Below are 72,089 nucleotides of genomic sequence, written 5' to 3'. Positions count from 1 at the left end.
CAATGAACTGTTTGCAGTCAGTCTTTTAAACTATTCAAACCAGACCAGTGAGTAAAGATTGCAGAGTAAGATTAGTGCATCTTAGATGATAGCCTGTCACAAGACAGATATGATCAATTTTGCTCTATTTTACCTGGCTCTTTCATTCTCCTCCTCAATTCAAGGGATGGAGTTTAATAATTCACCAGTGTTTGCCTTCACAGTTAATTTGTTTTTAGGGGAGTTGGTTGTGTTTTGTGGCTGGGTTATAGTGTATAAATACTTCATTCCATGTATTATAGAAACATGTCAAAGTAGAAGCAAATTCTACTATTGCATATGAAAGCAACATGTGAGCATTGGGAGAGAACAAAATGCTCTAATGTTTAATGAACTGACCTTATTATTGAACAAACTTTCTACCTAGGCCTCTGGGCACAATCTGATACCACTTATTATAAAACAAATCCAGATTGCTTTAGTTTTCTGCCTCAGTAAGTAATTCATTACTGTGACTAACAAAGGCAGGGAGCTCAAAATAAAAACTATATACTAATAGGTTTTCACACGAATTAAAACACATCACATTTCTCAGAGGTAGCATAAGAATGCAACAATAAAGCTGTAACTCCCCAAAGTGATTGAAATAAATAACACATAAATGATGCATAAATAGATAAGAAGCAGGTGGATTACATCTATGAGTGCACTGAAGTGCAATGTCAGGACTGACTATGACTTATTCATGCTATAGACTTGTCTCTGGGAAATTGATCCAATAATTCTACAGAGTAATATTCTCTTACAACATCTGTGACTGCCTGAAAATCAGTGTTTAAGGGTCAGCAGTAGGGTGTTCTCCAGTAGAAGTCCTTAGAAGTAATTTCTCCAGAATGTCGGGATGACATTCACCCCTCTGCACAGCTTCAGCACAGTCCTATACACCACAAGTTCCACTTTATGTCCTTAAAGTGAATCCCCTGAACAGAAATGTTAATCTTCTAATCTTTCAGTACTTCACTGCATATATTTTGAAAAACTGGGGGGGCGGGGGATTAAGTATGGGTGGGTGGTTGAAGTGAGTCATACAAGGTGGTGGCGATGAAGGTTTATATAATCCTGAGGGATTGTCTAGAAATGAACAGACTCAAACATTTTTAAGATATACATGTTTTGCAATGACTGTAATTTTTAAGCCGGGGTGGGGTGGTGGGGTATTACTGGGAATCCATGAAGCACATTTTCAAAGTCCTTTTTAAAGCATGGCTACCTGGTCTAGGTTCTGTGCACAGGGACAATGCACCTAAACATGAATATTTTTTTTTAAAGTAAGCCAGGGTCTGAATGAGCTCTCCCCTGCCACCTATGGATGAACTGGCGGGAGGGGTGGGGGTGGGGGAAGACCTCAGAAGCAGACACTATTTGTGTAGAAACACATCCTTTCCTCGGTGATCAGTTTGGGTTGTCATGGGCTAAAATTCACTTTCGTTTTTAACATCAGGGTAAAGAAGTGTTGTAAATCTTATTGTATGACTAAGGAGTAGCAAAACTGTACTTAGCATGACCTAATTGAGAAGGGTCGCCCTAACTTTAACCCCTCTCACTAAGCAGCAGGTAGTGATGCCAAATCCAGATGTAAGTCAGAAGAGATGGGCACAGATGTTCCTGCCTCTGATGTGAATTCTGTTTAAAGACTTCTAGATTCTATCTGACATGCCTTCTCTAGTGGTTGAAGATAGAGCTGATCAGACCCAGTGTAGAGTTCTTGAATATACCCCTGAATTCTGGGACTTCGCTGACTTTGGATAACCAACTGTGAGTGGGATACAGGAGAGAGAAAGTGGGGGAGGCTTGTTAAAGGGCTCCCCCTTTATTCACTGGGCTTTCACACTACAAGGTGGTAAACTGTAACAAAGGACTACAACCCAAGATACTGTGGGGCTGGAGTTTGTTTATGGTTTTCATCCTTTTGTTGCAATGTTTTCTCAAATTAATAAATGTCATATCCCTCATTTTTTGGTTTGGTTTGTGTTATACACAGACTCAGTGCTTGTGAGTGGGAAAGTATTGCTTCTTCAAGGTGCCTGGGGTGGTGTTTAGTTTTCCCAGATATCTGAGTGGGTGCTTGAGCTGTTTCTATCTTGTAATACTAAGAGGAAGTCCATGATATTGAACCCAACTCTTGTTACTGTCAACACCAACTGGCAGAAGGGTTACACAAACTTCTGAATCTTAAGTAATGCTGTGTGGTAAAGGTTGGGAACATGCTGACTTTTCTAATGGTACCCATGGTGTGGGTAGTGCATATTTCAGGATACTCACATTATATGCTCTGTGTGCACATCCTGTTGTGTTATAAATGCCTATTTGCTACCTGGTGGCCCCACCAAGTACAGTGAATTTTCTGAATTATGTTTAGGGTCTCTCCCCACCTTGCTCCTAATAAAAGATAGTGGGGAGGAGGGTTGCTAATTACTTGCCAGAACATAGTCAATGCTAAAGAAAGGGACTTGCCATCAGTCTGATTATTTCAGTATCTGGGACTTTGATGTGGGATCAAGGAAGAAAGGCAGGAAATCTTCACTGCTCCCTTCTGACCACTTCTGAGTTTGCCTCCAAATTTCTTTATGCACTGGATTTCACAAAACTCATCTACTTTGTAAAATCCCAAGCACATGAAAAATATCCCAAGTGCCTCACAAAAGCTATTCCTCCACTGAGTTAATCCACATCTAATAAAATGAATCATTGCCTATGTCTGACACATGACACTACTTATCATGGTTTGTATTCTAATGTTGCAACTTTATGTCCCTCAGTGGTGAGGAGAGAAATTGATTGTCTTTTTCTGTACATAGGAGGTCACTTGCAAAGTTTGCATGTGGATACAAACTTCCCCAGAATTTGGATGGGGAGTTTAGATTTGGATGGGTATTGTTTTAGTTCTCTGATCATAGACATGAAAGAGAGCCATTAGATTTAAATTCAGATTCAGCAGTTTCCCTTCTGCAAAAAAATGAGATTTTCAGATTTGTCCCATTTAGCTTCAGGACAAAACTGAGACCTTTTGAAAATGTTCAGGAATTAAAGGACAAACCAGCCCAGCCCGAAATAGCCCATTGGTTAGGGCACTCACTGTGCTGGGACTCTCAGGTTCAATTCTCCATTCCAATTAACATTTAAAGATGTATACAAAGTGAAACAGCTCCAAAAGAAAAGACTGAGCCTCCCACCCCAGAATAGCCAATAGCCTGGTGACCAGGAGACTGAGGTTAAAATCTCCCTGGTTTGAACATGGGTCACCTAATCCCAGGTGAGTGCCCTTGGTCTCTGTTTTTACCAGAAATTCCAATCTGGACCCAAGAAATCTTTCCTGGTCAAAGTTCTGTCAAACCTAGTATGTTCCCACAAATAGTTCTGATGAATTGCAATTCTGAAACAGAAAATTCTCAACCAGCTCTAGGCATAATAGATGGATCACTGGCTAGAAAATCAGAAGACTTGGGTTCTATTTACAACTCTGCCACTCCTTGTGTCAAATCTCTGTTTCCCCTCCAAACAGATTTGTCTTGACTATTTGGAATGTAAGCTCTTCAGTACAGGGTCTGTCTCTTACCCTGTACCTGGACAGCAACTCAACTGACGCAGTTTTGGCTGAGGACACTAAGTGTCACTGTAAAATGCAAATAACTTTTGAGGTAGGGTGTGTGTGTGTGTGTGAGTGTGTATACGTGTGTGTGTAAAACCTTAAATACAGATTCTTCAACTTTAATATTTATTGTATTGATACTAATAAATTCATAGCAATTGTTTCCCTTATTGCATTTATACTCTGCCTACTCCACCACCAATTCTCACTCTAACTGTTAATATGAAAGAAAATATAAGACCTATTAGAAATTTTAAAAATCCTTGCCCTAGAAACATACTGGTAAGTAGCAAGATGTTTTTGTGATTCACTATAAAGAAAGGTTTCTTTGAGTGAGGTTTTTTTTTTAATGCAGGGGATAAACAGCAAAAGAGAAAAGGAAAAAAAGATGGGAAGTAGAGATTAGCGTGCTCATAATTCTGAGCTATTTTTCAGCTTAGCCATCTTGTTGACCCAAATGGTAAGCTTTTTCTTTAGCTAAAGAAAGTTAAGTACATTTTGAAACTGATGCTGCAGTACTTTTCCTTAAATTCTCATAAGTATAAACTGCATTTATATTTAGTTAGATATTTAAGTTAGACATTAGTAGGTTATACTTTCCTTTTAGATGTGAAAAAAATTAACTGTGAAAATTCATCAGTCTTTACCTATAGAAACTTAAAAGATATCCAGACAGCAGAGTTGAGCTCTGGTAAACAACCAGATTTTAAATATAAGTCTCTGAACTAAATGGTTAGATTTTTTTCATGGACATATTCCTCCTTTCTCTTCAATATTGACTGCATTGTCAGTGCTTACCAAAGGATAAATAATAATTTATTCAATCAGCAACTCTTGGTGGGCAATCATATAGCCCAGCATCAAGTGCCAGCATCAAGGGCGGAAAGGATAAAATAGAAATCATTGTCTTCAGTTACTGACTTGTTAATTTAAAGCATAAATTGTAAACAGTGATTGAATTAGTCAGAAAATATTTTTCCCCACAGAAAATTTCAGTGCAAACAAAAATTGTCACAATAATTTATGGAAAATGAGTTTTGATGAAAAATCAAAACCCCAAATACCTTGATTTTGGAAAACTGTTACATCTCATTAGAGATGAGGTTTGAGTGCCTCATGCTGCCATTCTCCACTGCAGACTGGGCTTACTCATTGGACTACATCTCCCATGATGCATCACAAACTCCATTCTTGGTGAGGAGAAGCCAGGCATCATGACAGTCATGTGACTGATGTAGCTTGGCTGGGGATTGCACCCCATAGAGTGTGAAGTACCCAAACAACTCCCATGAGGCACTGTGATAGCAATCTAGAATCTTTTTTTTTTTTTACTGGAAAAATACTTTTTTCCTTTTGCAAAGCAGGCATTTCTCATGGAAAGCTTTGTTTAGCATCATTTAGTTGAAAACTCAATTTTTTGTTGAAATAAGTTGTGACGGAAAATTTTCTCCCAGCCCTAACAGTGATATATCCTAGTATATATCTTGGGTTGAGACTCCCCCTGCACTGTTGCATCCTCTATATGTAATGTACATGGACCAATCCACCCTCAACTTGCTCCTGTCCATCTGCAGTACTGGAGTAGTGTACATGGTCCTTGAAAGCCCCTTAATCAGCCTAGGGAAAATTCACCCATGATAGGTATTGTGCAAAACAGTCGCAGAGTGCTTTATGTGCTCCCGCTCACAAGTGTTGTTCCAAGAGTGAGAAGGGTTATGCTGGGGACATGTATGGCATAACGCTATGGGGATTCCAGGCAGACCAACTAGCTGTCTGTTCATGTCAGGGTATATTTGGCCAGTGAAGCAGAAAAAGACTTGGAGGCCTTCTTAGAGACATAGTGCACAAACCCACCACAGTTAGTTTCTGAACCTTATGGGTAAAATTTAATCAATTTGATAGGAGTTGGATCTTCCCCCCCCACTCTTCTCTACTGCTTTCTTTCTCCTTCTCTTATATAACAAAGGATTCTCAGCTGTCGCTGCAGTAGCTGAAAGACATCAGACTCCATTAGTGTTTTACCTAATTCTCCTGCGGGTGCCTCCTGTGATCATTTATTTGTAGTGATTTATTTTATTTATTTGTATAGGATTCTTGACCATAACAGTTGGTGATTATTTACAAAGTTTAATTGCATCAATTACCTGAAATTACATGATAGGAAACAAAATAGTGATACTCAGAAAGAATCAATACGTTTTGCATCATGCCTAGAGCCTGGGTAGACTTTTTTTCTCTGAACAGTGAAGAACAAATTCCAAAGGTAGGGGTACTCAACTGAGGAAGCTCTACAACTGCCCCTGACAAAATTTACACTCAGTGGTGACAAGAGACTTCTAGATGATCTTCACTGCCACGATAGGGTGATTGGAGCCTCAGATAATTGGGTTTCAAAGAGTCTGGCTACAATACAGAACACACTATTCCTGCTTATTTTTGTTCTAAAATAAAGAATTTCTTTAAAGATCTGTGGAGAAGCCTACACATTATAATGATTAAAAAATCACCAGAGAGAACCAGAGAAGTTTAAAATTACAGTACAAGACATCCTCATTCCAAAAATATATTTAAACAGGCTCAATCAATCTTCTGGTTTTCTATGAGTAAGGCAAAATAGAAAAACAAACAAACAAAAACACTCTTCCAGGGACCTGACAACTAAGGGTATTTGTGTTGAACTGTTAGTTAAAACAAGTTTCACAACAAGCTTCAAGGTCTTCTGTTGCTTATTTGATTTCATTTTAGACAAGTTTATATTTAACAACTCTAGGAGAAGATGCTCCCGTTCCCTTCTATACCTTCATTTTATACAAAGATTGCCCATTCTTTGCTAAAGACAAAGGCCCTGGCCTTGCTCAACTGTGTGGCTAGTGTTAGATTTTAAAAATTTCTTAGAGCAGATGCAGATGTTCTTGTTTCTTTACTGCCCACCAGGAAATGTACACGCAATATATAAAAAGCAAAAAAGTTTGCTGCCTAACTTACATATTCTTACTTGTGAAGACAAGTATTTAAATATTGCAAAGCCCTTGAAATGGTGACATTAATGACTTGTAATAACTGAACTGGTCAGTTCAGTTGTGCTCCTGGATTCTTCACTGACACAAAGCCCAGATTTTTAAAGATATTTAAACATTGCTCTGCTCAGTGGTGCAAGGACTGAGTGATTTACATGACCAAATCCCATTCTCATAAGTGCGTAAGTAACTTTTGACCCATTTAAAGTCAAGGAAATTTCAACTAATTTAGAACATGATAGGTACTACGGTGACAAGGGCCGTACAAAACCTAAGTAGAATAGAATTGCAATATAAAGAAAGAACATTATAAGCAATGTTAGTTATAGGTTGGTTATTTACCAACCCTTTGGTGTTTGTACCAGCCCCTGGACACATTCCTGATCCTTTCTAGTACCCTTGGAAGGTGAAAACTATCCTGAAGTGTGCAGGAATACAATAGCCATGGGTACCCACTCCAAATCAGTCAATAATAAGATAAGGAACGATATCTCTAGGAGTTTTTTGTATAATCCCAATGCAGGCCAGGCTACAAAGCACATCATCTGGATTTGTAAATTAGAAGTATATTATTACTTGAATATCTCCAATTTAGCCTTAATCTTGTCTTCAGGGTAACTAAACTCATGTGACCTACATTGTGATGGCATTTTCCTCACATACGAAATAAACTAGAATATACTGTGTACCTGGGGTCTTAAGTAGATACGATGACTCTAGACTGAAGCAGCAGGCAAGGAGTAAATCTAGTTATCCTCAAATGTGCAGAGCCAATAAGGATCTAGGGAAAGGAGAAGAATTGATTTTAAAGGATAGGCTGTTCATGGCAAACAAGATCCATCTGCAATAGGGAAAATTACATGTCAAATACTCAGTTTTTATCTCACTTTAATTTAGGTAAATTGGAGGGTGTGAATTGGATTTTAAAACCAGCCTCCCTGTGCCAACATTACTAAAAAATATGGGTAAAACTAGTCAGATAAAGGGCTAAAATCAGAGGTAAATGCAAACCAATGTAACTTACACACTCCTCCATTCTGTCCAGGGCTTAAAGTAAGAGTGGGGGAGGGTGGAAGAGGGCTCGCTTCCCCTTTCTCTGCTAAAACCAGAGGGTGAGTGCTTTTTCCTCTTCCTGGGCTTGGTTGAACAGCACTCTCCCTCTTTGGCTGCTGCCAGAAAAGTTCCCCCACTGTTTTATTCTATTTTAGCCACTGGCGCTACACGCAATCCATGTACACTACACCTACTTCTGACTGACTAAGCCCAGATTTTCACAAGCACTATAGCAGCTTCAGAAGAGGCATGCATGGTCCCCCACCCTCCTGTGTGAACTGCCTTGGTTAGGAAGCTGGGTGGGCAAGAAAAGTACGCCCCGTCCCAGGATCACTGCTATGCCCTCCTTTCCTGATTTCCCATAAGCAATTGGAGGGGAAAAGTGTAGGTGGAGTCTAGACACCCCCTTAACAGTCTAGTCAGCAACAGAGATGTGGGGGCTAAATCGTAACACAGCTTGCCTGGTGGTATAAAATACCTCTTTACTCTCCTGCTCTGGCTACCTGTGCAATGGTTAGGACTCAGAGTGCAGGGAGGAGCGCAGGTCTAGCAGAGTTTTGGTTCTTCTCCTCACCCCCTCCACCCCATATATACAAGTTGTGTAGGGGTGAGTGTGTTTGGGGCAGAGGGAGAGCAAATAACAGAGAGACCCAAAGGAAGGCTGAATGGTCACAATCTGCTTCTCTGTCTGCTACAGGGCCAGTCAAGAGACATGCTGCTTCTTGTTCAGGTATTGTGGCAAAGCCACAATTTGAGTTTGGTGTGAAGAAGAGAAGAAACAAGTGGTGCTCTAAAAGCAACTTGGGTTGGCACAGCTAACCATCTTTGAGTCATAGTCCCGTATTCACGTGTAATGTGTACACACGCAATCTTATATAACAAATGTTCACTGATGAAGGCCAGATGCATCCATTATGATGAGCTGGTCAGACCTTCTGAATAACACATGCTATAGAATATCAACATGCTTGGTATAGTCACTAATCTCCAAGGAAAAGCTATGGAATGTATCATACAGTGGCTGAGGACAAGTGGAAAATATAATTCCTTGGACCAAAATCTGTTAGAGGAAGGGGATATGAAGCAATGCAATATGAACCACCATTGCCTACGTTCCAGTGTTAGGGATATTTCTTTGCACAATCTTCTCATTGTACGACTTCCATGGGCATTTGAGGATTTCTTCATATACAGTAGACTAGTGGTTCTCAAACTTTTGTACTGGTGACCCCTTTTACATTGCAAGCCTCTGTGTGCAACCCACTTTTGAATTGAAAACACTTCTTGACATATTTAATACCATTATAAATGCTGGAGGCAAAGTGTGGTTTCATGTGGAGGCTGACAGCTCATGACCCCCATGTAATAACCTCATGACCCCCTGAGGGGTCCCAACCAAAAAAGCAGTGCACTAGATTCTCCACATGAGCCACTTAACATATATACACATGTGTATAAATTGGTAATTTTTTGTTTGTTTTACCTCTGGTACATTTTAACAGCTGTATAGGACTCTAGAGCCAGGGATGGACACTGGAAATTCAATTTAGATATGTTAATAGGCAAATATCAGAGGGGATGATATGCTTCCCTGTGAAATGTCAATTCTTTTTCAGTTCGATTCAACTCTACTGTACCATGTGAGGAAAGTCTTTCCAGAAGCATAACTTGCAAACCAGTTTAACTTTTGGAAATATCAGAAGATCAAAATGACTTGCAATAACTGAACTGGTGAGTTCAGTTGTCCTCCTGGATTCTTCTCTGACACTGCCCTGATTTTTTAAAGGTAAATGATCAGTAAATCATTGTAAAAGGTAACCACAGAGTATATGATTATGTACAAATATTTCCCAAGGCTTCTCCATTAATGGAATAAGGAATATGTGGGGTAGCTGATATTTAAAATTTGTCAGCACTAATTGATTATCAGGGCAAAATCATGATCCAACACTTAGGGCTTGTCTACACAGTGAAGTAGTGCACACTAGAGGGGTGTGAATTCTAAAGCACACCAACATATTGCACACTAATTGGACCATTTAGACTCTGTTAGGATGCATTAACAGGTCCTGAATGCTCATTAAAACATGTAGACAAGCTCTTAGTCTTGGTAATCAGAGTTTCAATTCCAGCTTCAAAGTTATCATCATTAAGATAAATGGGGGAAGCTAATCTTGGAATTTCCGGTCCTGTTCTCCCTTTCACACTGTGTAACTCAGGAGTAATTCAACTGAAGTCACTTGGTGCATCATTTTCCATGGGTCAAGGAGGGGTGGTTACCCACCTAGACCTCGGTTTGCCGCCTCTGACTCCTCATAGGTCAAAACACTCATCATGTCTTCCACTTTTTGAACTGTCCCCTTCCCCAACTTTGGAGGATATAATAATCACATATGATATCCTTATGCTGACAACTTTGCCATCTCCCTCACCACCACACCACTGATTTTTTTCTGAAATGATGCTCCTGAAGTCAATGGAGTGACATGAAAATAAAACAAGTGTGAGATATTGGAATCAGGCTTGTTTCGGTCTCTTGCTTTATCTCTGAGGGGTAAGAACCAAATTTAGTCATGGAAAGTTGCAAATGAGTGATGGTATTTTGTCAAACATGGTCATAGAATCATAGAAGATTAGGGTTGCAAGAGATCTCGGGAGGTCATCTAGTCTAACCCCGGCTCAAAGCAGGACCAACACCAACTAAATCTAAACTAAAGGCCAGGACTTTGTCAAGCTGGGCCTTAAAAACCTCTTTCCTGAAACACAGCTGTATTTTGTAATGTAGGCAAGATCATAACTGTTCTATAAAGGTTTAGGACCACTGAAGACCAAAAAGTCTCAAAAATGGTATCTTGGTTAAGGCCCTTCTTCAAACCAGACCAATAGATAATTATAATATCTAGTATGGATTTTATGAAAGGTGCTATATAATTGCAATTAATTATTACTCATACTGTTTTCTAAAAGTTCCTCGCTAACAAATGTAGGGAAAGCAATGTTTTCCCATAATAGGAGATAGCATAAACAGAAAGAAACCAATTTGCTTTCAAAAAAGTTGGTTTTAGCAACTCTGAAATCCTATTTAATGTAGGGTTTTTTTATTACATTACCCATTCTAAATGCCTGAGAGAAGTCGTGTATTGAATTTTGCATTGTAAATATGAGACCTTATTGCTTGTCTTTTGTCTTACTTGGTCTTTTATTACATTTAGATAAATAGTATGTGAGGGATAAATTTAAAAAGATATATAGATCTATAAAGCAAGCACACACATTGAGTTTCTTGGAGCAAGGAACAATAATCAGTCCACTTTCTGGAAATGGATGACCTCCTGCCAAGGAAAAGAACTGTCTTCATTGAAAATTATGCCCACGATGGTCAATAGAGATCAAAGCTCAGACTCTGAACTTCAGTGACCATGACTATGGACGCTATAGACAATATATTTCTGATGTAGGTGTTCAGCACATTACCTTAGAACTTGGTGCAATATTTTTTAATCAACCCTGTTACTAATAATAGATTTTAAAGAAAACTTTTAGAAATATAATTGTCCTCTATTAATGGTCTTTGCTTTTTCTTTCTGGACAGTTTGAAACTAGACTACCAGTTTCACTAGCTTTTTTCTCCCCTGAGAAATAGTGATATTGTATTTGGATTTCAGCACCACAGGGAAAGGTTTATTTCCATGTTTGTTTAAAATTCCACCAAAAACACATTTTCTTTAGTTTTTTTTTTTTTTAGTTCCTGCCTCCATTTTTTTTTAAACAAAGCCTAAATTTAGTAGAGTCCTTTTAAGAAAATTTATATGCCCTGATTAAATTAATTGAGAACATAACCTTAGGAAAATGGCTATAGTTCTGAATTGTCTGTTTCTGAATTGTTTAAGTTTTGAATGACAATATTTGTTTAAGTAGATCAATGTCTACACTACAAAAATTAAGTGGATGTATGTTAGGTCAACTTACTGTAATTGCTGCAATTTTTCATGTCCATGCTATCCTCCTTCTGCCGGTGCCGCATATCCTCACCTTGTCTCCGCCCAGGCTCCCTGCAGGATATTTAATAAGATATACATGCATTAACTGACTCTATTAGGTTATATCTGGTTTCCCACTTGTGACTATAAATTTTTCGAAAATATGAAACATTTCAGTAAATTCATTTGTCAAAATAAAAGTACAAAATCCAACTCAGTTTCAGGATTCTACCAAATCTTTGGGATTCGTGGAGCCTGTCACAGAATTGTTTGTCTTAATAATTCAAAAAAAATCTGGGTAAGAATTGGACAGGTGAACTCAGAATCTATCTAGGTACTTACTGTCTTTCAGTCTATATGAGTACCTCCCATTTTCAGCTAAAAATGGAAGAAATAATATCCTTCCCTCTTTCTTCCCATCCTCTAGAAAAAAAACTACTCTGAATAAGTGAGAGGGTGTGTGAATAACTTATTGTAGGAAAGCTAAATAACTAGGGTCTCTCCAATGAAGATGTTGAAATATCAAAACAGAGACCATGAACAGGACTCTGTATTCAATTGCAAGTATGCAAGGAGAAGACTACAGAAGTGGTATGCTCACAGTAATCTGCCATCGGAAGGGCTGCTTCATTTTATACCAGCTGCAATATTTCAGGTGCATGGCTCAATGTTTGAGTGGAAATAATCAAGACTTGATTGCTCCAGCCACCTCTTCAATGGCGAAGATGGGATTTTCAAAAACGCTTGAGTGCCAAACTCCCACTGAACTCTCAGTCGGCACCTTTCTGCATCTTTGGAACACAAATACCTTCAAAAATGAGGCCCCGAATGTCTCAGATCCCTTTGAAGTTATATGAATAGAGGGTGTTGTAAACCTTGCAGTACTGAGCACTAATTAAGATAGATAGAAAGTAATTTCTATTCTGCTGGGAATTCTGATATTTTAACTTCTGTTTTTCTCCCAAATCAAAACAAAAAGTTAAAATAGTGAAAACTTTCACAGTATGAAAAGCTATGGAAAAAAACTGAGTTCGAAACACCAAATTGGAAAATTCCAACTTTTTTTTTTCAAAACTAAAATTTGTATTAGAATACCCATTTTGTTTTGAATTGACACTTCAAATTAAAATGCTATTAAAACCCATTAAAACATGTTGGGTTTAATTTATGTTTCAAAATAAAACATTTGGCTTCAAAATGTTTCTTGGCTGTTTAGTTAATAATCCATCTTTCTCAGTTTTCTCTGTATGTGGATCTAATAATGTACATGCGACTCTAATTAATTCAATATTCTTATGATTATAAGGATGTGTAAAAAGTAAAAGTGGTAAGGAGTCTGAGCTTACTTCTGATCTTAGGGTACATCCACACTGCACTTAGACACCCACAGGTGGCCCATGCCAACTGATTTGCATTTGTGGGGCTGGGGCTAAGGGGCTGTTTAATTGTAGTGTAGATATTTGGGCTTGGGTTGGAGCCTAGGCTTGTAGGACTCTGAGAGGTGGGAGGGTCCCAGAGTTCAGGCTCCAGCCCAACCCCAAAAATCTACACCATAATTAAACAGTCCCTTAGCCCAAGCCTTGTGAGCCAGAGTCAGCTGGCATGGGTCAACCATGGGTTTTTAATTGCGTTGTAGGCATACTTGATTTGCATCAGTAGAATATAGAAATAATTGTTGGTGTCTTCTGCTTGCATGCAATTAATAAGAGTAAAGTATAATGTTATTGCATCAGAAAAAAACTGATTTAATTTTATTAATGAATATGCATCCTATGCAGGCAGCATAGAAGAAAGCACAAAGTTGGTTGTGCAAAAAGCAAAGAAGAAAAAATATCTAGGCTGGCATCCCTGGAGTAGCACAGGCATGGGACATCATGATAAGCAACAAGCAGCATCAGATACTGGTCACTGGTAGTATGATAATTCCTTTGTTCTTTTATAAAGGTCCATCATAGCTGTAATTAGAAATAAACATCTAAATCACTCCGGAACACACTGAATAGAATTGTTTTCACTGGCACTTAGTAAAAAAAAAAAAAAAAAAAACCACACCAAAAACCCGCAAAATCCCCAAATCATAAGCCCTTTTTCTATTTCTTCAGGTCTAAGATGTGCTCTGGGAGCAGCAAATTACTTTTGCTAAACGAAAATTGAGGAGACAAGATAACAATCTACAGATGCTAAGTGTATATACCATGACCCAAGAAAGGAGGGGGTTGGATGTTTTAAATTAGAAATGAGAGGATAAAAAGTTGTAGGCTGAATATCAGGGGAAAAATCCTAACTGAGACTGTGGAATAAGCTCCTAAGGGAAATACTATGTGTGATGTTCTCCCGGTTATCCGGACCAGTGATCTGCTAAGTCATTCCAATCCTTGACTCTGGGAGCCAGCCTTACCCTGCTCTGCTGTGAGAACCCCCACTCCTGGGCTTTTCACGCACAACTGCAAGCATGTAAGCTGCTTACATTGTGCAACTGAATGACACTAGCCAATATCTCCAGTTCTAGATACAACCCTAGGAACCTCTGTCTTTCAGTGTCCAGTTATGCCCGCTGGATGCTTATATGAGTTCGTCAATTTAACAAAGACATTGATATGTACCAGGCTTGTTATCCCAAGGGGAGTCTCTGACACTGCTTCAGGTAGAATAAACAAACAAATGTATTTACTACAACAGATAGATTTTAAGTGATTATAAGTCAAAGCACAAGAAGTCAGATTTGGTCAAATGAAATAAAAGCAAAATGCATTCTAAACTGATCTTAACATTTTCAGTGCCCTTACAAACTTAGATGCTTCTCACCACAGGCTGTCTGGTTGCCCTTCAGCCAGGCTCCCCCTTTTGATCAGCGCTTTAGTCGCTTGGTGGTGGTTTCTGTAGATGTAGGTGGAAGAGAGGGTTCATGTCAAATGTCTCTCCCTTCTATCATGTTCTTTCTTCCTTCTTGGCTTTCCCCCCCCCCTTCAGAGCATTACCGCATCGTAGTCCCAAACTGACCAAGGGAAGGGGGGTGACTCACTCAAGAGTCCAACAGATCCTTTGTTGCTGCCTAGGCCAGTGTCCTTTGTTCCTGTGAGGCTGAACTGGATTTGTCCCATACATGCCCTAATGAGGTGAGAACTGCCCCTCTGCTCTTGGAGAGTTTGCCTGGGCTTCTGCTCTTGGAGAGTTTTTGCCTGGGCTTGTTTTAAGCCACGAGGACACATTTTCAGCCTCCTAACTATATACATGAAATTACAACCTATAACATTACTATAATAACAATGCTCAGTGCATCAGGAGCCTTCCAAAGACACCCAACATGACAAATGTTGCATTGGATACTACACAATTATTTTATAAGGATGAACATGGGGGTGCAGGGTGTTCCCCTGAGATACAGAGTGTCACACCATGTCTATCATTTAATTCCCTTTTAAATAAGACAGTACAAAGCACTGCTCATTACCAGGGGATAGACTACTGACAGGTCACCAAATCCGTCTTCCCCTACTATTAATTCAGTTGTTCTATAAGCTCTCCCATGTTTGCTCACAATCCAACATTTTTTCTTCCAAACATACTACTATATATTAGCCCACCCAATATCTGTATGTAAATACAATTTCTCAGATGTGTACTGTACAAATATAATCAATTAAGTAATGTCTAATAAAATGCTTTACCTGCCATGCTGTGGGGATGGCAAATAGTAAAGGTAATTTCAGGAGTATTTTGAATTGTGGCATGTACTATGCCACATCACATAATGTCAAAGGTCACCATTTTTTAAACAGATATGAATAGGAAATAGTTGATCTGCAATGAGACGACTGAGTGCAAATCTATATCAAGCAGGTAGCTTGCATTAGTCATTCATTAAATGCTTAGTTTATTCATTCACTTTGAGTCTTTAAACCAGTTTCTGAAACTCTAGCTGGTCCTATATTTTACACATTTTCAAATGTGCTTAACTTTGTTAGTATCATGTAACCTTCAAATAGCTGCTTGTGACCTTGAAACTGGGTCATGAAGGAAAATGCTATAAAGAAGAGGGCAAGTTCTGCTCTGAGTTACATGTGGGTAGAGCTGAGTGAAAAAAATGCATTAATACATTATTCGCCTCAAAAGGGTAGTTTGGGTCTATCTGAAACATTTTGTGAATTTGACATGAACTCCTGAAATAGTTTTAATCATATTTTTTGCAGGGGTGGGGTGACTTAATTGCCATTCACAAAATGAGGTACAGGTTCCCTTCTTATAACCACAATGGTTAGGGCATCCATCAGGAACATGGGAGACTTAAGTTCAATTTCATATTTTGCCTGATGATCAAGAAGGAATGTGAAGTTGGGTCTCCTACTTTGCAGGAGTAATTATTGTCATTCTAAATGTCTCTGAATTGCCACTGTGAATGACAATGAATAGTCATTGGACCAGGGAAAACGTGAGTGATTTGTATAGCCTGCTGGTTAAAGCAGTCAACTAGGACCTGGGAGACCGTGTTCAAGTCCCCATTTCAATGACTTTTTATACAAGATAAACAACTTCAGCAGACACACACCAGAACATGCTACTGGCTAGGGTGCAGCCAAGTCCAAATCCCTTCTCCAGATCACGCAGAGGGAGGAATTCAACACAGGTCTCCTGGGTGAGAGATCCAGCTATTGAGCTAAAAGTTATACGGAGATCTCTCTGCCTTTTCCCATTTGTGAGTCTAGCTCATTTAAAATGTCACGATGGAATATTTTTTTTGACTGGGTGAAATTTTTCACTATTATCAAATTTGGTTCAACCCAAATAGATTTTTTTTTATTTTTTTGAACTGCAGTGAACCAAAAAAAGGCAATTATTTGCCAAGCTCAGAATTTGTGTAATGCTAGTGAAACCAATGGAATAGCATAGAGCTGGTTGAATTTGGCAGCAATTGTATTTCCGAAGTTATTTGAGTTATTCACTTGAACACACAGATATGATGAACAGCCATGGAGTTTGAATTTCTGATGGCAACATCATGGCATTTTCTGTGTTCTCTTGTGGCTTTATAGCTCAATCTGTGAGGAGAAAGGTCACAAACAGATGTCAACATAGGAATGTCTAGGCTCCCACCAAAGCTTGCCCTTTTTTCAACCAGTTTTTTTGCATCTATCCTTCTCAAAGGGTTTACAACCTTTATTTATAGTTGCTATCAATTCAGGTCTGTCCTTGGTGTGTCTTTGAAATTATCCATATTTATGCTGCATGATTTGAGGTTCTACTTAAGGGTGTCTTTGAAGCATTTATGTTGAACACCCTTCTTACACTTGAGTTTCAGCTCACCATAGAGGACTTTGTTGGGGAGTGTATCATCTGGCAATATGATCTATCTATTTAAGAGGAGTTTTGATAGTCATTGCCTCATTGCTGGCTGTTTCTTCTCTTTCAAAAATGTTATTGTTTAATGCTTTGTCTTGCCAGCAGATGCACATGAAACAGCGAAGACAGTGCATTTGAAACTTTCCAAGTTTCTTGATGTCTGTGGTAAAATGTCCATGTTTCACACCCATATAAAAAAGGGATGCTATCCCTGCTGCATTAATTTGTTTATCAGTGTTGTTGACAGTTGGATGGCATGGTGGCTGTGTATCCTATGGTGAAACATTCTGAAGGCTTGGCTTGCCTTTCATATTCTGTTTGATATTTCTTGATCTAGGGGACCATCACAGAAGATGGTGCTGCCAATGTACATATTGGCTGATGGGACTGGTTGAATAGCATTTTACTTTTCTTCCAGGCTAATGGTGAGTTCAAACTGTTCCGTTCCCTCTGAAAATCTGTTCACTAAAAATAAGTACAGTCACCATGACAAGGGCTACACATACAAGTGCCTCAAGAACTTCTGGTTTTGCAGTAAGCCTTTTTGGTTTTCCACCAATTATTTAGATGCCCTTTTGAAGGTTGTCACTTGTGTAATCCACAGTATTGAATTTTTTTTAGATCAATGAAGGCAGCATACAGTTCCATAATTTGTTCAATGCATTTTTCTGAATCATAATAACCATGTCTGTGGTGCTCCAGCCTGATCTAAATCCATACTGGATCTCTGACATTTTTACATAACAGCTGTACTGGGTTAGACCAGTGGTTCATCTACCCCAGTATCCAGTCTGCCAACACTGGCCAGTGCCATATGTTTCAGAGGGAATGAACAGGACAATTTCAAATGATCCATTCCCTATCATCCCATCCCAGCTTCTGTCAGTTGGCGGTTTAGGGACACCCAGAGCATGAGATCGCACCCCTGCCCATCTTGCCTAATAGCCATTGATGGACCTATCCTCTGTGAACTTATGTAATTATTTTCCAAACCCAATTATGCTTTTAGCTTTCACAAGATCCTCTGGCAATGAGATCCACAGGTTGACTGTGCATTTTGTGTGAATAAGTACTTCCTTATGTTTTTGTTTTTAAACCTGCTGTTATTAATTTCATCAGATAATGCCTAGTTCTTGTTATGTGAAGGGGTAAATAACACTTTATACATACCAATCATGGTTTTATAGACCTTTATCATTGTCATAAATATAAAGGGAAGGGTAAACCCCTTTGAAATCCCTCCTGGCCAGGGGAAAGCTCCTCTCACCTGTAAAGGGTTAAGAAGCTAAAGGTAACCTCGCTGGCACCTGACCAAAATGACCAATGAGGAGACAAGATACTTTCAAAAGCTGGGAGGAGGGAGAGAAACAAAGGGTCTGGGTCTGTCTGTATGCTGGTTTCTGCCAGGGATAGACCAGGAATGGAGCCTTAGAACTTTTAGTAAGTAATCTAGCTAGGTATGTGTTAGATTATGATTTCTTTAAATGGCTGAGAAAAGAATTGTGCTGAATAGAATAACTATTTCTGTCTGTGTATCTTTTTTGTAACTTAAGGTTTTGCCTAGAGGGGTTCTCTATGTTTTTGAATCTAATTACCCTGTAAGATATCTACCATCCTGATTTTACAGGGGGGATTTCTTCATTTCTATTTACTTCTATTTTTATTAAAAGTCTTCTTGTAAGAAACTGAATGCTTTTTCATTGTTCTCAGATCCAAGGGTTTGGGTCTGTGGTCACCTATGCAAATTGGTGAGGCTTTTTACCCAACATTTCCCAGGAAAAGGGGGGTGCAAGTGTTGGGAGGATTGTTCATTGTTCTTAAGATCCAAGGGTCTGTAGTCACCTAGGCAAATTGGTGAGGCTTTTTACCAAACCTTGTCCAGGAAGTGGGGTGCAAGGTTTTGGAAAGTATTTTGGGGGGAAGGACGCGTCCAAACAGCTTTTCCCCAGTAACCAGTATTACTTTGGTGGTGGTAGCGGCCAGTCCAAGGACAACGGGTGGAATATTTTGTACCTTGGGGAAGTTTTGACCTAAGCTGGTAAAGATAAGCTTAGGAGGTTTTTCATGCAGCTCCCCACATCTGTACCCTAGAGTTCAGAGTGGGGGAGGAACCTTGACATGATGGCATAGTGGTGGGATTAACCTGAAATCATTTTGAGATCCAGTTGAGATTTTTTGAACTAGAAATACAGATTTTAAAAAGGAATTTTTTTTTTCCTTTGGAAAGGAAGTCCAGAAAGCAGCTGAAACTGAAAGCAGCTTGTTTTTTCTCTGCTTTGTGGCCAAGCAGAGACAAAAGGGGATTATCTTTGTGAAATGCAGGTTTTCTTTGCCTGGAGACAGGGTACTTAACTCCTGCAGGGAAATTCACAGTCTTCCAACCCAGAGTTTTTTTTTCTTTTCTTCCTAAAAGTAAATAGGGTGTGTGTGTTCTACCCATTTGCTTTTTCTTTGGGCTGGGTAAGCAGGTTTCCAAGTAGTTGGAGGTTTTTTGCTTTAATTTGGGCCCAGAGCAGAGACAAGGGAATTGTCTTTTTCTGTAGGCTGACAATCACTATCAGAGAATAGGTATTCTATTCCAGCACAGCAAAATTTTACAGCCAAGTTTTGTTTGTTTATTTCTAAACCTCGGGTGTAAAGTTAGTTAAAAACAGAGAGGTTAGAATGGCCAAATCCTCGGCTCGACTACAGCTGGAATTAGCCAAATTTCAGGCTGAGGAAAGACAAAGGGAACATGAAACACAGATAGAACTCATGCGGCTGAAGAAGGAGGAGAAGGAAAAAGAGAGGAAGCATGTGGAGGAGGTGGAGAGGATCTAGGCCCGGCAGAATATACCAACAAACCCTAGCAATCCTTCTCCGGGTACCACTTCCCATCCCAGAAAGTTCCCCACCTACAAGGCAGGTGATGATACTGAGGCCTTCTTAGAAAACTTCGAAAGGGCCTGCCTTGGCTACAACATCTCTACTGACCAATACATGGTAGAGCTGAGGCCACAGCTCAGTGGACCCTTAGCTGAGGTGGCAGCTGAAATGCCTAAAGAACACATGAACAAGTATGAACTGTTTAAATCCAAGGTGAGAGTCAGAATGGGGATAACACCCAAGCAGTCTCGTCGGAGGTTCAGAGCCCTAAGGTGGAAACCAGACATGTCATTTACCCGACATGCCTACCACATTGTGAAACATTGGGATGCCTGGATATCGGGAGCAAGTGTTGAATCTCCAGAAAATTTGCCCTTCCTAATGCAAATGGAACAATTCTTAGAGGGTGTTCCAGAGGAAATAGAAAGATACATCCTAGATGGGAAACCCAAAACTGTAATCGAGGCAGGAGAGATTGGAGCCAGATGGGTGGAGGTGGCAGAGAAGAAGAAAACTGGTCGCAGTTGGAGCGGAGACCAGAAGGGACCACCCCACACCACACCCTATTACCGGGGGCCGCCCAAGGCCCCACCTACCTCCCAAAGAACCCTCCAGACCCCTTATCGTCCCGCCACCCCGTTCTCCAGCAACCCTCCTCGCCCCAGTGACCCGTCAGCTGGACGATGTTTTAAATGTAACGAGCTGGGGCATGTAAAGGCCAACTGCCCCAAGAACCCCAACAGATTACAGTTCATTGCACTGGAATCACACCAGAGGTCCACAGGCCCAGATACCTCCCAGATACCCTTGGAGCGGAGGGAAACTGTGAGTGTGGGCGGGAAGAAGGTCACAGCATGGAGGGACACCGGAGCACAAGTGTCAGCTATCCATGTTTCCTTAGTGGACCCCAATTTAATCAACCCAGAGATCCAAGTGACGATTCAACCCTTCAAGTCCAACTCTTTCAATTTGCCTACAGCCAAGTTGCCTGTCCAGTGCAAGGGCTTGTCAGGAATGTGGACTTTTGCAGTCTATGATGATTATCCCATCCCCATGCTGTTGGGGGAAGACTTGGCCAATCATGTGAAGCAGGCCAAGTGGGTGGGAATGGTCACCTGCAGCCAGGCTAAACAAGCCGTGAGGCCTAGCTCTGTTCCGGAAACTTCTATCAGGACCCGGTCAGAGGTGATGGACCCGGACCCCAGGCCAATGTCTGCAACAGCAGTAGTGGATCCAGTCCCAGAGACCCAGACAGAACCAGTCCCAGAACCGGAACCAGCCAAACAACCAACACCAGACCCCGTGTCAGCACTGAATCCAGTACTTGCAACCTCAACACCAGAAGGCCCCACCGAACCTGAACTGGCAGCAGCCGATAACCCTACACAAGAGGCTCAGCCAGAGCCTGAATCCCAACATAGTGCACCAGCGGAGAGTGGTTCACAGTCAACAGAAACAGCTCCATCCCCTATATCACTTCCAGAGGGACCAAGCCTAGGTCCCCAATCCAATGAGGAACTGATGTCTCCAGCATCAAAGGAACAGTTCCAGACCGAACAGGAAGCAGATGAAAGCCTCCAGAGAGCTTGGACCCACCGCCTCTCAGCTCTTCAAATCGATCCAGGTTTGTTGTAGAAAGAGGACTTTTATACAAGGAAACTCTTTCTGGGGGACACCAGGAAGACTGGCATCCTCAGAGACAGTTGGTAGTTCCAACTAAATACTGGGCCAAGCTCTTGAGGGGTCATTCCACTGGGAGGGAATGGGCAAGGATGTTTCTACCTATGTCCAGTCTTGTGAGATGTGCCAAATTGTGGGAAAACCCCAAGACCAGGTCAAAGCCCCTCTCCAGCCACTCCCCATCATTGAAGTTCCATTTCAGCGAGTAGCTGTGGATATTCTGGGTCCTTTTCCGAAAAAGACACCCAGAGGAAAGCAGTACATACTGACTTTCATGGATTTTGCCACCCGATGGCCGAAAGCAGTAGCTCTAAGCAACTCCAAGGCTAAAAGTGTGTGCCGGGCACTAGCAGACATTTTTGCCAGGGTAGGTTGGCCCTCCGACATCCTCACAGATGCAGGGACTAATTTCCTGGCAGGAACTATGAAAAACCTTTGAGAATTGGAAAAGGTGCACAGGAGAGCAAGTAACATGATTAGGGGTATGCAATAGCTACCATATAAGGAGATATTAAGGTGACTAGGATTTTCATTTTAGAAGAGAGACAATCCAGGTGCAGGGGAGAAGATGATTGTCAAGTTTCCTCCCCCACTCTGAACTCTAGGGTACAGATGTGGGGACCTGCATGAAAAACCTCCTAAGCTTATCTTTACCAGCTTAGGTCAAAACTTCCCCAAGGTACAAAATATTCCACCCGTTATCCTTGGACTGGCCGCTACCACCACCAAACTAATACTGGTTACTGGGGAAGAGCTGTTTGGACGCGTCCTTCCCCCCAAAATACTTCCCAAAACCTTGCACCCCACTTCCTGGACAAGGTTTGGTAAAAAGCCTCACCAATTTGCCTAGGTGACTACAGACCCAGACCCTTGGATCTTAAGAACAATGAACAATCCTCCCAACACTTGCACCCCCCCTTTCCTGGGAAATGTTGGATAAAAAGCCTCACCAATTTGCATAGGTGACCACAGACCCAAACCCTTGGATCTGAGAACAATGAAAAAGCATTCAGTGTTTTACAAGAAGACTTTTAATAAAAAATAGAAGTAAATAGAAATAAAGAAATCCCCCCTGTAAAACCAGGATGGTATATATCTTACAGGGTAATTAGATTCAAAAACATAGAGAACCCCTCTAGGCAAAACCTTAAGTTACAAAAAAGATACACAGACAGAAATAGTTATTCTATTCAGCACAATTCTTTTCTCAGCCATTTAAAGAAATCATAATCTAACACATACCTAGCTAGATTACTTACTAAAAGTTCTATTCCTGGTCTATCCCTGGCAGAAACCAGCATACAGACAGACCCAGACCCTTTGTTTCTCTCCCTCCTCCCAGCTTTTGAAAGTATCTTGTCTCCTCATTGGTCATTTTGGTCAGGTGCCAGCGAGGTTACCTTTAGCTTCTTAACCCTTTACAGGTGAGAGGAGCTTTCCCCTGGCCAGGAGGGATTTCAAAGGGGTTTACCCTTCCCTTTATATTTATGACAGGCCATTATCAAAGGAACTCACATTTGATTTAAGAGATGTAGGATTATGTTATTTTGCATTTACTGATTTTAGCATTTTTAATTTAAAAAAAGTTGCATACAAAAGAATTTGCCTGTGTTAGCTGTATATATAGTGAAATTCTTCTGCATGTTTGTGATCAGAATTAGACCCAAAGACTATTCTGTACTGGATTTCAGTTTCTTTGCATTGTCTATTTATTAAAGTACATAGAGCTAGATGTCTGTCACTGAGATTTTAAAGCTAGTCCATTACTGACAAGCTACAACTAAAAACAATGGAATGTTAAATGATTTTTTTTAAAAAAGTACCTCATAAGACAGGTAGGCAAATGCTGCAGAATACTTTGTGAAAATGTAATTAAACTTGGCTTCAATTAAGTTTTGGATTTGCTTTCAACAAATATTCTGGTAGGCTAGATTAGTACACGGAGTGCAATCAACTTCTTTTCAAAGCAGTAAAGTTGTGTACTCTTTTGCTTACTCTTCAGAGAAGTGCTGTCTAATAAAACATTGGACTGGGACTTAGGACACCTGAGTTCTGTTCTCAGCTCTGGTCTGCAGGGTGACCTTATGCAAGTGATTGTGCCTCAGTTTCCCCATATGTAAAATGCAGACAATCATACTGATCTCCTTTGTAAAACAGTTGGAGGTCTACTGATGACAAGCAGGATAAGAACTAGTATTTTTTGTTTGTTTGTTTATTTTCAAGTCATGTGCTGTGCTACAGGCTATCCAGTCCTTACCAAACTGCACATTGCTCACCAGACACCTGTATATCTACCGGTGTGGCTTCCCCTAGTAAAAGTGCAGTCTATACAAACCAATATTATAAAGCAGCATTTCCAAATTGTACCTATACTTTCTTTCTTTTCTAATGTAAAATTGCCTTTGCCTACTTGAATGAACAAATTGCACAACTGCACTAATTAGTGAATGAAGTTATATATAATCTGCTGCTGTGTGCTACAGTATCTGTTAGCCAGAATTATTCTATCAAAATGGCTTTAGACCAAGAATGTGACTGCCTCTTTTGCCTGAACAAATATAATTTGTAGGAATTGTGGAATTAAAGGGCAGGCAAGTCAAACATTTAAAGAATACTTCTTCTCAAATGTTGCTTGAAAGCAAACTCTTTTGGAAGCATGGAAAAACACCTAAACAAAGATGCAAAGGATAATTTTGCCAATTTTTGAGAAGGCTAGAAAAAGTTTCTTGGCCAACTGTCTACTAAACCATTTAATCTGAACCACTACTACAAGTACAACTCTTTGATTACATTTGGAATGCCAATAGGAGGCTTCAGGCTCTAAGGACTCACATTTGCCCTTTTGCTTTGGAAAGCTAAGGTTAGAAGATCTGACAGTATAACAAAAACAATTTATTCAAAAGTGCCTAAAGCTTTAGATAATAAATAGTATAAAATCAAAGAATATGGGAAGGTAACATTAGGGGAGGAAAGTCAAAAAGATAGCACAAAGCCTGAGGCATACATGTTTTACCTTGTAGAGCTGGTTAAAAAAAAAATCCAACATAACATGTTCCACTGGAAAATGCTGACTGTCAAAATTGAAACTGTCCAGTGGAAGGTGTCAAAGTTGTTTGGGAGCGGGGAAATCAAAACAAAGAATTCACCTTTATCATAACAGAATTATGGTGTATAGAAGACTCTATTTAAGAACCATGGCATTGGAGGAGGATTGCTGCTCCTGCTTGCAGATTAGGGGCTTTGTGGGGAAGTGTGAGATCAGTCAATCTGCAAAGAGCCAGCTTAAACCAACCTGTTTTTTCTCTCTATATTTCTGGGTGCTTATGAGCAATCATTCTGATTTCTAAGAAATATGCTGTGAACATAACATTTAAACATTTTGTTTTGAAATGACTGTTTGAAATTGTATTTGTGTTACTTTTACATTACACCAATTACTGACTTAGTCACCGGTTTACAACATTATTTATAAGTAAATCTTTTATATTACAATTTTAAAATATAAACAAATATATACATTAAACAATTTACAACAGCATATATCAAATGTCAGAATGGAAAGGAAAACATTTGATTGACCTGAAAAAAAATCAAACATTTAATGGCAAACTGCAAAAAAATAGACTTTGTTCTTATTTGGATTTTTTTTTTTTTAAATCTTGGAATGGAATGGAAATTTTGAGGTTTGACCAACTGTACCTTGAACTAGAGAGGAGTTTGTATTTCTCTCTACTTCAAATTAGGCCCCAGTTCAGCAAGATTTAAGCACATGTTAACTCTAAGCATGTGAGTACTCTCCTATTGACATTAGTGGGGTGTAGCGGGGCGGTCACCCCACTCTGGTTTGGAAGGAGTTAAAAACAGCCCTGGGAAAGGGCTGCCCCAGGGAGCCAATCCTGAGCGGGCTTGAGGCAGCCAATCAAGGCCGAGCTGGACCAGTGTAAGAAGGCTAAGGGAGGAGCTAGGTCACAGTCTTACTCCAGCCTTGGGGTGGGAAGGACCTAGCTGCCTGGGAGCACATGGTACCTGAAGCAGAGCAGCACTGGGGAGCTCTGACTGGGTGAGTCCCCAGGCTGAGGCCTTGCTGAAGGCCAAAGGAGGTACTGAGGCTTCAGGGGGATAGCTGGGCTAAGAAAGGCAACAGGTCCAACCCCCTTGCCAATGATGAGTGGCCATCACAGCCTGCAGCTTGCCCCAGAGAAAGGGGGCTAGATGACGACTTGCAGTAGCCACTGAGGCAAGGTGGGCATAGGTGAGTTCCCTTGGAAAAGGAGACCCAGAGTGTAGGGGTACTGTGGTGGGCAGAACCCCAAAGTTCTGGGAAGGCCGTGGGGGCATGAGGCAGGAGAGACACCAGCCAGTAGGAGGTGCTTTGTGTGCTAGAATGAGCTAATTCCTGGACAATCAGCAGGAGGCGCTGCAGCAGTGAGTCAGCGATCTGCTACATGGGGCTACTCATGAATAAAGTTTAAATGTGTTTAAGTCTTTCTAGGATCAAGGCTTTAAAAGGCCCAGAAAAGATAAACTAAAATGGTAGATTGAAAGGGCTGAATATTTTTCTTCAGCAACCACTTGCACATAACCAGAAGATGACATGACACTGTGACCAGGAATTGCTGCCACACTGCAGTCCCTTCTGACTTCTCTTCCTCCCCCAAACCAATACACATACATATGCTCCTCTGTTTCTCTTTGGAATGGTGATAGGGGATGTGCAAACAGTCCCCTAACACCTCCTCATTGCCGCTGGCCACTTACGTATTTTTCTTCATCCTCCCCATCCTTTTCCAAACCCTCCCTTCTTCTCCTTCCAATTCACAAAACTACAATGAGTTTTCAAAGTAGCTATGATGTTGGTATGGATATGCATGTTAACACAAATTTGCTTGAGTATTCTTTTCACTTTCTCATTTCACAAATGTTGTAGCAAATTTACTCTTATGAACAAAAAGCAAGTAAAAGGAGTAAATACTGTCAAAGCAAAATTGGATATGGAATTCTCAGAATGGTTCTAAACTACTTTTCCCACCACATAGCCGAAGTAAATGTGAGAATGTGGGGAAAAAAGAATGCTACTCGTTAATTTAGAAAAGACACTAAAAAAAAAAAAAATCTTAACAGCTCTGAGTAGAGAACGGGGCAGAGCTACTCAGCTTCAGATCAGTGATTTGGGTGAAATTCAGTTGTTGGGTTGTCAGACCCAGCTTGGAATTTCAGCTGTGTGCAAGGTGAATTTCAAACATATGCTATTGAGTTTGGCATCCCCAAATTTTACTGTCAACTCCTGATATTCACAGACCTCAAACTTCAAACTTAACAAGACTCCTCTGCCTCTTTTGGCATATAATTCTGCACTTGAGAACCCTTTTAGTTGGAACTATTAATTGCTCACTGTTTTAAGATCTTTCAACCCAAAACCTTATTGACCTCAAAACATCCACAGCATTACTTTTGTCCATCAAATTTATAATTAAACTGAAAATATGATCTGTCATAGAAAATAAGGTGTTTCATTAACTTGTTTGTTACTGCTCCTGAGGTTCCTAAGTGGTCCTCAGTGGAATTTACCTTGATGGGCAGGAAATCCTGTGCAGAACAGATTGTATTTTAAAACTCCAGTATGCCTGTAGTGATATGACAGTCAAAAATTACTTGATTTGAGTCATAAATACTCAGCAAGTATCCTACAGGAGAGATGCGGGGGTTAGAAAACATCACAGATCTAGTAGCTGATTTCTTGCAAACAAATTTGCAATAAAGCATGGTAAGGTAAAATGACGTGAAGAGTAAATGAATCCTCAAGTAAAATAATTGACTCAGTATCTTAATATCCTTATTGAAAAGAACAGAATATAATTTAGTAATATAAAGGGGTTATCTGACGCTTTTGTGACTAGTGGATGCAGCATTTAAATAGCTATTAATTATTTGAAATGACACCAAGTTCCCAGATGACCAAGCCACACATATTGACCATGCAGATGCATAGAAGTGGGATCAGTGTGCATAAGAGGAGATTTACTCTGAACAAGAATGCTTATTAGAAATGAGCTTGAGGGGATTCAGTATGAGTCAGACCTTATTGTCCGTAGAAGAGGAAATAGATACTTGCCTAGTCTTTTTATTTTGTGAACCAAATATAGAATAAGCCTGAGTACTCTTATCGTAGCAATGTTATGGTTCATAATGTTGTCTCAGTCAATCTCCCAGCCAGAACAGAAGTGTTTAAAGTAAAAGCACCCAGAAAAGGCCTGTGAATTGAAAGATGATCTTCTCTAGCTCAAATGTAGGATTTGGTATTTGGAATTAAAGAATAGATCTTCAGCACCACTGAGATTAACCAGTGCTCATAAATAAATGGACAGGGAGAAATCTGGAATCGGTATACACTAAAAAAATTGGAGATAGTCTCTTTGCTGATGGACAATGCAGAAAATAAGCTTCCTTACAGTTCACAAACTTTACAATAGATTCTAAGTTTTGACATTTGCCTAGCAGTCTATATATTAGAGGCCTGAAAGTGTCCAAAATATTTGCTAAACTGGGATTCATTCAAGATGCTGAAAAGTAACTTTCAGAGTGAGATTGACATTTTATTAGTCTTATTCTGGCAGTGGATTTTTTTTTTCTAGAGACAGTGGTTACTAGAATGCAGTAACGAAAGACAGGAAACTCAGAAGGGAAAGTACTGAATGAAACATGTAAACTGTGAAACATTAGTTTTTAATTAAGTTTTAAAGGATTAGAGATCAAGTGTGTTGGGGAGCAATATCTCAAAATAGCAACTCTTCTCCTAAATAAAAAATAACTTTCAGTAACAGCACATGGTTAACAGAACTCTAGGTAATGGTAGGCACAATACAGATAGGTTCCTGATTCTACCTTCTCGATACACAACAGTCTTGACCTAGATAATCTCTAGCCTCTTCTGAACCTAGACAGCTTATAACAACAATTTTTGTATTGGAGAAAATGACCAAACTCTTTCCTTTGGCGATTTTCAAAGTATATCTCAAGCTAGGTCTCCAAAGGTGAAAGTTTGTTGCTTCACCACAACATTGTAAGAGTCAAAATTTGTCCCTTGAGGCACAGTTTCTGCTGGTTCCACTAGGAGATGCATTTTAAGGCATAATTTAACCCTGGGAGGTGTATTTTATTTTCTTTAGAGCTGTCAAGCGATTTTAAAAAAATAATTGTGATTAATCGCACAATTAAACTTAATCATGATTAATCATATGTTTAATTGAGCTCTTACATAATAATAGAATGTCATTTATTTAAATATTTTGGATGTTTTCTACATTTTCAAATATGTTTATTTCAATTATAACACAGAATGCAAAGTGTACAGTGCTTGTTATATTTTTGATTACAAATATTTGAACTGTAAAAAATAAAAGAAATAATATTTTTAAATTCCCCTCTTACAAGTACTGTAGTGCAATCTCTTTACCATGAAAATTTAATTTACAAATGTGGAATTATGTACAAAAAAACCCTGCATTCAAAAATAAAACAATCTAAAACTTTAGAGCCTACATGTCCACTCAGTCCTACTTATTTTTCAGCCAATCGCTCAGACAAACAAGTTTGTTTACATTTGTTGGAGATAATGCTGCCTTCTTCATGTTTACAATTTCACCTGAAAGTGAGAACAGCCGTTCGCATGGCACTGTTATGGCCGAGGTTGCAAGATATTTACATGTCACAGACATAGTCGAATACATTTTGTATACACATAAAAACCTCTCTATTTTTATCTTAAGGTCTTCAATAAAAGACCTTACCTCACCCCACCTTGTCTCTTTAATATCCTGGGGGCAACAGGGTGACAAGAATATTGCAAACAATAAATAGCAAGGATATACAAATGATTTTGCAAGCCATTTAATAAACTTTCAATATTAAGTAAATAAAGATGTAATATATGGATATTTGCAAAGCATTTAATAAAATCTCATGCAACACTGTGCTCACAATTAATTAAAATGGGTTTGGCTTTGCATTCTGTGACTATTCTCTCACCATAATCCAGAAAATGAATAAACATTTTTAAAGGGCCAATTAAGAGAACAGGATTGGGAAGCCAAACTGCTTTCAAAGCAGAAGTCCAATCCCTGCCAGAGATGAGAGAATAAAAATGTCTAGATCAAAGGCAGCAAGACCGTGAGACAAGTTTTAAATCACAGTTGGACTGTCCCGACTATGAGTGATACATGACTGTACTCTTAATCAGTATCATCTTATTTGTAAGAGACACAAATTCTGCTCTCACATCTAGCTTTATTTAGATGGGATTGCACTTGTGAAATTAAGAGTAGAATTTGGTGCATAAAGCTTACCTAATCAAGTGAAGAATATTGAGGCAAAGGTTCATATTTAAACATTCAACAGGATAATATTGCCCAATAGCAATTCCTCTGATATTGGCACCTTTGAAGAACTTCTGCATCCTGTAATGTTAATTCTGAAGAAACCAATCGTGGCTGTGCATGGCATAATCAAAGGAGCATTTTTATTTGAAATTGAAGAGTGTGGCTGCTAAGAATGAAAACCCAGCAAAAACAATTTGAGTGACACAAAAATATGGAACACTTTGTTTTCCTCACAACAGAGTAGACAACTCTAAAGAAATCCCCCAAACTGAATAAGGACAATGAGACAGAGCTTGATTGAGTGCAGGGTCAGTGGTGGAACATCCACCAGGAAAATGGTTTCTGTAGTGTGAGGTTGCACTGAGAAAACCGTGGGTATTAGCAGAGTTCCACAATGTGCGTGGTACTGGACAGAGAGCCTGTGCCTACTGCCCTTGTGCTGATACACTGTATCCCATCAGAAACCTCTGCTACCGAGACTGTTAGGGAACCTTAGCTGTAAACTAAAGGTCTCCCCTTCTTTTTGCCCCTTAGCAGGATCCCAAATTACCTCAATAATGACCCTGGGATTTCTATGTCTATGTTTCTACGGGTAACTGCTGTCTTTACCAACCTTCATACTTGGAAATTTATATTGTCACCCCCTCATTCTTCTCCCTTATTCCAAGGACCCTGCCCCAGGATGCGGGGTGCTCACTGAGTATAGTCGGTACCTTTCACAGGCCACTGCAGGCAAACCCAATCACCACAGATCCACTCCACATTTGGTTAATGAATTCCTACTTTATTAATTACAATAAATTAACTCCAGTTACTGGTCAGCTAGAGATACATTCTCATTCTCAAGCACGGGACAGACCCCAATTCAGACTTCCTTCTCAGAAGCTGCTGTGCCCTATGTCTTCCAAGCTTGGTCTCAATGCCACCTTCCCAGTACCCTGGACACCTACACTCCCTGATGGATTAGTCTCTTCATTGAGACATCTTAACCCATTTCTCTCTAGGAAGTCACCTCTCCCTTCCTGTGGTCCTTGCCCAGCTGCTCACATTTGAACCAATATTCCATGGTTGCTCTTAGAAAGCAAACAGGACTTTACTGAGTGCTCAGACATTAACTCACCGTCTCCTGTCACATGTTGTTCACCCTACAGCCCCATAAATAAAACATTGATTTAACATGTACACTTTGGGAGGACTAGAGTTTACTTCACCACCCCTCTACTAGTGTTTAAACACAACTCCTATAGAAAATGGAAATCGAGAATTCAGTGACTGAGGATTTTCAGCAAGGATTGCACAGGGTCAGCCTCCCTACTATCAGATACAAAAAGAACAAAAGGAATTAACTTAATTTTTGAATACCAATTTTATAAAATCTTAGGCTACTTCATAATCCACATATCTTATCTGCACAGTTAGGCAGAAATATAAACAAATAAAACAAATTAAATTTAAACAGGTCAGTCCCCACCGAAATACTGTGAGAAGTAACTCAGAGCTCCAAAAACTGATGGTGTGTTCACCTGAGTCTTTGTTCATCAGCTCTTTGCTGAGTCACAGAGTCACTGAATCAAAAGCACTGCAATAATATCTTCCCTCCTCTTGCTTGCAGAAATCTCCAGCTGGAACCCTTTCAGATTTTCTCCTCCTCTGCTGAATTATGGAATCATTCAGTTAACTATCTGATTAGGCAAGCAGTCAGTATTAAGTACATTAAAAACTCTGTTACAAGAAAAATACGAAACTGAGAATAGCAAAATATAGATGACTCTTTCCCCATCATCACATTTAAATAGTAAAAGTGTTTGGGAACCATACTGGTTAAAGCAATTTTACTAAATGTCTGGGTAAAAATCTAATAATATTCAAGATATAAAATTAAAATGAAAGTAGTTTCCCAATTTCCTCTGTCTACAACTAACACTGGTGATGCTTCCTTTGTGCTGGAATGTTAAAAATAGTACTAACCTGCTACAAAAGGCTTCGGAGTTAGGGAACCACAGCCTGCTTTCTGCCCCTATGGCTGAGTTTCTCCCAACCCATGGAGGTCAAGTGTCATCTTGTAAAGTAGCTGCCCTGACTACTTGCCCTTAATGGAGCCTAAGTCCAGCTACAGGAAATCGATTGACCATACCCAAAACTACCACACCCATTTCCAGAAACTTCTGGGTGTGAAATACTAATTGTGCATCTGTTTAGCAATGGTGACCCAGACACAATCCGCTTCTCCCACCCCACTTGTCCCTAGATCTCTTAAAGGGATATCTCCCTATTAAGCACATGGGTTACCAACACGTTACCTAACATTCTCTAAAACCTCTGAGATGCACTGGACTTACCTGGAATGTACTACTGACTCCAGACCTAATGTAGTTCCCATGTTCTTCTCACATAAGATTATACATTGTACTGTTGCAGGACTTCCTTAGAAAGGGAAATGCTTCACAAAAGTGTTTATATTTAATTGTAACATGCTGTGATAACCACAGCTACAACTTTCATTAAGGGTGTGACTGTGTAACTCTTCCCAAATATGTTTCCTTAGCTTTATACCAGTATGTAAACAGCCTTCATTCTTGACCTATTTGCCATCAGAGTTCACTCTGCCTAAAATCAACAGAAGTCAATGTAACCTATTCCTTGATATGGTCCTTTATATCTATTAAGACAATTAGTGTGTTTTTAAACAATAATTACATTACCTTAATAGATGCCCCGAACTAATGTGAAACTAAGTCAATGAATTCTAAATATTGAGAAAAGAGCAAGTGTAAATTCACTGACTTCAAATGAGCTGTTCCACACATTTGAATTTGGTCCAAAAGGGGCACATTTTACCATGCACTCATGAGCCATAGTAGAAAGTGGTGTGTGTTGCCTTGGAGAACCTCAGAGAGGTTTGGACCTTAAAGCAGGCACAGATCCTTCTAACTGTATGAGAGGGACTATGCAGGCTGCACAACCCTTTAGGAGCTTGTTACCTAATCTTTCAGGATTGTGTGACCTCTCCATGGGTGAGTGTGAAGAAGGGTTTATTGAGGTACTATGTGTCCTCAGGGATGTACTAAGGGAGCAATATATGTTCCCTTTCATGTCAGGGAAGCCATTATGGCAGACCCTTGTGTGGATTAAGAAGGTCAGGAAGGACCTTCTTTTCAACCTCTGTATGTCCACACAAGGGTCTATCAGAATCTGATACAGAACATATAGAAGACATCAGAAAAATGGATAGGTTATGTGAAAGAGGAAGTTTGGGGACAAAAACTGAGGTGATATACATTGTAAAAACTACAATTATGGTAGAAACATTATGGTTTGAAAATGGATAAGGTATACGTCTGTCCTGAAATGCAACCTTCTAGAGAATGAGGCTGCATTTCAGTGATGGGTGATGTGGTCTCTCTGTATGGATTTTTAAAGTTTGTTGAATACTGTGGGATTTGTGGATGAAAGGCACTGTATGACTGTCAGTTATTATTTTTAACAAGGAATCTTAGTTTCTCATGTTACATTTCTAATTCAATCTTTAGTTTGGTTTAGGGTCTGAAGCACATTCATTTTGACTGAATGTTATGTTTAGTTAATCAGAACACTGTTGATGGACAGCTCAGAGGGAGTTATTGTTGAACAATGTTTGAGCTGTATGTATCCTTAAACTGATCGGTGTAGTTGGTTTGTCTAACTGTGAACACAAAGTAAAAGGAAACAGGTTTTTAAAATATCATTTGTACATCGGCTAAATAGCTATTTTAAACATCTTAAAGGCATACTGTATTTATTCGGTGTGTTTTTCCCACACACACAAAGCAAATCACATAGTTGAATCTAGGTTACTTTCATTTCAGATTAAGAAAACCAAGAAACATAAATAAGTCGCTGTTCTCACAGACTCGCTTTGTAACACTGCTCCACAGCTGCCCCTGCAACAGTCGGGGAGGCTCACTTACAAGGCGCAGGAAGACAATTCCTTTTAGTGAAACATTTACAATAAGAGTAACTCTGAAGCCTGGACTATCTCTGAAACCAACAGGCACTCTGTGTGCCCACTGAACAAACACAGAAGCGCTGTATAACACACATATTTTTGATAAATTATGGTGCTGTGGCAGCTCCACCACAGCCAAGGTTACACCTACAGGCTTCGGAGTTTTAAATCTTTAAATCTTTCTTTTGTAAAAAAAAATCTCATTGAAATGACAAAAGATTGCAGGATATTGAATGCAAACTAGGAGCAGTATGTGCATTTGTCATTGTGGTGTGATGAAAAAGTGGATTTATACACAGACAAGTAATAAGAGTTCCAGAAATCTAACCAATCAGAGGGTGTAGCCAATCAGCTAGTTTACTGCAGGCCAACTGCACTCCTTAGGTTGCCTGAAGACCTGCTCTGTTGCAGGCTGGGCTTCCAAACTCGCTCTGTTGCAGGCCCTGATTCCAGACAAGGAGTTACTTACAAGTTACTGTAAATGGAGTTGGAAAATATGAACCCAAACCAGACCATGCCTCTCATTTTCTCAACATCTCTTCTTTACAGCCCAAGATCCCAGTGGCTACAAAGGGTCTGGTCAAATCTAATGGAGGTAGACAACCATAAAGCCACACAGGAGCTGGCTCGGATGTGTTCCCACTTACCTGAGTGTACTGGGAGATGGGTAGGAGGCAACCTGATTCCAGCTGAGTTGTCCAGATTTCAATACTGGCTCCAGTCTATTTCCACCTTGGGCTGGCCTAATTCTTGCATCCTCTGCGACCTTGGCAAGAGATCATTCAATTACAGGGTGAGACCTTTCCTTACTTATGGTAAAGGAACAAAAATGGTTGGATTTTTTTATCACTGTATCTTTGATACTAATTTCTCTCCAGAAGACTTATAATTTCCACCGCTCACCACCACCCAGTCAAGTTCTTCTGATTTGGGCCGAATCTGAGTTGTGCTTTAGCCAAGATTATATGCAATAGTCCTAAATAGCTTGAAATATTATTTCATTACTAGTAAATCATGGATACATTTTCAAAGCAGTGTCTAGGGATTTAGCTACGAGACTCCCATTTATGTCAATGTCAAAGCTACAATCCTTTGTAACTCTCAAAACATCACAAAGCTAAGAAAAAAAGTGAATGAAATCTAAAGTTGAAAAGAATAGTGTGATTTGAAAAATACCTCCCCAAGATTAGAATAGAATCCCCAAGATTCTAAAGCATTAGGGAGGTAAAATGGAGTTGTATCTTGTGACTTGTTGGTAATAAGAGATTAAAATATTCTGGGACATTATGTAATTTGGGTGTAACTGAATATGCTAGTACTACTTGTACTAGTTTATATAAATACACATATATATTGTTATTCATAAACTTAGAGGTACTTCAATAGCTGCTGAGTACTTTAAACATGACACAGCCTTGCTTTGGCTTGCTGTATTTTGAACATCGCTTTAGGATTCCCCCAGTGACATAGCCAGCATGGGAGAACATGAAAGATCTCTGCTTTGTACAAGGTATTTAGTGAAATGCACATGCAATCTACAGTTAAAGAGGGAAAGTTAACATGTGGAAAATAAAGCTATAGGTAGGACCTGGGTTTCTACAAGCACATGACATAAAGAAAGACACGTTCATCCAGGAACGATAAAAAGTTATGCAGTGAATTTTTAAAATAGTTCATGTGCAAGGATCTGAAAAAAATGATAGGTGAAATGAATGTGTTTGGAGTAGGTTAAAGTTCTTTATTACCATATTAATACAAAACATAATACTATAATGCTCACATATGGAGACAGAAGTAAAGGCCTATTTTTTTTTTTTTGCAAACTATCAAAGTTTTAGAGAATTATCTAACTTAGATCCTTAATTGTCCTGGTATAAATATGATAATTTCAATGCCTGTCCTCTCCCAGCTCATCATCGAAACCTTCAAGATATTTTTTTTTAAAAAAAAAACACCCTCTCCTCACCCATAAGAACGGTCATAGTGGATCAGACCAAAGGTCCATCTAGCCCAGTATCCTGTCTTCTGACAGTAGTCAATGCCAAGTGCTTCACAGGGAATGAACAGAACAGGTAATCATTGAGTGATCTGTCGCTTATTCCCACCCTCTTCTCAATAGTGCACCACTATCAGAAGTCTAAGCAGAGAGGGTTACATTTTAAAATCAGTGCGTGAGCTCACGGATAGATTTGCACGACTTCAGAAATGTACCCTCTATGTTTAGGTTTCCCAGGAGAAATGTTTTGATCTAACTGCCTGTGTGTAAACAAGACCAGAAGCATGCTGACTTGTCCTAGGTTGTGAAAAAAGCTGACTTTCTTCATATTCTTCTCTTGAAGATCATCTTTGGTTCAAAGGTCTACCATACTGTTTTTTTTTCTTTTTGGGGACTTAAAAGCAAAGAAGTCAGAATAAAAGTCTACCTCATTATAAGCTACATTAACTTTTTATAAATGCTGCCTTTTTAGAATACCTTTTTCCCTCTCAGAAACCTAATGCATTTCATTTAGTATGTCTTTATTTTTGAGACTGAGGTGCACTGAATCACAAATAACCAGCATAGCACATAAGACAGGGGAATGATTACAATTTGTGTATTTGTGCTATAAAATAATGCTAGACAGTGCTGTAGAAAATGAGATGCTTCTGATATTAATATTTTGGTTCTTAAAATATCATTTTGTGTGTGTGAGAGAGGGAGAAAGAGAATAAATTTGCTTACAAAATATGTTACTTTGCCTGAGACTAATAGCAGGAAGCAAAATCAGAAATATTGTTTTCCAGGTTACATTGACTTCTTGGCATGTAGTCTTCACAGACCATCTCTTAGGACCTTTGATACTGTTATTTAGCGAGAGAATCTGTTAGCAACAAGGGGAGTCATTGTTGTGACTTTGTTGCTTCAACCTTTATTTAGACAAATTAGTACTTAAATTTAAAACCAGGGACAAAATATATTCAATTACAGAATTCCTGTCAAGCCTTTTTCCAAGGAAATACTGCAAAATTAATCCATGCATAATATAATTTTCAGTGAAAGGATATATAGGATATTACTTTCACAAAATATCAATAGCTATAATGACATCTGCTGCCTCCAAAAATTCATTTCTTAAGGGCATTTACTGATTTAATTTTATAGTCCTATTACTGTAAATATTGCAAGTGAAGTGCTGTGATAAAATTGGGTTGTATTGGCTATAAATTAAATGTAAAGTGTCCCAACTTCAGTTTGGATAAATTCTGCCTTATTAATAATTTTTATGTCTTATTAAATTACCATAGCAACCCTACTAGATATTCTGCCTCATTGCCTGAGATTTTTTTCTGAAGGACACAAAGAGTGGCAGATAGCAGATATTACAAGACAGTAACAAGAAATGCTAGATTATCAGAATATGTTGAGATAGGTCATATGAATCATGGAGAAGGGTTATTACTGATATTTCTGTGGTGTTCTGTTAGTGTCACCTAATGTAATCATCAAGATCTAGTTCATCAATGACTGCAGGAAGCCCATAAGACTGCTAATAAAGAACAGTTGTGCAAAAGGATTATATGAATCTCATTCCTAATATGTCCCGTTAGGAATTTATAACACAGCCACAAATTGAACAGACACATTGCAGGACTCATGTAGTAGTTAATTTAATGATGAAAATAATTGTGTATCTATTTCTCTTTAATAAAGACCACAGGTGATTAATCACACTGAAGACTTTTCTATCTGGGAAAAGTAAAAGTGATAATTGAGAAATACAGGATCTGGGCATCATGCTAAGAAGTGAGAGGGATGCTTTTTTTTTTTTTTTTAGGCACATAATTTATAGTACAATATATTCATTTTTACCTTTTTTTAAAAAAAGGCACCTCTCTGCCAACTTGAGAAACTTTTGAGAGTCTTTTAGATTACTCCTTTGTCATAAATAGCAAGTGTTATTCTCTCTCTCCTTAAATTTGCAGACATCTGGACAATAAGCATTTAGATGTTAGGATGTATTCATAATCTTCCCACTTACTGCTTTGGACAACAAAAAATAAGGAATAAGTGCCAGAACACTGCATTAGGGGGAAAAAAAAAATCTTTTACCTACATTCTAACCTTCAAGAAAACTCATCAAAACCCCTTTTCAAATGCACAATAAATGGGTTGTTGTAAAATATAAAGAGCCTTATTAACAGATATTGTGGGGCTCCATGTTTCTATTTCTGTTACTTCCATTTTAGATTTGCATGGAAGTCCCTTCCACAACACTTTAGTCCTGTATATGGTCTGTGCAGGGGGATTTCCAAAGCTGCATTAAGGCAAATGCATTGCAAGCTCTTTAGAGCCCCTACTAACTCAATCAGAAATGCATGCTCTCTCTCTCTTCCACTGCATATAGAGTCTGGGGCTCTCTCCCCAACATGACAGAGCTGGGTGCTCCTGGTTGGCTGAGCCTCTCTTGTCAATAGACAAAAACAATATTTTCTTTCTCATGGTGCAGTGAGCAACTGAGGAGCTGCATCTCCTTCTAGTACTAGAAGCCAACAACCAGATACCAACTCTGTTCCCCAAACATTGTGTCTCTCCATGCTCAATGTGTGTGTCTGGGCAGTGTCAGCTGCCGAGATGCTTTTGGGTCATGAAACAGATTGCCCTGACATGTCAATCTGGCCTCTAGCTTTTCACTATCTCAGCCCCACTGCAGGGCAGGGTCTGAAGCACAAAACTGCTTGCCCAGCTTAATTCCCAGCCTCTGTCTATTGGCTGCTGGGAGCTACATTTCTCAAATCCCCAAATGGTAAGGGAACTGTGTTCAAAAAATATCAATTAAACCCTAATTTTTAGACTCCACAATTCTACATGCCTTCTCTGATTTTACCCCAGCTTTCCAGCACTCAGTAAAATTCTACTGTGGACTAACATTTGTTGTACGAGTTTTTGAGTCAACAGGTTTGATTTTGGTGAAACTAGGGGAGAAGTATGTGCCAGAACTGGGCTTATGGGAGGAGGGTAGTTTCATCCTTAACTAATGAAATATTAGATGTTAGAAGTTTAGCCTCACTTAGTGCAGGGATGGGGGTGGCAGTGTGCAGTGTATTAGTCATGAGATCATACATTGGACAATGAAGATAAATATTAAACTGGTGCCTCAGTAAAAGAGCACCATGTGCTGCATCAGTGAGGTTAATAGGAGTTTGTTGGTGACTTCAGTGGGTGTAGAATCAGACCTTAAATGAGGCTATAATTCTATGGAAAAAAGTATTATGAAACTATGTAATTAAAGATGTATCCCAATGCCTATACTCAAGAGGACTGAAGTAGGGCAAAACATAGCACCTCTTTCCTATTAACTCCTATTTTCATACCAATTCAACTTCTCAGTGGCTTATAACTTTCTCCCATATATTTCATTTGGTCTCAGCCTAAAAATGAACTTTTCAACACACTTAATACAGATACATTAACTACAATGTAGTTACATTGTAACTATAGAGGGTTTATAGAGGGTTCTGATTTTTGTTTGCTATATTATGAAATTCCTGAAATAGAATGCAAATATGAAATTGCTGAAATGAAGGAAACTACTTGTGGAGAACAGAACTGCTCAGCATGAGTAAAATTGGGCCTTCAGACATGATCTTTATACTTTTTTAAAAATGAATGAGTTATTAATTGCATCAGCCTGGCAATTATTTGTAGTATTGCTTTCTTTTTATTTAGTAATTATGTTTTATCATCCAGAAAACTGATTCCCATCAAAGTTTTGCAGTGCCTTTTTTGCACTGAATAGAAAGCCCTCCAGAAATCAAAGAAGCTTATTTCTATCATTATGGCTTATGCACTTATCTTCATCAGACAGAAAAATATGAAGTGCCCTTCACTCTATGTTCTCCCTTCATGATTTATAAGATGTGTACATTTCTGATACATACATGATGCAATGAATTAAGTATTTCAAGACTTTGCTACCTTTGCCTTTTGAATTGCGTGCATGAACTCAGATATGCTATACGATTTATGTGACCCACTCTGTCAAGTTAAAAGCAGCAAGTCTAAATTAGCTACATGGTTGTACAATACCCATTACTAGGTATTGATACTGTTTGTATGGTTTGTTTCTAGAACAATTTCTCATGTAGAGCTCTTTAAAGTGACATCCCTCTACATTTGCGTGTCTACTTGTTTTTCAGCAAGTAGATTAAATTTTATTTAAATTAAGAAAGGCAGCTGTGTTATGAAGCTTCTTTAGGCTTGCTTTTCAGCTTCTTTTTTTAAGATGCAAGTTGTAACTGAAAAAAATCCAGTTTCAATTACATGATGCATATGATCAGAAAGCATTAATTATAGATCCAGTTGTGCTTCAGCTATATGAGAATCCCCTAAAGAAAATTAATTGTTTCTAATATTCCTGAACAAAATTGCATCCCTATACATGGTGATATTTTAAAGAAGTCAGTATATAATAAAATTTAAACTTCATCTCAATGAATGGCTTTTGATATATGTCTGTCTAAACTTGACTTCATTATTCAACTAACATTCCCATTGTTGCCAATGGGTACTTTACTGTTGTAAAGGAAATCTGACACTTGGATGAAGTCTTGGAGCCAGTGAAGTCAATTTGAGTTTTGCCATTGACTTGAATGCAGCCTACATTTTACCCTATGTGATGGGGCAAGACCAGCTGGCTATAGAAAAGTAGTGGGAGATAGATATATTAGCTCCAGGCTAAACAAATCCCTGGTATCAGGTTAAGTGAAATGGCAGCTGCTCCAGGTCAGTTAAGACACCTGGGGCCAATTAAGAACTTTCCAGAAGGCAGGGAGAATGCTAGGTTGATTGGGATGCCTGAAGCCAATCAGGGGCTGGCTGAAACTAGTTAAAAGCCTCCCAGTCAGTCAGGTGGGTGTGCATGTCAGGAGCTGTGGGAGGAAGTTGTGCTGTTGGAGAGGCTGAGTAGTACACACCATATCAGGCACAAGGAAGGAGACCCTTAGGTAAGGGTGAAGTGGAGCTTGAGGAAGTGAGGGCTGCTGTGGGGGAAGTAGCCAGGGAATTGTACATGTCATGTTTCTAAAAGGTCAGCTACCATATCTGATACTATTAGGGTCCCTGGGCTGGAGCCCGGAGTAGAGGGTGGGCCCGGTCTCCCTCCCCCCACCTTTGTCTGCTGATTAATCACTGAGACTGGGAGACAACAGAGACTGTGCAAGGAAGGATAACTTCTCCTCACCTCCCTTGCTGGCTTAAGATGAAAATGGCTCTGTAGACTGTGACCCTTGTCTCTAGAGAAAGAAGGGTTATGTGGAGGGCCACAGTGAGCCTCTGAGGCTAGTGAAATCCGCCAGGAAATGTGGGACCCCTGGAGGAAAGGACAAAGCTTTGTCACACCTACTTGTTTGCCATTTTAATAACCAAAAATACAGAAGTAGTAAATGGTAACTCTTACATGTCTTGGAGGTTCCTCCTATGCTTCCACATATATATAAATGTTGGGAGACTACTAATAAAGCACAAATTAAAACAAGTAGTTAATAATGTATTTTACATTCCAGGGGTAATTGAGTTAACTGAATAACAATGCCAGCTGCAATTCAATGAGAAATTCCTTTATAAAACCACATAAATAATAATGTAAAAGCTAATATTTCAGTTTTAAAGATAGTGCATTTTTGACAGGCAACAGCCCTGCGGGCAGTTTGTATGGCAATATATTGTGATATTTATTATTACACTTGTTAATCAAACAGTTTCTAACACCTTCAAGAGGATTAGTTTGCATAAATAATGGGGGTTCTCCCTACATCCTACAAATAAGGATTTAGGTCAGGGCAACTTGAAGCATAGCTCAAATATAATAAGCCTCACTTGGCAAAACATGTTATATATTTAAGGTATTGTACTTATTTGTGGTTCCATAATTATATTCTGAGAGTTGTGAATGAAATAACATTAAAGATTTGTTTCTAACCACACAGAAAACCTTCATTTGCATGTCATTCACTGTGAAAGAAGCATCTAATGCAGATGTGTAAAGGAACTGTGATCTTTCCTTGATGAAGACATGCCAGGAACAGTTTAGTTTTAGAACATAGCAATACTACTAGGTTTTCCAGAATGAATCTGTTCACTGCTTGTAATGAAGTTCTATTTTAGTTAGCCAGGAGTAATTCTAAACTAATCTTGTCTCAATATTGCATTAATTTTGAATTAATATAACAGCTGGAGGCTGCTTGGAAAGCAGAGTGATGTGCTTCTTGTTATCTTGATGTTGCTCTTTTCCAAATAAAATTGTATTTGACATGCATACCACCACCAATAACAATGACTTAGCTTACACAGAAATAACTAGCTGGCACTAACCTACCAACACTTTTAAACAAAGTACTCAAATGAATTCTCCTTGAATCTCTTTGATATAATCCATCTGTTTCATGCAAAATTTCTCTGTACTCCCAGAGAGCTTATTGTGTTTTTTCAGATGGAATCTTACCCAGTACAGGGTGCTGTCTTTCTCCTTTTCCTGAAAATGCAGTGATTATGTTTATGGACAAAAAGTATTTTATATTCTTCCTTTCCCTTTCTGAAATTGGAATAATTATGCAAAACAAATGGATTTTTACTGGCGGATGACTTTTTCTTGGTACCATTCCCAGTGTACGGCTATTTTTTATATTTGCTGCGGGAATAAAGTTATTGTTTATACACTGATTCGTGGTTAGTTTGCACTGCTGAAATCCTCATGCAAATGGGAAATGATTGTAAGCATATTCCTGGATTTAGGTGGAGTCATTACATACAGTAGCATCAGTATGAACATATTAGTTCAAAAGGAACAACAGACACCGTACTGTAGATCTTCGTTAATAATTAAACACAATTGTGGTGCTGCTGTTCAGGGAGCTAGCTGCTTTCTCTTTCAATATTGGACATTTGCCAAAAATGTGGGTTTTTTTAAATGCTCAGGTAAAATATTCCAGAAATTTGGGACTGAGACACATTTGCAGCAGATATTAAAATCTGAGCTCTGAATGGTAAACTCTACAAACACCACTAATAAGTCGGATCTTCACTTATCTCCAAATATAATACAGGTACCTAAAATACAGGAGGACATTGCTCAGCAAAAGTGCATTTAAAGGAACAAGTTGTGAATTTTGAAAAAACAAACTCAGGAGTAAAGACACAATGATTGCACTGTGCTGGAAGGGGAAGGAGGAGTGTCAGAAGGTTTATAATAAGGTTATGATAAAAATTAGGAATCCAGACAATATTCATTTAACTCCGTTGAACCTGCCACCTCTTGAGGTTGTGTATTGTCATTATTTTTCTTACAAAAGAATATAGGAATCCCATTGTACTAAGTGCTGCAGAGACAAATATAGACTATAGTTCATGTCCCACTCTGTTGAAGAATGGTGTATCTCTAGGTATGTAGAAAAGCAACTATGTAAATAGTGTGTTTTCACACTTCATATATCTGGCACCTATGCATTTCCAAAGTCATATTTGTTAAATTTAGTGACAATAAGATTTTACTACTTTTTACTCCTTTTACCACTGCTGACAGAGAAAACATAGCTATGAAAGAGTGAACTAGATTCTGTTCTGATTTGCTTATCAACACAATTTTTAGGAAACTTCTATATGTAGAACTTTCTTCTCTAGTTGTCCAAAAGTTGTCTGCCTCTTTTGCATCTATAGTACACTTCATTTTGCTTGGGGTTAATGGAGACAATGCCGAAGCTGAAAGGATACAATTGACTTTCAGATCCAAAGTTGAATTTAGGGAAGAAGGATGAAATCCCTTCCAAATTCAAACCCATGGCAAGGGTGCAAGACTGCAGTCCTGGAATAGCAACTGTGATGCCTCTGTACCATTGCTCAGGTAGTTGGAGCAACAGGGTCTTCATGTGCATAAAACTGCAGTCCTCTCTCCTGACCTATCAACTTCCTGCTACAACTGGGACCTTCCATTTTGCCCACCCCACATTTAAAAATAATTAGACAGTCATGAGATAAATAAGACATTAAGAATTAGTTATGGGTTCTTTTGATGTTTCTTCTCATTTTTGAGCCTTTAGCATTTAGGCTTTCAGGATTTACTCTTAAACCACAAAGACTAAAGTAGAACCAAACTTAACAAAAAGCTGAAATTCTCACAGAACTGCATGGTTGCAGGAATTGTGTCTTTAAGAAAACTACCAAGAGATCTGTGGTTGCAAGTTGGCAACTTTGGACCTGACATCCCAGTCCACATTTGGTTCAGGCACCCTTTGCACAACTAATATGAGGTACACAGGCATACCTCTATGTTTACACCATAAGCAGTCTCCAAGGCATCCCAGGGTTGTGACTCTCTCCCCATACATATAGTGCCCTGGCCCTACTTGTGGTGGTAGGGTATGAGGCCACCCACACTGGAGCTATCTGCTGGAGGAATGGTCACTGTTCCAGTCTCCTTGGGATGGCTGGGCCTTCCTGCTCCCTGTCCTCAGACAAGCTAGTCTCTTTTGCTGGTGTCTTTGCCTCCCCACAACAGAGGGAGGCCCTGTGAAACCACCACAGAGCTTTGATAGGATAGGCCCTCCATGAGTCTTGTACTGAGGTGGCCTTTGCGAGAGCCCCCCGAGCAGCAGGCTTCAGAGTTACATGTCTTATAGCTATGCTTTCCGACTATCAGCACACTCAGGCAGATGTAGCTGCATCACAATCAGTTGTTGATTTACACAACCGTGAGCGAGAAACTTATATTCTTTTAACAAAATCTCAGGCTACGTCTACACTTGGATCTAGGGTTGTGATTCCCAGCTCAGGTAGACATATCTGCAATAGCTCTCATGAAGCTAGCACACTAAAAATAGTAGTGTAGCTGCTGTAGCTCAGGCAAGCAGCAGCATGACCTAGCCCCCTCCTCAAATCCAAACATGCCTGGACCCTGTGAGCATGTACACAAGGTGGCTAGCCTGTGCCACGGCTTGCTGCTGACCATGCTACAGTGGCTGCATTCTATTTTTTGTGCTAGCTTGATGAGCATGTTTATGCAAGATGGGAATTACACCCTTGCTCTTAGTGCAGACACAGCCTTAGAGTCACAGGTTGAAATTTGAATCTGAGGGTATGTCTGCACTGGGCGGGTGGAGGGGAAATACCCCACAGTAGCAAGACTTATAGCCTGGGTCTAGAGACTTGGGTTCACCCTATGGCACTAAAAAATAGCCATGTATGTAGATGTTCCTGCTTGGGCCTTGAGCTCTGAAACCTGAGGAGGGGGATGGGTTTCAGAGCCCAATCAGGAATGTCTTCATGACATTTTTATTGCCACAATTCAAGCTTCATGAATGTGAATATGTAGACCAGGTCTCTCCGACTTGCTGCCATGTTTGTTTGTTTATTTATTGCAGTGTAAACATACTTATGAGATGAGAATGGTAATTTTTTGAAATAGGTGTCAGCTGATAGGAAAATGTGCAATGAGTTCTTAACCTCAGTATTGACAGTGAACAACAGGAACATATTCCAGGGGTTAAAAAAAAAAAAAAAAGACTTACATTTCACTAGGGAGGAAAAAAAAATATAGTGGGGGAAAATAAGGCTCACACCTGGATGGATGGTTTTAGAGTAGCAGCCGTGTTAGTCTGTATCTGCAAAAAGAAAAGGAGCACTTGTGGCACCTTAGAGACTAACAAATTTATTTGAGCATAAGCTTTTGTGAGCTACAGCTCACTTCATCGGATGCATTCAGATATCAATCTCTGAAGACTGCCAAACCGCCAAGACCAAATAGAGCCTAATTTACTATTCTGAGTGAGCAGCTAAAAGGATTGTTCAGCTGTTACCAGAATGTTCAAAATCTTCTTGGAAAAAGGAAAAATGACAGACTGGAGGAAGTTAAATGTTACCACTGTATATGGAAAGTGATCTAGAGCAGCTTTAGGAAAATAGTCCCAGAAGCCCAATAAACTTCCTTCAGTATACTAACTCTAATCAGGTGCAGACTGGAACAGTAAGCTCTGGCTTTAATTAAGGGTAGTTGGCATTGATTTTTAGTAAGGGAGAGCACATCTTATAAATCATGGCATTTGTTGAGTTTTTATTGTTTTTGGGGGTGTCAAAAGGAATTGATGAGGTAAAGCTGTAGACATTTGTTAGCATGTCTGGACTTCAGGAAAGCTTTTGTTACAATATAAAACATACCACCAGCAAATTAAGTCAATATGTACATTATAAGGAGTGAACTGCATTGTAATTGAGAGAGAATTTCAACAAATCTGAATTACAGTGACGGAGGGTAACTGTAAATGGTTCATTCTGAGGATTAAGGTGCTGACTAGTATATGCCCCAGTGATTTGCCTTCAGTCAGGGTCAGTTCTGTTCACTTTGGCCCCAATGCAGAGGAGCACTTAAGCATGTGGAAAGGAAATTACAAGGATATTAAACTTGTGGGTGCCATATTTAATATTAATTTTAATAATTTGTACATATATGATAGCCTTGTACCTTGAAACATGCCATATAAGGCTACTGTATTTTACTATACATAAACAATGTACATTTCATTGGAACAATTACACATTTGATAAAAGTTCCTTTCCATTAACAATCTTTATCACCATAATCCTTATTTGTCATTTTCACTGTCTATTTTAAATATGATGGTGCAAAGTTTCTAATGAGATCCACTGCTTGTTTGGTCGGATTTTTTTTTGGTTTTGTTTTGTTTTTTGCCAGTAGTAGACTAGGTTTTTTGTTTTGTTTTGTTTTTTTCAGTTGCATTGTATTTAGAGGTGGCCAACCTCCTACTGTCCACATCTGCTTTCAATTCACAAGCAGTTGGTGGAAGTCATGCGTCACTAGTGTTTCATTTGTGTTGCTTGCTATGTTGTCTCATTTGGGAGGCCATTATATGAAGTAATAGAAGCAGAAAATAGTTACACCCCCTACTTTAAATTTTCAGCGGGGATCCTGTTTTTTGTCACTGCAGCAAATTGCATATGTTGCAATATGTTGGCCCGATGGGCACCCATAATCAGATGAAGAAAGAAAAGTGCCCATAAACTTCATGGTCTGACAAACTTGTTCAAATCACCAGTGAAGCAAACTCACAGAGAGAGAGAGAGAGAGGATACCATAGTTATCATTTTCATTTCTTTCTTTAAGTTGATCCATTTTAATAACTTGGAAGTCTCCTATACAAAAAATCCAGTATACTGCAGAAAACATGAGAGCTAAATTATTGAGCTGTGCTTGTTTACACCAGCTGTGTGTCACCCAACTATTCTTTTTTGCATAAAGCTCAAAGAAATGTTTGAAAGTAATGGAAAGTCCTGCTGCTGGCCGTAAAGAGGTTTACATAAATGTGAGTATGACTTCAATTGTCAGACATTCATGAATTTTGTGGATTTTGCTAATGGACAAACAACTTTCAAGTAGCCTGAATACCTTCCCTGGCTTTCTCACAGCAGCAACTCTTTGTTCTTGCTTCGGACTGTGCTGCTGGGGACAACATCACAACCCAGCTTTTTGTATGCAGTGTAGTTGTAGCCATGCCGATCCCAGCATATTAGAGAGAAAACATGGGTGAGGTAATCTCTTTTACTGGATCAACATCTGTGGCTCAAAAGCTTGTCTCTCTCATGAACAGAAGCTGGTCCAATAAAAGAGATTACCTCACCCAACCCAGCTTTTTATAATACACACTTGTATTCTGCTCCTCAGATCTGCCCCGTCTCCACAGAGAACAGAAAACGTGATTTGTGGTAATATATCCAAGGCTTGTTGAGACAAACATTAAAGGGGAAATTGACTGTGTTCCTGAGGATCCATACAAAACATGAGTAGCACACTTCACAACAGCATAGCCCCCCTTTCCTGTCCCCCCATGTTGTTGCTCTACCACCTGGTCTGTGGGCAAGAAGCAGTATTGTAGAGATCTTGCTTAACTCTTGCATGCTTCAGATGAGTTCTCTGCACCAGTCTACACTGATTGGCATTGGAGACTCATTGGGGCATGCCTGTAAGGGTATTTACGCACATTCTAACATCCACCACAAGTGGCACCAGAGGGTCTGCAGATGCTATTCTAGCCCCTTGGCTTGAGCAGGATGGGAGGAAAGGTAAAAGGGAGACACTATACTGTACTGGAAGCTCCATGCCCTGGAGGCTGGTTAAGGTTGGTGGATTTCATCTATTCTAAGCACTTCTCTTAAATAAAGCCCAATTAGATGAGCTTTAGATGTGTGAAACAAATTTCACTCTAAGAGCAAAAACATCCTGAAATTAGATATCGAGACTGTTTACAGATCTTGGGAGCATATGCATTAAAAATACCTTCCTAGTACATAAAGATGAGTGCTGTAGGAAACAGTGGGAGAGGTTTTCATGGTCAATGATCCAAAGCCATAAACTATGTTTGTACTGCACAGTTAACCAGGGTGACTCGCATCTGGCTCTGGTCACCTGGGTAAACCTGGCTTGGGTGTGAGCAGACCCACCTGAGTTCTATGTCCTCACTGTTCCTGCACACATAACCATGTATGTCTGGGGGAATACCCCATGATTCTTTTTGCTGAGACATTCTTACTGTTGCCCGGTCAATTGTGTGAATTGCAGGAGAATTTGTTTGTTCTTCAGGAGGAATTGTGGAAAGATATTGGAGGATTATCGACACTCAAGTGATACTTGTCTGCAATGTCCTTTGCAAAGTGGGTGGGTTCCAGTCAGGGTTAATTCAGAGACTGTGCTCTAATCCCACCCTCAAGATGAGTAAATTAACCTGGTTTTAAAGGCTGTCCAAATTTGGGTTATAGGTTTTTCTGTGTGAACAGTAAGGTGGTTAAGGCTAAAACCTGCATAAGAGGCCAGGTTAACTATGCTGGTAGACACATACACAATCATTATATAGCCAAGTGTCATGATGCCGGGGCTTGATTTTTAAGGTTTTGTTGTTTGAGGTGGTTTGTTCTAGCTTCCAAACACATACTGGTAACATGCTTCTCTGTTCTTATCCCACCTGAATTAGTAAAGAATATCTCCTGATCTAAGATTACCATTATCAGATGCACATTTATGTTTGTGCAAAATATTTAATCCAAAAAATTTTGACTGTGACTTACCTCAGATGATAGTTTCCAAAAATACTCCATTGCATACAAGCAAAAAATTATGTAAGCACTGTGTGAGGCATTGTCATATTTTACTTCCTGTTTAAGTATTCTTTATAAATTGATTTATATGTTTCTTCATCAGTCTCTTAAATTGTGATGGGATGTTTAATTTGTATTAGAGATTCAGAAACTATAAAACGTAAATGATTTAACATAGCATTTAAAATAATCAGTAACACAGAAACTCAAGTTTAGAAATGCTGAGTTGCAGATAGGTTCAATTAGAAATGGGACTGAGCCAAATGCCAGATTTGATCACTCCAAAATCTGTGTGAGTGGTGGGGGTGTGTTTGTGTGCAATTGGAACCCAGCTCCAAATCTAATTGTCACATGTAGCTCCCTAAGTCTGTAAAGAACCCGACAAAAACCTGGTTTCCAACACCTTCCGATTTCAAAATCTAGTTCTAGAACCATATTTGTAGCTATTTCTAGACTCTGATAATGATAACCACAGACAGGATTCCAAACATCTGATGTTGCTGCAATTTCCTTTCTCTTCCAGTATCAACATACCTGTAATAAGGGAACACAAAGCAAAATTCATTAGGGAAAAATCAGTGAGAAGGGTTAAATGGCTTCAACCATTTTTTTTAAGGAACAAATTGTAAGATTTCTAGCATGTTAAAATACAGCTCACAAGAAACCAACATACCCTTAATTTCTCTGACCAACAACTCTAATGCATCTTCCCTTCATGGGTCTCCAAGATTGGTACTGTAATAGAATAAAGAGCCCCCTCATATTATATAACTATAGTATGTTTTCACTTATTCTACCAAAGTAGAGAAAATATTGGAGACAACCGTATATATTATGTCTTCTAAATGGCTCAGCTAAATTACCTTAGATTAACTTTTAACTAACCAGTGGAGAAGAAAATGTATATGTTAACATGTACACAGGTGCAGCTATTTTGATTAGGAAGCCAAGTCTATATGGACAACCTCGGTTTCATCAACAAGCATTCCAGCTGGTTTTGTCATCAACTGCTCTGTGCCATACTAGTATCTTTAGCAGCTTTGAGTTTCACGAAATCTTTTACAATACTTAAATTGCTAATGATTTTTTTCACAGATAGAAACTTAAAAATATAATGTAATGAATAGAGATGAGCACATGTCAAGGTTCCTCCCCCACTCTGAACTCTAGGGTACAGATGTGGGGATCTGCATGAAAAACGTCCTAAACTTATCTTTACCAGATTAGGTCAAAACTTCCCCAAGGTACAAAACATTCCACCCTTTGTCCTTGGATTGGCCGCTACCACCACCAAACAAATACTGGTTACTGGGGAAGAGCTGTTTGGAAACATCTTATCCCCCCAAAATACTTCCCAAAACCTTGCACCCCACTTCCTGGACAAGGTTTGGTAAAAAGCCTCACCAATTTGCCTAGGTGACTACAGACCCAGACCTTTAGATCTTAAGAACAATGAACAATCCTCCCAACACTTGCACTCCCCCCCCCCCTTTCCTGGGAAATGCTGGATTAAAAAGTCTCACCAATTTGCATAGGTGACCACAGACCCAAACACTTGGATCTGAGAACAATGAAAAAACATTCAGTTTTCTTACAAGAAGACTTTTAATAGAAATAGGAGTAAATAGAAGTAAGGAAATACCCTCTGTAAAATCAGGATAGTAGATAACTTACAGAGTAATTAGATTCAAAACATAGAGAACCCCTCTAGGCAAAAACTTAAATTACAAAAAAGATACACAGACAGAAATAGTTGTTCTATTCAGCACAATTCTTTTCTCAGCCATTTAAAGAAATCATAATCTAACACATAGCTAGCTAGATTACTTACTAAAAGTTCTAAGACTCCATTCCTGGTCTGTCCCCGGCAAAAGCAGCATATATACAGACACACACAGACCCTTTGTTTCTCTCCCTCCTCCCAGCTTTTGAAAGTATCTTGTCTCCCCATTGATCATTTTGGTCAGGTGTCAGCGAGGTTACCTTTAGCTTCTTAACCCTTTACAGGTGAGAGGAGTTTTCCCCTGGCCAGGAGGGATTTCAAAGGGGTTTACCCTTCCCTTTATATTTATGACAGCACATTTGAACTTTCTATCCTGGGGGGAAATTCCAACACTTCAACACTTGTTTTCATCATGAAATGGGACAAACTGAAATTTTAATGGAACAGAAATTCTGAGTTTAGATTCAGAAATGTCAATACGTTGTGATATTTTTGTTTGAACAAAACTCTTTGACATTTCAGAAATCATTGTTGAACTCACCTGAAATGCTTTGTTTCAAGTGAGATCAATGTTAAACTGCCTCTCTTTTGCCATACAGTTATGGCCAGAAAGCAAGAATGTCATTTCATCCCACCCCAGAATAGCCGGGCACCCAGAAACTATGGCACTCACCAGATTCAGAGTAGGGACTTGAACATAGGTCTTCCACAGCCTAGGCAAGTATCCCAACAACCAAGCTACAGAGTCAGTATCTTGTGTTCTTTTTTGGGACTGTTCCATTTTGTAGAAATAAATAAATATTCATAACCTGCTAATAACCTGCATGAAATCCACTTTTACATACATATTACTAGAAACTTGCCTGAGGAAGGACTAGATTGTCGCATTCAGCCACAGTCTTGAGTAGGAAGTACCATCCCTCCTGAGTTGTCTGATATCCCAGCTGAGCATTCTTCGCCCTTATTGGATGGCCGCATTTGCCTTACAGGTCTCTAGAAAGGGGGCAATTACCATTTCTGGGGTGATAGCTGCAGGAGTAGTATCTTGAAAGGCGTTTGCTGTTGAGGGAGAAAAGGGGATTGATAGGGAGAGTTCCATTCTGTTTTTTAAGATGGCATTTCATCTTTTGGTCCTTGTATGTGCTTCCCATCAATGTTAATGGCTTGTCATCCAAGGGAGCATGAGTCCCTTACAATGTTAAGTAAAATGGAATTCAGGTCCATCTCCTAAGGAATGTCTGCTTGGTACCTGCTGCACCCCATATTTGGAGGTGGGAAGGGCTACCATTCTAACCAGACTAGTCCTGAGGATCAATTTAGAGCAGCCTCAGGGCTTCTCTAAATTGTGTGAGCAGTGTTGTTCCTCAAGGGGCTATTCTGATAGCTGGTGCTCACTGGAGCACAACAGTATGTTAGCCCTGCCTACTCATCCTTAGCCAGACCCCCTAATCGATGTTGTCTGGAGCAGGTGGAAGAGAGCAGACAATGAGGGCTGTATGCGACCCAGAGATACCTGTATATTAGGAGGACTCCACATTGACAGTTAAGATGGTGCTAATGCTATTTTACACTATCAGAATGGTGTGAAGAAGCCTTTTCAGGAGCTAGGATGTGGCACACAGTTTTTAAAATAAAACTCCTAAAAATCAAACTTGGGTTTGAGATTGTTCTAAATATAGCTATATTCAGCAAACATTAAATAGGTAAATTACAAAATTAAACTGTATGTGAGCAGTTAAATTAATTAGATTGTGAAATTCAATTGTTTTACACCATATCATTTAGTTTGGATGTTTTCACTAAATCTGTGCACATTATTAATAAACTTTCTTTGTAATACCCTGAAGGATCCTCAGTACATATTTACAATGAATGATGAATTGTGCACTTTCTAATCATACAGATGGGGTTTGAGAGACTTATGGACCTTTCTCTTTCATATTATAAGACACATGTATTCCTAATATAGCTAAAATATGCTATAAAAATGAAATTTAATGAACTTAATGGAGTTTAACTACTCTAGCCATTTAGTAGATATTACAAACAAGAGACATACAACTTTACAAATTTTAAAAAGGTTTCTCAAGTAACCTGCAAACTGTGTGGTAGTTTGTGTGGTAGTTGTTTTTTTTTTCCCCCAGAGTACATTTTATGAGGTCATTTAAAGACATAATCAAGACCAAATATGACTTCTTTTATAGCCAAGGCAAATGAAGCATGTCTTCAATTAGAAACTTTTGAAAATACTGTGGTAACCTACTGAGAATAGAATTGCTTTTCTTCACGGCTTCACACACACCCCTCTTTAGAAGCCCATGGTTGCATATAAGTGCTGCAAGTGCAATATCCTTCTCTTGAAGCATTTTAGCTCACTACCTCTATTGTGTATTTCAAATGTGTAGTTTGCGGTTTCTCAAAATTACATATTTGTTCTGTTCAGGCTATCTGTACACGATGCAATGTGGATGTAAAATATGTACGAGTATGAGTTTGTGTAAATGGTATATGCATGTGTAAAACTTCTAATACACATTCACATACAAAGAGGGTTAAAGAGTTTACCTCCTAATTTTCTTGAGTACTGCCCTCTGAAACAAGGACAATATATCACATATGGTTCAATCTTCCTTCAACCTAACTCAGTTCTGTTTGTGCCATTATGCAAACTGTATCAATTAATAATCAATGTATGGAATTGTACAGTGAATAATAAAATGCATTTATTTCAAACCGGAAAAATATGGTGCAATTGGAAATCTTATCACCTCAAGATATCACTTTTGATACTAGTTAAGTATTTTCCTACGATTGGCTGATCCAATTAGTCATTAAAATACAGTATTGTCAGTTTTCTTTTAGGAAGAAAAATTATAGCAGCGCACCAGAAGAAAGCAGATAATAACATAGGATTGTTGACCTTCATACAAGACAATGATTAGAAATTATATTGCTATGCACATTTCAGTGTTCAAAACTGAATCAGGCAGTTGTGGTCCTAGCCATCCTGCCTTTTTCTTCATATAAATGATGAGTGGCAAGATGTTGAGATACTCAGATGCTATGCTGACAGACATGGTATAAAAGCTAGGACTGGTGATTCTGAAGAGTTTCATACTGACATGACAGTATCAACTGTGAACCCAAATGGTGCTGTGCTGTTAAAACTATGATGTCAGCATCATGCAATGTGGTGCCCTGAAGAGCTCATATTTGGGAATGGATTTTGTCAGTCATATTCTAGAGCAGGGGTGGGAAAACTTTTTGGCCTGGGGGTCACATCAGGGTTCCAAAACTGTATGGAGGGCCAGTTAGGGAAAGCTGTGCCTCCCCAAACAGCCTTGCCCGAGCCCCCTATCTGCCCCTCCCACTTACTGCCCCCCTCAGAACACCTTACCCATCCAACTCCCCCTTCTTCTTGTCCCCTGACCACCCCCTATCCAACCCTCCCTGCTCCCTATCCCCTGACTGCCCCAACCCCTATCCACACCCCTGCCTCCTGACAGGCCCCCCGGGACAACCATGCCTATCCAACCCCCCCACCCCCATTCCCTGTCCCCTAACCACCCCACCCCCAGAACCTCCACCCATTCCAAGTGCCCCCATCCCCTGACTGCCCCCCTGGACCTCCTGCCCCTTATCCAACCCCCTCACTCCCTGCCCCATTACCATGCCACTCAGAGCACCAGGACTGGCAGCCACGCCACCCAGCTGGAGCCAGCCATGCCACTGCACAGTCTAGAGCACTGGGGCAGGCCAGTGGGTCTCTCAGCCATGCTGCCTGGCAGGAGCTCGGAGCCCCGACGCCCAGTGGCATGGCGAGCTGAGGCTGCGGGGGAGGGACGACAGCAGGGTAGGGGCCGGGAACTAGTCTCCCAAGCAGGAGCTCAAGGACTGGGCAGGAAGGTCCTGTGGGCCGGATGTGGCCCATGGGCCATATTTGCCCACCTCTGTTCTAGAGACAGAGCCTGACTGAAAGGATCATTTGCATAAAAAGGGGGCAGTTCTCTCCTACACCATGTGTGGGATACTGGAGTGGAATTACGATGTGGTGATTGTCTATATGTATCACAACACTAAGCCTTTGGAGAATGCAGATCTACACAGAAGACTGGTTTGGCCCATTTCTCTTTTTTCTTTTTCCTTTTTTTTTTTTTTTAAACAATTTGCCTAACCCAACAAAAACCATCTTTGGCACCTAAATTTGAAAATGTTGGCCTAGTTTTAAGCAATCAAGTCCACATTCATACTTAAAAAACTGGCTTTATTTTCAGAGTTGTTGAATACCTGGAGTTCAGATTGACAGACAGACACACACACACGTTGGAAATATTTCACCATAATCTTCATTGTTACCAATCCAGAATTTGGTCTTTTTCGAGTGACCCAAAATTTGCATCAAACTGAGAAGCACACATCCGTTTTCGCAAGTCATAATCTTGAAACCATTATACTGGTGTGATAGTCCAAACAGGCACTGTGAGGAAAAGAAACTAGAAAACAATAGTGTGAGAGGAGGCTGAAAGAAGATAAAGCCCACAATGAAAATACTGCTGAAAGAGTTCAGTGGATATTGTTAATAAAACCTAAAATGCTTAAAATTCAACCCCCCCAAAAATTGGTAGCACAGATATTGGAAATAAATCAAAAGATACAGGATTGTTCCAGCTAGGAAATCTGTACAAAATTAATAGAATGTATTTTCAGTACAACATGTGCAATCATGTGGATAATGCAAAGCATTAAATAGAACATATAATGCAGTATTAGTTGTCCCTTAATAGTGAGTAATATCAAAGCAATGGGGGGTGGGGACTAAATAGTGGGAGTGGATGGGTCATTACACAAAGTAAAACTATTTCCCCATGTTTATTTCCCACCCCACACTGTTCCTCAGACGTTCTTGTCAACTGCTGGAAATGGCCCAACTTGATTATCACTACAAAAGGTTCCTTCCCGCCCACCCCCCGCTCTCCTACTGGTAATAGCTCACCTGAAGTGATCGCTCTGGTTACAGTGTGTATGGTAACACCCATTGTTTCATGTTCTCTATGTATATAAATCTCCCCACTGTATTTTCCACTGAATGCATCCGATGAAGTGAGCTGTAGCTCACGAAAGCTTATGCTCAAATAAATTTGTTAGTCTCTAAAGTGCCACAAGTCCTCCTGTTCTTTTTGCGAATACAGACTAACACGGCTGCTACTCTGAAACAAGCAACAAGACATTTAACCAGTCCTCTGGGTAGACTGTCGTTGTTATAGAAAAGAATTTGCTACCCAGTTTTTAGTATCTAAATTATTACATTTCATGGGTGCTCAGCACTTCCTGAAAATCAGTCCCAGGAAAATCAGTTTGGGCACTGAAAAATGGAGGAACCCCAAATCAGTGGCCACTTCTTGCAAAATCTTCCTATTTTCCTGTTGACTCAGAAGCTGCATAACACAGGTGCTATGCAATGTAAGGGAAACCTAATCAAAATCAGGGGTAGTCCTCCTGGTCATAATTCTTCTAATGTCCATCTAAAGTAACTAAGGACTAGACTAGTTACAAGTAAGTGTTTCAGGATCAAGCCAATGGCATCTCTTTCCTGATAAGCCCCTGGCCCTGGCTTTCCAACAAAGGCTTGTGAGTGTCTAAAAATGGAAGAGGAAATTGGGTGCATCAGAACAGCTCTTTTAAGAGCTTCCCTCATCGAGATTTATTATTGAAATGTATTAGGGAGACAGAAAGAGGATTGTGTGCTTGAAACAATACTAAATCACCCTTTTAAGTGCATTTCTGTCTGGGGATTTATTTTATTATAACTGAGAGCAGTCAAAGAGACAGCAGTACAAAGGTTTGATTTTTTTTTTTTAAATCAGGAAAAAGGGACAATAACTCAGGATTCAAACATACTAGGAATAAAAATACTTTCTACAAGAAAATCTCTTGAAGCTCAAGGCTACACCACTAGCTGATGGATACTGTGATGCATCTGAATACCACTCTGTCCTGGGGAGATCACCCGACCAGAAGAATGTTCTATGGCATCTTTCTAGTGTTCGGATATAGATATTCAGACCTGTCTGTAAAGGCCTATACTCTAAGAATTTAGGTGTATTCTTATCCCTTGGCTAATTATAGAGGTATAAAAGAAAGAATCAAAATCACTATCTGCCGGTGTAAGGGCCTTCTCTGACTGTGACAGTCTGAGGCCCTGTTCTTAGGCTAAGGCCTTTGGCTAAGCAGCAGAGGCAGCCATAAGCTGGGAAGCGAACGGTCACATCCTCACATTCCAAACTAGTCACATTGAAATAAGGTGCTATTGGGCTGTTAGGCACTATCAGGACAGGATTGTATTCCTATCACCTCCAGAGAAAGGGAAGTGCCTAGAAAATGTAAAAGGAAACTTAGTTTGATAGCATCCTGTCTGGCAAGAACTCACTTATCAATAGCTGGGATGTGAAATCCTCGCTTCTGTGTTGTCTTGTCATTGTAGTTCCCACTTTGCTATTGTTTGTCTGTATAATCTCTGTCTGGTTCTGTGATTGTTCCTGTCTGCTGTATAATTAATTTTGCTGGGTGTAAACTAATTAAGGTGGTGGGATATAATTGGTTACATAATCATGTTACAATATGTTAGGATTGGTTAGTTAAATTTCAGGAAAATGATTGGTTAAGGTATAGCTAAGCAGAACTCAAGTTTTACTATATAATCTGTAGTCAATGAGGAAGTGACTGGGTGTGGGTGGGGGTGGGCATGTGCGGGGGTGTGATGGGAACAGGGAATGGGGGTAAGAAAATTGGAATCACGTTTTGCTAAAGTGGGAGATGGGAACAGGGAATGGGAGTAAGGAAGTTGGAATCATGTTTGGCTAAGGGTAGGAATGGGAACAGGGACACAGGTATAAGGCTCTGTGGTGTCAGAGCTGGGAAGGAGGATACTAAGGAAGGAAACTGGAATCATGCTTGCTGGAAGTTCACCCCAATAAACATCGAATTGTTTGCACCTTTGGACTTCGGGTATTGTTGCTCTCTGTTCATGCGAGAAGGACCAGGGAAATAAGTGGGTGAAGGAATAAGCCCCCTAACATCTAGTACATTGAAAAAGCTGTCACTGCATCAAATAGGACACTAAAGAATAGAATGGCCCTAAAGATTTTAACTCAGCTTTGCATTATTGTTCCACCAATCAGTATGTCTCTCTATTCCTGAAACTGAACTCTAAGAATAATAAACAATCTATTTTCATTCTTGTCCACTGAAAAACATGTAGGGTTGCTTTGCAAAAATCTCCCTTTTTCTGCAAAACTTTGGAACTTTTGTATTGCTCTAGGAGATCTAAGAAGCGTAATATATTTTTTATGGTGTGTATGCTGATAGAGGATTAAAACACAGTCACAATGGAGGATACTCTGACTTTCTGCAAATTGTTGTGTGGTTTACAACATCTTTGTTTTATTTTAGTACCATTGTCTAGGACTAAGAATAAGCCTCAGATAAATTGCTATAAATCATGCCATATAGTAAATACAATATGTTTTTTTTTACAGAGCTTTTAATTTACTCTTCTATTTGTTCTTTTAGTTGTTGAGAAATCAAACTGGGAACATGGCCAATTTGCAGCTAAAGGAGTCTAAGAAACCATTTTGATCAACTCTTCATATAGTGTTTCAGTGTGGACAAGAGCATGATGACCTTTGGGGGTTGTTCATAATATTCTCTGCATAGAAGAACATAGTAAAGCTGTGGAATAACCTTTTTAAAGAGAAAATACTCTGCATACTATAAATTTCTTGAAAGGTCTGAAATAAAACAACATATATCAAAATTAGTGAGTTCACATAATAGATCAGAAACGTTTCTTAGGAAGTGTTTCAAAGAGTATTTTGGGTTTTTAAGGCCACACTTTTATGTAATATTAGAGTCCGTTTCACTGATAATAGGATTACCTTTGGGAGTAGTTTAAGATTCTTTTATTTCTAGTTTAAGAGTTTTGAGATTCTATACCTAAGACGGTTTAGGTTTCAGCTCCTCATCATGTCTGTTAACAAAGTATTGTCATGGTGCTGGGGCTGCTTTACCCTGTGTCCCATTTCTGGTCTCTGAGTGTACCTCCCTCCATCTTGTATAGGTTTTTTTAACAAAAAACTAAGGTTGCAGCTATATAGATTTTTATTCTGAGTGTGTTCCATGCTGTGTCAGCATTCACAGAATGTGCAACCAATGACATAGATTCCCTGAGATTCGTAGTAAATTGGAGATACCTTCCTTGGTCTTTTGTAGTGTTGATGTTAATGGGTGGGCAACCTTTTCTTTTTTTTTTTTGTACAATGGAACTTCCTTAATGAAAGTCTTATTTTGCAGCATACAAGCACATGACCATTACATCCAGTTTGTGCTAGTGTCTAGATGAGGGGTGTCTCTGTGAGACCTTCCAGCATTGACCACCTTGGAAGTAGGTAATGGAATAATATACAGTTGTCAGTGCATGCAGACATCCGGTAATCTTTGCCCATTGTTGTTAATTTTTCCACTCCATGGTGACCAGTGCATAGCGGAAACATTTTGTGACCTGTGCTGACTCTGGAATTGAAGTCTCACAGGAGATAGTCACTCACCTGTTGAAGATACAATCAGGTAGCTGTTAGATAAGTATTTTTTTCTTCAGTTGTGGAAAAAAGTGTTGGAACAGATGTACTAATGATGTTAGCTAAGCCATGAGTGGTAGATATTCTTGAAGATATGTTACATTGTGATGTTACAAGAAGCCACTTGACCATGGATGATGATGAATTTTTGACTACAAAATCTACCAGGGGTTCGTGGAGGTCTTGTTTGCTTTGTTGATGCAAGAAGAAGGTGTAGTGCATCTTGCATAGAAATCCTGTGTCAACTTGTCTGGTACCAGAGAGAGAGTCTATGCTGATGTCATCCTTTTCCAGCTTTGTCAATGATGGTGGTCTTCCTAAGGTCATTGATCTCCTCTAGATCATTTGACATACCAATGCACATTGTTCTCACGTTCCAAAAAGCAGTTTTGAAGACAGTGATCATCATAATCAAATCTTTATCCTGTATGCACTATGTGGTACTAGTACCAGACCACACATGCCTGTCCTGAACACAGTCAGAATAAAAATCCATATAGCTGCAATCATAGCTTTTGGTAAAAAAGACTGTGCAAGATAAAGACTGATTTGCAGCACACTCTGAAGAAATATGTCCAGTTATTGAAGAAAAACACATGGAATATCTCCACTACAATATCAACCCTACCCCTGAGATATGTGCTAACCTCAAAATAGTCAAGAGTGCATTGCAACAAATAGCAAGGCATTGTTCTCAATCATACTGGCTTGATCTGTGCAAGGAGATACAAATGTCCTGAGACTGGAGACCTAAGAGGTATGTATGATGGAATCAACAAAGCAATAGGTCCTGCAGATAAGAAATTTGCCCCATTCAAATCTCTATGGATGCATCATCATTGACAGAACAGGTGCAGTGCTGGGTGGAACAGTATTGCAGACTCTATTTGTGTGAAACTACTGTTTCTGAAGCAGCCCTAGATGTGAACCCCAGGCTCCACACTATAGAATTCAATATACAGTCATCTGTAAATGAGCTTGAAAAGGCAATCACCTTCCAAGCATAAGGAAAGACTGCCAGAGGAGATGGAATTCTAGCTGAAGTACTGAAACAAGGTGGGCAGGTTGTGCTTAAACATCTGCACAATGTCTTTCTTGGCTGCTGGGGCAAAGAGGGATAACACAAGACATGAAAGATGCCAGCATCATAATGTTTTAATAAAACAAAGGAGATCAGAGTGATTGGAACAACTACAGAGGCATTTCTCTCTTTAGTGTTGCTGGGAAGGCATTCACAAGAGTCATTCTTAAAGGACTGCAAGTTCTTGCTGACTGGGTATATCCAGAGAACAGTGGGACTTCTGTGCTAGCAGATGTACTATCAACATGATTTTCATGCTAAGGCAGCTACAAGAAAATTGTCAAAAAGAAGGAAAAACACTCTATATGGCCTTTGTAAGATCCTTTGTAAGATCTTTAACCTGATCACAAGAAAGGAACGTTTTCAATTATGTGAGAGGTTTGCTTGCCGCACAATCCTCTTCAGTGTGATTTGATCCTTCCAGGATGGCATGAAGGCTAAAGTCCAGCATGATGGTAATCAATCTGACAGCTTTGAAATCCACAGTGGTGTCAAGCAGGGATGTGTTTTGGCACCAACACTCTGTCTATTCCTTCTTTTTGTTGCTTCATCATGCTTTCTGATTGAGCACTGAGGGTGTACATCTCCATTCAAAGTCAGATGGAAAACTCTTCAGCATTGCATGACTAAGAGCAAAAAGCAAAGTTAAACACCTGCTGATCACCAAATATAAGTGATGATGAAGTGCTTGTCACATGTAGTGAAGATGAACTTCAGCAGCGTTGCAATAGCTTTGTGCTAGCTCGTGATGAATTTGGACTAACCATCAGTCTAAAGAAGACGATTATGGCACAAGTCTTTGGCTGCACCAGAGGTGTCAAAAGTTAATGTGAGCTTAGAGGTTGTGCACAAGTTCTGTTCTCTTGGATCAGCTATATTAAATAAGTTTGTCATTTAGAGATAAGCTAATTCACTAATTGGAAAAACCACATTCACCCAACTGACCAAGTATGTTTGGGATATCAGGAAACTAATACTGAACGCCAGGATACTAGTCTGCCAGACATGCATTTTGAACATGCTGCTGTATCGTGTTGAGAACTGGACCACCTACAGCAGGCATGAGAGACAGCTAAATACCTTCCATACCTGTTGTATTTTCTGTATTCTAAATATCAATTGAGAAAACAAAGTTCCGGACACAAAAATATTCTAGAAGTCTAATCACCACTGTCAAACACGGACATCTCCATTAGCTTGATCATCAGTGTCAGACAGACAATAGATGCATTCTAAAGGATCTTCTGTATGGAAAACTTGTGGACATTCCAAGACCACTGGGTGCACCTATGCTGAGGTTCAAGGACATTTGCAAGAGGGACTTGAAAATGTCCAACATCTACACTGCAAGTTGGGAAGGTGCAGTTGGTAACAGGCCACACTGGTGTGCCAGGGAATCAGAGGCTGAAGAGAGATGGTTGAAAGAGAAATGCGAAGAGAGCAAAGAGGAAACTGTAGCAGGCTTCAACTGCTAGTAGTGCACTGGATTTATCCTCTGGCCCTGCATCTTATTCTTGCACTATTTATGGCAAGGACGGTCACTCAAGAATTTTTAGCTATTTGTGATGCTGCATCATTACACACAGTAACTGAACTGCTTTGAGGCTTAGACCATCGTCTTTCGAGCCTAACAGTTGCCAATCCAATCCAAGTAATTACATTAACCTAAAATAGCTTAGGTTTGATTTCGTCATTATCATTTCTGTTTAAAAGTATTGTCATGTTTATTGGGCTGCTTGTCCCTATGCCACTTTCTGGTCTCTCTGAGTGTACACACTCAGGTCTTAGCCCTTGTACCCTTACCCCCAAAGTATTTAGGCATGTGTGTACCATTGAGTTCTCATGCTTAGGTTAATTATGTGCTAAAGTGTTTTGTTGGTTCAGGGTCTTAGGATCTGTACTAAAACTCATTGACCGATTTCATTGACACAATGGATTTTGGATCAAGACCTGAAGGGTGAAGAAACTCCTTGTTGCATTTGTCCTGAAAAACACAAAATATTTCAGTGTATTGTTTAAAAGCCAGTCAATCATCTTACCATTACTTTTATTTGCTTTTTGTTTTTATAAAGCATTTTTGATTTGAGGCCGAGAGACGATTCTGGAACATGGAGTATTATTGATAGACATCAGCCTTAGACTTTCAAAAGCAGCAGGGAGCTGATGTAACTCTTGGAAAAACTGGGAATTGGAACCATATAGGTTGTGCTACCTATGTAGCTGTTTGTATCACATAGTTTCTGAGCACCCTGAGTTCTTGATTTATTGTAATTCCAAGAGAATTAAGAACCAATCCTGTTTTATTTCTCAGTCTGGAGACATTCTGAACTCTAGAGTTTATCACATCACACAAGCACGGGTGTATCTCATTGCATAAGAATTGAAAATAACTTAACCTGGAACTCTAATTTCAAACTGCTAATTTCAAACAGATGAAAATAGGCATAAGGCTCAAGTTTAACATGCTGACATGAACACATATCTCTGAGTCTCACCCAGAGCCTGCTGCAATGACACTCTACAACCCCTTCCTTGGCGACCTTATCATATTCTGGACTGGTGCAGATGAAGGGAGTAATGATCCCTCTACTGTCATCTACCATACTAGAAGTACTATACTTTGGCCCAAAATAATAATTGATTTGAATAAAAAAAAATAAGTAATTTCAAACAGAATAACCTTTTCTGGCTTGTTGCTTATTTCAACAGTACTTGATAGCCATGGCTAAGTATTTTAATATCAGATATTTGAGTATAAAAATGAATATCCCTTCTAAGGCCCTAATATAGTGACAATGGCATATTACAGGGTGGGTATATTCTTTTTTTAAAAATAAGTTTCCCATTGATATTTTAATGCCCCTTTTGGAACCAGTATAGTATCAGTACTAGGATATAAGGAAATTCCATACAGAGCAGAGCAAATTTAAGCTTTGCAAAAATTTACCTGGTATGTTTTGTCTTTGCAAATCCAAAGCAGAAGTAGCTTCATTTAATAGATAGCTGAAATTTCTCATTCCGAATTTCTTCTTTGATAAGAACTGGTTGTGTAGAAAAAAGAAGATATAGTGAGAAACTTTTGTTTTGTTGTTTTAACTCCCAGTTTTTCTATCAACATTTTCCTTTTCTCTCTCCCCCCCCAACCCACTTTCAAAACAAAACAACAACAAGAAAAGAGTTCAGAACACATTAGGATAAATGATGTCCTGGGCTTTTTTGGAAGGGATGCGGGGGAGGGCGACAGAGAAGTGGTGTGTTTTTAATTGTTTTCTTTATCACTTCTTTTTTCTGTTGCCACTCTAACTTTTGAAAAGTTGAGGAAGTTTTGAAAAGTTAGAATGGCAAAAGAAATACTAATAAAAATAAAGAAATAAATGGGGAGGGAGAGAATCCTGAACACAGTTCTTTTGGGGCAAAAAAAAAAGATTGGGGATAACTTTACAAATATTAAGAAGCAAATGTAAATGGTAAGTGTTCCATTTTGAAAAGAAATTGTGGTCCAAATTTCAAAACCGTTTGCAAAACTCTTTATTCTATTCATGTAGTATTTATTTTTTAGTCTTCTTTCTCAACTTTTTTCTAAGCCCCAGGCAGAGCGGGACAGGGGAAGTCAATCCGTTTGAGCCCACCTCTGTTTGAAACAAATTATAGGCAAAACAAGGTAATTTTTTAACTTTGCAAAAAATATTTTATCTCGGTTTTGTTTTGCATATCCTAAGACAAGTGATTTGGATGTACATCCTGTGGATTTTTTTTCCTTGAATCCTCAGACTTCCTAGGGAAGGAACTTGAATAAACTGTTACAGTTGTCTAGTTCTGGTTCCATAGGCACTGTACTGTGTGTAATGCAGCTATTTTGGACCTCTTACTATTACACTATGCTGTACTATAAAAATTGACTTTTTTTTTACTGTAGATGCAAATATACTGGAAAATATTTGTTGCTCTATAGGCCTATAGTTATCCTTTGATTAAAGGGGCAAGATCATAGAATTATGTGGTCATATTCATTTTTCTCATCTACTCTAAAATTAAAATTCAGTTCAGTTTATACTGTTTTGAGAAGTAGAAAAGTGGGCAACTGACATGTTAGATGTTAATTGTAATAAAGTTTTAAAAAAAAACTTTAAAAAATAAAGCTTTGCGTACAAAGCAAATGGTAAGGTTTCTAAATTATGCTAGCAAGGCCAGCTACAATATATATATTGTAATACTTTGTCACATAAAATTTGCTTGAGGGTAACTAGTTTAATATACAATACATATGTAAATTACAAGAGGAAATTATGTCAAAACAGGTTTACATGAAAAATGAATTGTGTTTGTCATAATAGGAGAGGCACAATGTCATTTACTATATGTCATGCTTTACAAAATCCTCCCTAAGAAAATTTACTCTAAGTATTTGGCAAGCCTGAGCAATTTAGCAGTCCAATTTTATATATATTTACTTATATGTATTAAAAAAGCATGTGCTACCGACCTATGTATATGTATACACTCTTATCCTGGTCACACTTAAGGCCTTCCATTTGACTTATATGTCTAAGTATTGTTATCTCAGTATTTGGAGTATCCTCCAGCTATTTCTTGTACTCCATTTATCTAAGTTAAAATTGGAAAGCCCTTTGAAATGAGAAAAAGATAGAAAAGGGGTGGGGAGGTTAATAAGAGAGAGAGAAAGAGTGGCAATGGGAGAAGAGGTCCAGGAAGAGAATGATGGTAATGGAAGGGAGAGGGGCTAGGGAGACAGTTAAATGGAAAAGACCATGGTGGAAGGCTAGGCTGAGACAGAATGACTGAGTGAAATATCTGTTGGTTACAAACCACAATGCTTTATTCCTACATAGAGCTCATTTGCACCCTCACTTTTATATGCCTAACTCTGGTACTTTTTAAGAAAAATGTATCCTAATGGTTACAACATATTTGCATCAATAGGGAACCTTGGCAAGTTTTTATCACTGCAGTGGTTTTAGTTTTCAAACCTACTTGCAGGGAGATAGTTGCATTTTGCAAAGCTTGCATACCCTTCATAATCTTTAGCACAATACTTGCAAGCGGGGATGTGTGTACTGTGTTGCAAAGATTTTCATGCATGATATATATCCAGCATCAAGCGGATACATTAGAATATATTAAGTGCACTCAGTCAACTGGCTTTGGGTAGAGCCCAAAGGAGCCCATTTTCAAAGCAGCAGGCACAAAGGCTGAAGTGTGTACACACATTTTGCTGATATGATGTTAATAGACAACTTGATTTGTTCACATATGTCGCTTACAAGGCTTTAAAGATTGATTACTTAATGGCTGATTGAGTTCAGCAGGTGAATTGAAACAGTTACATCGGACCATCACAGTCAAATGCAAGGTGAAAATTTACTACTTCCTAAGTTGTCTTATAAAATGCTGAGCACATATGGGCATAAAGTGCACGTGCTACACAGGAATAGTCTGGGTAATTGTAATGCTAAATTAATTTGCTTCAAATTAAAAAAAAAATCCTTCTGCTTGTCTTCAGAGGCAAATACAACTCCCCAGCTTAAATCTCTGACCTTGTCTCATATTTCTTTGCTCTTCTGCTCTGCCATCAGAACCAGCCTTGATGCCCTGTTCATCTCCATGTCCTATCTCTGTGACTTTTTCTACATTCCCTCTCTGCTTGCATTGCACACCCAGTACACCAAGCCAACACTCCTAAGGATGCAAGGTAAAATTCTGGTCCCACTGAAGTCAACGGCAAACCTCCCACTGAGTTCCGTTGGGCCAGGATTTCACCCTCATTTCTTCCACATTTCTCAAGAAATCAGTCATATGTTACTCCTCAGAAAAGTACTCCATGTCACTTACTCTTTTTTCCTTGTCATTGCCTGCCTTTTACAATATGAGAATGGGCCATCTTCAAGCTGTGTTTTCCACAGCCTTGAGCACATTGCTGGAGTTTAACAAATAACTATGGTGATTTGGTACAAATTGGCCTACAAATTCACACCCATCTTCTCTACCTGCAGTCATACATTTTGTTCAATTCTAAAATGCTTTCCCTCTGTCTTAGTCAGAAGGAAAAATTGTCTGTTTTTTGTTTTTTGTTTAATTTTAAATGCTAATAAAATATTTTGAGTTAAACTAGCCTGCTGGGTGAGGGATCCACATTGTGGGAGAAGGGAACAACACAAGACTATCTGCATCACTTTAGCTCTGCAATAGGGCTGTGTGTGAGGCAATTGTGGGGTGAGTAGACATCACCCCTTTTATGCCAAAGAAACAGTCCTCACATTAGCCCTGGGTAGGCTTTCTCAGGGAACTGTGGTGGTAAGATGAGTCACCTGGTTCTGACCCAGAAGCAGGTGAAGCATGAGGTCAGGGACCCTGTTTACATACATCTGGTGGCCCCAACACCCAACCCATTGATAAGAAGCATCTTATATAACTACTCTATTTACATCAATTCATCCTGGCTCCAGGTTCTGGGGTAGATTTTATCTCCCTAGTCCTCTGCAATTCTCCCATAGAGAGCTGATTGCTTGGATGAAGTGTATTTCACTGAGCTCAGAAACAGCTTTTTTTTTTTTTCCTTCCGAGTCTTCTCTATTGTAGGGTTTACTCAGTCTGTTCACATAAATTACAGCTACATCCAAAGGAACACACAAATGGTGAAATCATGCATTTGACTTGATATAGAAGTTCTCATTTTACTTCCCTGATTGCATTTCCATTTACTGCCAGAGGCCTCAGAACAATTTGCTGTCCACTTGACATGATTTAGAATACGAAGAGCTTTAGCTCCTGGGATTGACAAGGAAAAGACAAGTAGGCAACTGTCCCCTAGATCAGTTTCCATCTCATTTAAACAAGAGTTCTGAAGAAAATTCAACAACCCAAATCTTCACAATTGGGTAGTTAAAATATTGTAAATAGTCTCCTTCATTGATACAGTCCTCACAAAAGGAACCTATAAGTCTGGTCTACACTTACTTTTTTCTGCCATAGCAATGCCACTTAAGACTGTGGGGAAAATATCACACCCCTAACAGATATAGCTATGTCAGCAAGAGTCTTAGTGTATATGCAGTTACACCTGCAAAAAAAGTTCTTCCTTGTATAGCTTAATTCATTCAGAGAACTGGCATGAACTATACTGGGGAAAGTATTCTTGCCTGTATAAGCTGCATTTCAACTAGGAGGGTTTGTCAGTATAGAAGTACTGGCAAACCTTTTCAGTGTAGACAGGGCCTCAGTTTCATGCAATGAAACCTGAGAAAAGAGCAGTTTGTTTGTTTGTCTTGACCCTCCATAAAGTCACTATTATACAAATTAGATTATGCAGAGTATTGTGACTGTGACATTGTTGTGCTGCAGTGTAGACACTTACTTGAAGCGATGGAAAGGTTGTTGTAAATCCATGTGACAGGGTGGACTAGGCCCAGAGGCCCACTGCTTGTGGCCGCAGGGTCCTGTCACACCCATCCCAGGAAAGTAGCAGTAGAGAGGTCCTCCAAGCAGGCTAAAGTGGTTGCAAGGAGAAGCCAGTCTGGGCCCAGCAGCCCATATAAAAGGGGCTGAGAGGGCTGCACAGATCAGTCTGCTAACAGGGACTGTGGGGAGCAAGAGGCACTCCTCGATGGCTGCAGGGGCTGCAAGGGCCAAAGCTGGTAGTTGCTGGAAAGGACCTGGGCAGCAAGGAAGGAGTTTCTGGGCTGGCTGCTGGGACTCAACTAAGACAGGCTACAGGGAAGTGGCCCAGGGAAACATAGAACAGGAATTAGTAAAGGGATGCTGCACGAGGCTGCTATGCTTAAAGGGTCTCTGGGTTGGGACCCAAAGCAGTGGGTGGAACTGGGTCCTCCCCGCAACCACTGCGGGGGAAGTGGCTACGCCCTAAAGAAGGGAATTAGAACTGTGGCACCTCAGGGAAGGGGGCTTCACTGGGACTGACTCAGTGGGGAGCTGTGGTCAGTGAACTGAGTCCAAGAGTGGTGGCTCAGCAGGAAACCTAGGGTCACTGAGGACTCTAGTAGAGGTAAGGGTTCCCCAGGGAAGAAGTCCTTGGGGCACTACTCAATTCGAGTATGAGTTTTGCAACCTGGCCAGACCAAGTGAGGGTACCCTGATGGGTCCTGTTGGACTGGTTAAAGACTGAGCCCAGGGAGGGCTGCAGAACACTGGGGACATTTTGGATTGTGTACCCCAGAAAGTGTTTGTTTGTTTCACACATGGACAGAGTGTGACTTGGCCAGGAATTTGAGTCATCAAAGACCCCCCTGACAAGAACAGTGGCTGACAGGAGGCACCATGAATGGAGGAAATTGAGAAAAAACTGCAGCCACACACACACACTCAACCAGAGGGCACATGAACGAGGTGAGTGCACCTCATTACAATCCACATCTCTGAGGCCTGGTTTATACTACAAAGTTAGGTCAACACAGGCAGCTTATGTTGAATAATGAAAGTGTCTACACTAAAATTTCACTCCCTCCAACATAACTCCACCTCCACGAGCGGCACAGAGTTTAGGTTGACATACTTAAGTCACTGCAGTGTTAAAGTAAACTTAAGTTACTTACATCGAATTTAGTGGTCTGCAAGACGTGACCTACAATGCCCCACCTTGACTGTTCTTGTCACCTTTTTCAGCTTTGTTGCCCAGAAGCCAGGTAAACAAGAAGTCACTCCTCCCCTTTAAAGTCATGCAAAAGTTTGAAATTACATTTCCTGTTTCCCTGGCTTGGAGAGCTCACCTAGCAACTCTCGAGCACACCTAGCAACTGTCCAGCTGACCATGCTGGCTCCATGCTGCAGATATGCTCCTGCCTGGAGTACACAGGAGGTGCTGGATTTCCTGGGTCTGTGGGGAGAAGAGGTTGTGCAGGCACAGATCAGATCCAACTGTAGAAATGTCAGCATCTATGAGCAGACTGCTTGGGTCATGGAGGAGAAGAGCTACAACAGGGACCAGCAGCAGTGCCACATGAAAGCGAAGGAGCTGTGGCAGGCTTACCAAAAGGAAAGGGAAGCTAACAGTCACTCTGGTGCAGAGTCACAGAACTACAGCTTTTACAAAGAGCTGCATGCCATCCTTGGCAGAGACACCACTACCAATCCCAAGAGCCCCATGGATACTTAAGAGGAGCCTGAATCACAGGCCCCCAGCATGAAGAGTGAGGAAGAGGATGAGATGGATGAGGAAGAGGTAGAAGAGTATGGGGGACAGGTGACTGGGAGTCCAGTGGCATAGTGAGCCAGTCTCTGTTTTTGAGTTCTGGGCAGTTCAGCCAGTCCCTACAGTCTAGTGTGATGCATGGGAAGGAACCTCTAATAAGTATGCTGTTTACTTTAAAATTACAGGAATGGAATCCCCAAAATAGAAGGACAATCTGCTGATTTACTCTTTTTTACTGATAATAGAAGAGGTAGTGAAATAACCAATAGAGGAAAGTTGCTATCTGCTTTTCATTCCCCTGTAGAGTTAGGCAGAGGGAGTCCTACACACAGTTTGTTTATGTGCACCAAGATGTCCCACAAATCCTCTACAGAGATCTTGAGGAAACTTTCCTGGAGGTAGTCTGCAAATCTTTGCTGTAGGTTTCTGGGAAGGGCTATCTTATTTCTTTCCCCTTATTTCTTTTGTGACACTTTCCCATGCCACTCAGTGATTACTTCAGTAGGTGCCATTGCAGCACACAGACTAGCAGCACATGGCTCCAGACTGCAGCTACCTGGAGGAGCTGTTCCCTTTCAGGTTCAACAGTCCTGTGCTCACCTAACTCTGCAGCCCATAAAGAACTGCATTCCAGCACCTCCATCCCCTCCCCCCGCCGCACAGACTATATATGGAGTCTGGGACCAGTGCACTACCCCTGTCACTCCACCCTAGGGGAGAGTACAGGCAATCACAACTGAACATACACTGACCTGTGAAAGACATGGTTGGCGTATGTGTTTCTGAAATGGAAATGATTGTTTTTTCCTCTCCAAAAGTTCTTTTCCCTTTATCTATTCAGCTTCATTAAATTATGAATGTGTCTGTTTGCCTGGGTATGGAATAAAAGTCTATTTATGGAAACTTAATTCATCTTTATTAGTTTATAGCATATGCTGGCTGGGACTGACATGATTCACAGATAATAGTAATAACTGCATTTGCAATGTTATATTACTACATACACAGCAGTTGCTACAAGGCTCATACGAGGGTACAAAAGGGCAATGCCAAATTACATTGAACAAATTATAGCGACGCACAGTACTGTGGCTCACTATTGAAATGGTCTTTCAAAGCCTCCTTGAGCCGAGTAGCTCCAGGTTGAGTTCTTCTTATCGCCCTGATATCCGGCTACTCAAAATCAGCAGACAGCCATTCCACCTAAGCCCTCTACCCCAGCAGAAACTTTCCCCCATTTGCTTCCCAGATATAATGCAGGACATAGCAGGGAGCTATAACCATTGGGGTTTCCACTGAGGTCCAATTTCGTGAGTAGACCATGCCAGCGACCTTTCAAATAAACAAAGGCATGTTTAACTGGCCTTCTGCATCTGCTGAACCTGTAGTTGAAGTGCTCCTTGGCACTGTCAAGGTGACTGGTGTCTGGCTTCATGAGCTATGGGTGTAAAGTGTAGGCTGGGTATCCCAGGCTCACTATTGGCATTTCAACATCTCCAATGGTAATCTGCTGATATGGAAAGAAAGTCCTTGATTACAGCTTTCTGAACAGTCCTGTGTTCTTAAAGATGTGTGCATCATGCACCTTCCCTGACCAGCCCACACTGATGTTGGTAAAATGTCCCCAGTGATCCACCAGTGCTTGGATTACCATAGAAAAGTAGTCCTTTCTCTTGTTATACTCTGTGGCAAGGTGATCTGGTGCCAAGATAGGAATATGTGTGCCATCTATTGCCTCACTGCAGTTTGGAAATCCCATTGCTGCAAAAGCATTCACTATGTCCTGCACGTAGCCCTGAGTCACAGTCTTTCATAGCTCAATGCCATTAATGGCTTTGCACACTTGCATCGCTACAGCCTCCATGATGGATTTTCCAACTCCAAATTGTTTCCTGACTGATCAGTAGCAATTGGGTGTTGCAAGTTTCCAAAGAGCGATTGCCCCTCATTTCTACCCTATCAGTGAAGATCTCATTTTGGTGTCATTGTGCAGGAAGGCTGGGATGAGTATGGCACACAGATCCTGGAATGTGGCCTTGTGCGTCCAAAAGTTCTGCAGCTACTGCTCAACATCCCAAACCTGCATCACAATGCAATCACACCAGTCAGTGCTCGTTTCTCGAGCCCACAACCAGCGCTTTACCATCTGCAGCTGCTCTGTGAATGCTGCCAACAACATTGAATTGTTTCTTTCTATGTCCCACAGAAATCTAGCCTTGAAGGAATCATTATGTTCCCTGCAGCTCCTCTGGAGGCTCTGCATATACCACAAGATCAAGCACCCCTTGCTCACAACACTCACACTATGTGCAGGATCCATGTCTCTGTCGTAGCTGGCAGACAGTGACGAGGGACGTGCAGGGTTTGCGAGGATTTAAAAAGAGAGGCATGAAATATTATGGGATGCAGATGAAAATATTGGATAGAGAACACTGC

This window comes from Lepidochelys kempii, chromosome 3 (assembly GCF_965140265.1).
Source record: "Lepidochelys kempii isolate rLepKem1 chromosome 3, rLepKem1.hap2, whole genome shotgun sequence".
NCBI lineage: Eukaryota > Metazoa > Chordata > Testudines > Cheloniidae > Lepidochelys > Lepidochelys kempii.
The sequence above is the reverse complement of the archived record's forward strand: the minus strand, read 5'-3'. Positions refer to the sequence as shown.